The sequence below is a fragment of the Staurois parvus genome, unplaced genomic scaffold (assembly GCF_062004578.1).
Source record: "Staurois parvus isolate SC_StPar_1 unplaced genomic scaffold, SC_StPar_1.0 ptg000054l, whole genome shotgun sequence".
Classification (NCBI taxonomy): Eukaryota; Metazoa; Chordata; class Amphibia; order Anura; family Ranidae; genus Staurois; species Staurois parvus.
In genome coordinates, this window is record NW_028317850.1 from 1,788,889 (window position 1) to 1,860,977 (window position 72,089).

General features: G+C 39.6%; 1 protein-coding gene across 1 annotated transcript; it reads right to left on the bottom strand.

Moving 5' to 3' along the window:
- Positions 1-1,411: 1,411 nt before the first annotated feature.
- On the bottom strand, positions 1,412-49,840 carry AQP9 (aquaporin 9). The gene is made up of 6 exons (XM_089667720.1): positions 49,342-49,840; positions 38,104-38,230; positions 15,808-15,945; positions 12,312-12,430; positions 9,131-9,348; positions 1,412-5,382 (listed from the first exon to the last, which is right to left on the bottom strand). Exons 1-6 carry the CDS (start codon positions 49,522-49,524, stop codon positions 5,208-5,210), a joined length of 960 nt encoding a protein of 319 aa, XP_089523846.1. The 5' UTR covers positions 49,525-49,840; the 3' UTR covers positions 1,412-5,207.
- Between the last annotated feature and the right edge of the window lie 22,249 nt (positions 49,841-72,089).

Here is a 72,089-nt window from a genome sequence, read left to right on the forward strand (position 1 = left end):
TTCAGTCTCTGATAGTGCAAATGAAGCAAACAATCAACTATGGATGGCAAGACACTGTCAAAAGATCTCTAGGACAAAGTGTGGACAGGCACAAGTCAGGAGATGGATAAAAAAATTCACATACTTTATCAGTGCCTAGAAGCATTGTGAAGTCTATTATTTAGAAGTGGAAGGTATCTGGTACAAGACAGATTCTCCCTGGATCAGGACATCTCTCCAAACTGGATGAAAGAGCCAGGAGGAAACTGGTCAAAGAGACTACCAAGAGGCCTCCAGCAACTCTGAAGCAGTTGCAAGAGTTGATGACGAAGAGTGGTCCTTGTGTGCATGTGATAACAATATCACAAATTCTCCACAAATGTGGCTTGTATGGAAGGATTGCAAGAAAAAAGCCACTCCAAGAAAGGCCACATGCAGTCACCAATGTGATTTGCCAAAATGCCCCTTGAAGATTCTGAGGCCAAATGGAAAAAGGTGTTATGGTCAGATGAGACTAAAATTTAATTATTTGGTCTCAACACTAAATGATTTGTCTGGTGGAAATTCAATACAGCTAACCATCCTAATAACACCATTCCTATAGTAAAGCATGGAGGTGGTAATATCCTGTTACGGCGGTGTTTCTCTGCAGCAGGGACTGGAGAGCATCTCGGAATAGAAGGAAAAATGGATGGGGCAAAATATTGTCAACTTCTTGAGGAAAATCTGCTTCCCTCTGCCAGAAAGTTGTCAATGGGAAGAAGATTTACCTTCCAACATGACAATGACCCAAAACACACAGCAAACATGACCACACAGTGGTTGAGGGAGAAAAAGGTGAATGTCCTTGCATGGCCTAGTCAGAGCCCAGACTTAAACCCCATTGAAAATCTGTGGAATGACTTGAAGACTGCAGTCCACAAACAGTCACCATCAAATTTAACTGAACTTGACCAGTTCTGAAAAGAAGAGCGGGTAAATATTGCAAAGTCAAGATGTGCAAAGTTAGTGGAGACATATCCCAACAGACTAAAGGCTGGAATTAAAGCAAAAGATGGTTCAACAGAATACTGACACAAGGGGGTGATCCTTTTTCCAACTTTTAAAAAAAAATGTTTTCATTTATTTTGACATGTTGGTGTTATATTTTTCACTTGGATGATATAAGTTTACCTGAGTAAATACAGCTGGTTGAAACAAAAACTGTGTCTGTCTTCATTTCAGGCTGCAAAGCAACTAAATGTGATTATTTTAAAGGGGGCTGATTCTTTTCTATTCCAACTGTACATAACAATATTACAGGCATTTTGTAAAACGTTGGTTAGAGATTTACTATACAGTTAGAAAATACATAATTTATGTTTAAATATTTTTTTATGCTTGTTTTCAGTCCAAAGGCTTGGTTTCTTGTAAACAAATAAACACACTTGCATTTATTATGATTTCTCATTTTTATATTTACTTGCAATCAGCATTTTACAGCATAAACAAAGAACATTTATATTAATTTTAGAAATGCTGTATAACACATTTACGGCTGTTGTTTAGCTATTCATTAGTATATTTGATTGCTTTTTCTACTTTTCAGTAAACAGCAATAAAGAATAGTTTTATTCATAGATATTATTTTATGTTCAAGTACAGTAATTTAAGAACTTAGAATTAAACTTTCAAACATTTTTCAACAGTTAATCCAGATCCAATAAATATACATTGTCCAGAGAAATATTTCTTTAATTTTTTGCCCCAGCACCTACAGACGTCATGTTTCCAAATAGCTGGCTCCAACTTTCTAAGCCCGGCTTTTTTGAACTTCCTATTGAAAGTGCAATCTATAGCAGCTGTCCATCTACCAGCTTGGAGAAGTGAGGAGCATGGGAGTGGCATGCCATGCTGTACCCGTGTGTTGATGTAGACACACACACCTTACTACTACACATTCAAGAGTGGCTCCATAGGAACCTTGCAAGGGAATATCAGGGCCAGTGCTCAGAGGACCAGCTGGTTCTGCAGGAAAATACAACTTTTAAATGTCAAGGAGCAGCATCTGATACAGTTAGTAATTTAATCACCATTTAGCTTAAAAAATGATCACTTTGAATGGAATAAAACCAGATATTTCCTTTATCATGGCATGCAGCATTGGCCCTGTCAGTCTCTAAAGCATCTTGATCAACCTTTTTACCCCTGAGGACCCCTTGAAATGATTTTCAGGTACCCCTGCTAAAAAAGGATTATAATATCTCCAGCGCATGGTTCATTAGTGTGATTAAAAGGTTGAACAAAGTTTTAAATAGAAGAATAAGTAATGTGACATTCTTGACACCCAGGGCAGGTAATTTTGTTACCAAGCCCCTACAAAATTATTTTCAGTAGTATTCATGAAATAAATGATAACTACAGATAAGAAAGGCTGACAATACAAATTGTAGTGTCCTCTAACATTAGTGGTCAGTATAGAAGTGACCCTTTACATTGGTGGTTAGTAGAAAAAATGCCAACTTACATTAGTGGTCAGTGTAATTGGGTGTCATTGCTCAAAAACCCCCTGGCAACCTAAGTAGGAACCCCTAAAGTCCTACTGGACACTGGATGGGAAACACTGCTCTAAAGAGTACGGTTACTTACAGTGCTTTTCAGATACTGAAAAGGTAAAGTGATTGATGCCTAAATGTGATGATACATGTAAACCAAATGGGGTGTCATTGCTCAAGGACCTCCTGGCAACCTAAGTAGGAACCCCTAAAGTCCTACTGGACACTGGATGGGAAGCACTGCTCTAAAGAGTATGGTTACTTACAGTGCTTTTCAGATACTGAAAAGGTAAAGTGATTGATGCCTAAATATGATGATACATGTAAACCAAATGGTAAAGAAATACAGCTTCCCACAACAATGATTCTTTGCTGCTACAAGAGTTCTTAATGAATAAAGCTATAGGAAATATATGCAGCCTTGTTGTCAGATCAGAGTTATATGATTACACCTATGCAAGTGCAGATTTGTGAGCATGAAAAAAAGTCATGTGTGAACAAGCTCTACAAGCCTATAGCATGACATAAGTTTGATCCATTGGCTAAGGTCATTTCAGAGGTTTCCCTGCATTTAATGATGTTTGCTAGTCAGATTACAGACATCAGATTAGTAGCATTAGGTAAGCTGGTAAAGGAATCCATAAGGATCCTTAGCTGTGATCTTCCAGAACCCAGACTCTTGCCATCTTAGCCAGTGGTGTGAATGAGTTCAGGCCACCTGCTCATTCTCACTAAGCTCCTATCTGTGAGTAAATAGAATAATAGGCAACTGTGTATATCTTCTACTGATGGCATGGCATTTGGCCTTATTTGTGCACTGTGCCATGGTGAGGGGAAATCTAAAGCTTGACAGTTGCCACTGGAAGAGGTGTTCCCATTGGGAGATTTCACCTCTAGACCTGTGTCAGTATAAACTGGAATATTTTTGATTCCCATTCAATTTCTGACCCAGTGACAATGGCCAAGAAGTCAAAAGGTTAGAGAGACACAGCAAAAAAACAAAAAAAAACAAAAAACAAAACCTGAGCGGATACAACTAAAAAATGAAAAAAACAAATGTCTCAAGTTTCACATTATAAACTTTATTACTTAAATTGGAATTTTGTGTAAACAACTGTCTCTGTAATGCTGCTTTATCCTCACTGTATCTCTCGCTGCCAAAAATTAACTTAAAGCACAACTTCAGCCAAAAATAATGAGATGTAAGATAATAGTCTATAAAATGATAAAATAATAAAACAGTTTCTGTAGCAACACTTTCTTTCAATCCAGAGCTCACCCCTGTAGTACTTGTTTTCCACCACAAGTCTGATGGCCAACATCATTTAACCAACTTCGTCTGAGCCCAGATTATCCTGGACCTGATCAGCCTCTGACTGGACAGTGAAAGCAGGAGGAATGCAGTGGTGAACTCAACGTTCTGTCCCTCTGCTTTTTCCTCCTTTCAGCATGCTCCTTGCAGCATATAAACTGATTGGCTCCTTTTGCTGCTTCTTCCTCTCACACTCTAGCCATGCTGAACATGGATTGCAAGAGGCTGATTCAGGTACATACACTGTTTTAATTTAAAAATCACATTCAATGTCATATTAATGATTACAGAACTGAATTAACTGCTTAGACTGAGCAGGAAGGCTGTGTTCCCTGTATGCATTTTTAGGCTGACTGACTGGTACCAGTAACAAACAAGGTACTGTATCCTATCCAGGTGTATATTAGGATGTTTGACTTCCTAGGTCTGTATTCATACATTGTTAGCTGAAAGCAACAGCTTTATTAAAGGCAAAGTTAACAAACTAAGAGCTAGACATAACAAAAGATAGGTTGCATCAATGCAGAGCCGTTCCGCAGCCTCGTGACGTCCAGTAACCCTGAAACACTGAATGTTTATAGCTTCACAAATTGACCTCTCTAGCAGAAGAATTGATGGCAGTGCATCATACATCTTCTTCTAAATGGCAGACAGCATCCTACTGCAGGGAAGATATTGGCTTCTGACAGTAAAATCATTTTAACACACAGTGAATTTTAATGGTATTGATGATTAATCAGAGTTATTACACATTAATGCATGACAAGACTAATTACCTGCATATACCTTTGTGACCCAGTCTATGGTCCATTAGTGCTTCATTAACAGGGAGGATTTATGTCTGAGCAATTAAGGGCATTATGATTATCCCCTAATACTTTTATATGGGAGATTGAAGGTTAGGAATAAAATACTAATGATTGCCTTAAAAATATTTAGCTTTTCTGTTTCAAGTTTTAATGCAAGTAATTAGGTATATCACATATCAGTCACAGTATGCCTATTTTCAAATGAGAGGAAATAGGCTAGTTATATACTTAACTAATTGATATAGCTCTAACATATTCTTTTTTTATGCAGTCCTTTAACGATAACATTAAACCATTCACATCAGTCTCGGACCCACCGGGAGCTTACAATCTATTGTTCCTACTAGAGTCACACAAGTGTACACACAAAGCCTAACCAATCTGGGTGGAAGACATTTCCCACGCCAGTATGTTTTGGAATTGTGGCAGGAAAGTGATGCACCAGGAGGAACCCACGCAAACTTACAAACATCATAAAGAAACTGTATTTGGTGGGAATTGAGTCAATGATGGCTTGTGCTTTTTGTAATCCCACCATTCCCTGAGCTTTGTTCAAACAATACTTGAAATCGATTATGCCATATTGGCAAGTTCATGCTTTTCAAAGTGATCAGGGTCAACTTCATTATTCATGCTATTTTGTCCATTGTGGTGATGAGCTTCAATGCAGAGAATGTATATGTAGGCTCCAAGTGCTCCACCAGCCATTGGTCCAACCACAGGAATCCACCAAAAGTTATTGCCAGCTCTGCATTAAAAGAAAAAATAATTTAGAATGGTCATTATTAAAGCTGAAGCCTAGGTATGCCCTTTTTTGTATAGGAACATTGGTCCAGCTTGGACCAATATAGTTATTTATGTATCATACCTGGTCAATCCCCGTAGAAGCTGCAAATCCCTGTAAAAGGTCCCCCTACTACATTGACCTTCACAACCTTCTGGGTCCCATGTTAAGTGGCTCCCTGCTGCTCAGTGAATACAGGGGGTTTGCATTTTTTCATGAATGTAAAATATTCTATTATTATTCTATGATTGGACAAGATAATGGTGACAATGCATCCCCACCTTTCCATCTCATCCAAGCATTGAATGCCATATCTAAACTTTAGGGAAGAGTACCAGACAATATTAGCATGGCCCTGTATAAAGAAAAGACTGCAAGCTAAGAAGACTACATAATGTTATTTGCCAAGACTGATACTAGTGCATATACTGTATATGTTGTGAGCTGGGGATAGGCAGCCGGGACATATGCTTCCTGGGGTAAGCAGTCTTTCAGGCACAGATACCAAATCCAGTGAGATTAGTGGCAGTGAATATGTTTATTAGTGCTATTTACAAAAGATTATATACAAAGTGTTGTACAGTGTTTAACCAAAATAAACAGGGCAGGAAAATATCAAACAACAAAAACCTAGCCGTGTCCCGATTCTCACTACACAGTAATGCAGGTCCTAACTACTAGACTGATCAAGCCTGCCGCTTGTCAGCCCCAACACACACAGCTAGTTAGCTTGCACCAACCATTCAGCTCTCCAAATAGGACTTGTCTGATCCCCAGGCCGAGATCTCTGGCTACAGGTTCCAGGGGGATTTAATTGCCCATGGAGAGAGAGAGGTAAACCCTGCATTGGACCTCATATCAGAGATCTTTAAAGATATAGGTAATGAACCTGGGAGATCTATAAACCCCAAACAGGACTTTCCCAGGGTTCCTTTGGGAAGCTCTGCCACAATATGTATCTGTTCATTATAGAAGCTATAATACATATATAGACGCTACTGGTGCATATGCTGCATACGTGTATCTGTTCATTATAGAAACTATAACTATCATAAAAAGTGGAATTCTCCAACTAAACAAAAACTGTGCTATACATGACTTATTTTAAACCATTTGACTTCCCCTTGCCTCCTATGGCTTCCAATACTATCTCTTTACTTGCAACACCCAAATCTATTTCTCTGCTCCTCATCTCACCCCTTAATTCTGTTTGTGCATCATTAAGTTACTAATTGATATATCAGTATGGATGTTAAGCCACTCTCTAATACTCAGTATTTCTAAAACTGAGCTTATATTATTTCTTCCCTCGTGTCCCCTCCTTTGACTTTTCTATGGAGATCAATTGAGCACCTATCAGTCCCTCCCTACATGCCAGGGTATTAGGCATAATCCTGAACGCTGATCTCTCCTTTCAGCGCCATGTCTAATCACTCCTCAAATCTTGCCACTGTCACCTCTATTACATTTGCAAAATATGTTCTTTCTTAACCAATGACCCCTCCAAGATACTTATCCACTCCCTTATCATGTCTCTCCATTGACTATTGCAACTCCCTCTTTGTTGGCCTATCCACCTTGTACCTTATATGAATGCTGCCAAACTCATCCTCCTCAGTGTTTACCACCCCTTTCTGTCATTCTTTCCACTGGATTCTAATCACCCAATAAATAAAATTCAAAATATTAGTGCTAACAATTGTTTTCTTTGTGTCCTTGCACTGACCTATGCAGATCGATGCAGCTCAAATAATGTGAATGAGCCCTAAGATAAATGGCACTTGTGTTCTGTCTGCATTATCAAAATTCAGCCACCAGTAATAGGCTTCTGAGAAGAGCCAAGGTCACTCAGGTGTGTGTTCTGTTCCTTGAGTCCTTGTTCACAGTGATGCAAATCTGATGCGGATAGATGTGATGCGATCCAAAAGGCAAAAGGGTTGATTTACTAAATAGAATACAAAATAGACTGTGTACTTTGCAAATTGCAGTTGCACTCTGTACGTGCAGTTGCTCCAAAGCTTAGTAAATAAGGTAAAGCTTCACTTTGCAAAGAATACCCAATCACATGCAAGGAAAATAAAAAAAAAACAGAATTTTTGCTTGCAAATGATTGGATGATGGAAGTCAGCAGAGCTTCTGCTCATTTACTAACCTCTGGAGCAACTGTTCTTGCAGAATGCAACTGCACTTCAGAAAGTACACAGTCTATTTACCTTTAGTAAATCAACCCCATAAAGTTGCATGTCATTTTAAAATACATTGCTTTCTATGAAGGCCGTTCACATCTATGTGGTGCGGTTTTGATCTGGTTAAAAAAAGGTTCCTGTGCAGTGCGGGTGTGATGTGAATTTTATCTCCAGCTATACCCAGTCCCCTCAGAAATCGCATTAAATTCACACCTTTCAAAACACAAATCGTGCTGTGAAATTGCATCAATTCGCACTGCATTAGTGGGAACCTAGCCTGAAATGCTCCAAAGATATCCATATCAAGGTATTATGGCAAGGTCTCCTGCAACTTTCACAGTTTGTGCTTTTGCTTCTCATTTCTCATGGTCTTCTCCTACACTTTTCCTAATAGACAAGTCTTTACCACTAACACGCACTGCTAGAAAATGGCTAATAGACACCCATTCCTTTAAAGCTAGTCCCATCTATTTATGTCTTGCAGAGCCTCATTGCTTGCAAATTACGTCACTTGGTCTACTTTAAATATAGCCATTGGGGTAAAAAATGATGGACATTCCAGTCTATGCTAGGTCTCCATGGCAGCATTACAGAACAAATGGCTGCTCTGTTTTAGTGCAATTGTAATCCTCAGCCATCCTAAGCATCCCTAGTGGTAGAAACAAAAAAAAAAAAATTAAAACAATAAAAGCTTGAGGTGATTGTAGCCATAGCATTGCCCTTGCAACAAGAACTTTTTTAATTTGCACTAACATCCACGTTTTCAGAACAAGTTTTCGGGTATACCCCCTTCTTCATCATCCAAGCAGTACTGACCTTGAAGAAGGGGGTACACCCCAAAAACTTGTCTTGAAAATTTGAATAAAAAAGTACCAAGGACAGTACTCAACTGTGACAATAAAAACCAAATGTGTACTGGCTACATGATCACTATGGAGGTCACTCATTGGCAGAGAGTATTCTAAGATGTTAACTTCTTTCTGCTGTGCAGCAGCTATCCCGTCATTTGCCATTAGTAGGTATTCTAAAATACATTAGCTGGTGACATAAAACAATAATCTGGATGACAAATTTACCACAGTGAATCTTTAAAGGGTTCGTTCACCTTTCCAGTACAAGTTCCCATGCATTCAGACATCCTTAGTAGATTAGTAAAACACTGTTCAGCTTTGAAAAAGGAATTTTTCTTAAATGTCATACCAGTTTTTTTGGCCATTCCTTTGTGTGGATGGATCACATGCATGTAACATCTTTTTTTTTTTTTTGGGGGGGGGGGGGTGAGATGTTTCACCTACAGTATATCAACTTGGTAATGCAGAAATACAGCCTATAATTAAAAAATTTATTTTCTATACTTTGCTTCTGAATCCTATAGCTTAGTACTGATAACAAATCATTCCAATTGTCACTAAATTATCATCAAAAAGTGTATATATTTATTTGCAACAATTATGTTATCTGTGATATCCTAGGTAAGCATACACACATCTATTGGAAACATGGTTCAGTCCTCTCAGATTACTTACGTGAAAACCTCATAACCCCAGCCAGCCGCCGCTGTGAAGATGCGTGGTCCTAAGTCTCTAGCTGGGTTCATCGCACCTCCGCAATTCATTCCTAGAGATAGTCCTAGAAGCAGAATGAGAAGACCAACTGCAACTGGCTCCAGTCCCTTAGGGGCTGCAAGGTTTTTCTTGTCAAATATGGCAAATACCACTATGAGCAGAAGAGCAGTAGACAGTATCTGTACAAAAATACATAATAAAATATTTCAGTTAGCATGCTTTCCAACTTCAGTTAAAAAATAAACAAAAACGTAATGATAGGTGCCCAAAGTCCCAGAGGTCACATCATTCATCAGCTAAGCTGAACTAGGGCTGTCGCTTCACTCAGATCTGCATGCCTTTTGTATCTAAGAAGAAAATTTATTGAAGTGATTGTAAAGCCATATTTTTTAAAATAATAAACATGTTACACTTATCTGCTCTGTGCAATGGTTTCCCGACCCTCTTCTTTTGGGGTCCCCTGTCACCGGTCTTGGATCCTCCCCCCTGCCAAGTGTCCACCATAGCAATTCTCTTGGTATGGGGGCACTTGTATGGACTCACTCTCAAGCTGGCTCTGCGTGTCCATAGACACACAGAGCGCAGCTCAGCCATCCCCACCTCCCACTCACTCCTCACTGGCAGTGATTGATGACAGCGGGATCCAATGGCTCCTGCTGCTATCTCTAAGCCTGTGAGGAGGGAAAGAGCTGAAAGAGCCAATGCCCTTGTGCACAGTGCTGGATTGAGATCGAAGCTCTGGTAAGTATAGGGGGAGCTGGACAAAGAAGATATTTTACCATAATGCAGAGAATGCATCAAGATAAAAAACCTTCAGTCTTTAGAACCACTTTAAAGATACACTGTGATCAAATTAAAAAATGTAAGTAATAGAACAGAAAAAATCAAACATTTGAATGTTCACTTGCAGTATATTCCTTTTAGATAATCAATTTTCTATTATTATTATTATTATTGTTATACAGGATTTATATAGCACCAACAGTTTACACAGCGCTTACAACGTAATTCATTTGCTATGTGAATTTCAATTTGCTGGAAAATGTGACTCCAGTGAGTCATTATCCTAGCACAGCCCTTTCCCTCCTTGCATGTCATAACCCTTGCCTCTTCTGGAAGTGTCTAATTACTTTCTGTGCTGGCCCAGCTACTCTGCCCCTCACCTCCCTACATAATCTTTTATTTAGCTGGTAGGGGAGAAGCAAAAGTCAATACTATAGCGTGTCACTTGAGTGACAGCTCTGAGTCTGCTGGGGCTTCTGACATTACATCTAAGATGGCAACACCCAGGGAGATGTTACAGGTAAAGAAAACATGCATAAAATATGTTAAATGTATATACAGTACAATTGAATGGGAGGATTTTTGTTGAAATTAATTTTCTGATGACAGGGTTTCTTTAGGTTTTCTCTATATTAACTGATAACATTTTTATTTAACTTTTTTTTTAAATTTTATTCTAAAATAAAAGAAAAAAAAGAAAAAAATAACTTTAAAGCGCCCCCATACCAGAAGTGAACGCATACGTATATCGTGCACGCATATGTAAACGGTGTTCGCAGCACACGTGAGGTATCGCCGTGAACGTTAAAGCGAGAGCAATAATTCTAGTGCTAGACCTCTTCTGTGACTCTAAACAGGTAACCTGTAAAAAATTTGAAATCGTTGCATATGGAGATTTTTAAGTCCCGTACTTTGTTGCCATTTCACAAGCATGCGCAATTTCAAAGCGAGACGTTAGATATCTATTTACTTGCCATAACATCCTCTTACATATTGTACAAACAAATGGGGGTATATTTTGTGTTTTGTTTTTTTTTCATTCATGAAAGTATATTTTTTACCAAAAATATTGCATTTGAAAAACCGCTGCGTAAATACCATGTGACATAAACAATTGCAATAATCGCCATTTCATTCTGTAGGGTCTTTGCTAAAAAATATATAATGTTTGGGGGTAAATTAAGTAACTTTCTAGCAAAAAATATGTATTTAAACTTGTAAACAAAAGGTCCCAGAAAATGCTTGGTCTTCAAATGGATACTAAGGTAAATTTTGGAATCCGAAAGTTTTATAATGGGTAAAATGGTCTGTAAATAGCAATATGCTGATAAGGACTTAGTTACCACTTCTGGCTGTGGGACCATACTAATAAGGATGCTTAAAGTGAATGTTCCTCCAAAAATTGTGTTTTTAACTATGTTGTTGTGAGTAAATATATCCTATTCCTTATTTAGAGCCTTATTTCCTCTTTAATAGCTTGTGATCCTTTCCCCTTTGCCTGTTTTACTTGGACCACACCAAGCATGGAAGGATATCTGTACTGGCACATCCCTTCTTCCCAAACAGAGATACAGGACACAGTGCCCAAACATTGCATGCCTGTATCTCCCATAGTCAGTTTTCCCACCGTGCCTCCTGTCCCGCCCTGCTGTGTTGATTGACAGAGGCTTCCAACTGGAGCAAGATGTTTATTTTTTGAATGTTACAATTTGACTATAGTAGACAATAACATATCTTTTTTTGCAGTTTCCTTTTGATGTATTCTTTTCACATATACTTTAGCTCTTTAAAAGGGTATATATCGTGAAAGCCATCAAAGAGTAGTTCCTTGCACAAGTGTGCTATGCGGTCCACTGATAACACGGAGGGGGAGATTTACTAAAACTGGTGCAGCTGTGCATGGTAGCCAGTCAGCTTCTCACTTCAACTTTTTCAGTTATGCTTTGGCAATAAAACCTGGTAGTTGATTGGTTTCTATGCAGAGTTACACCAGATTTTGCACTTTCTTGTTTTGATAAATAACCCCCAGAGTCTACTTACAGAGAACTCCTTAAGATAGCCTCATATGTCAGACAGCAGGTAAATATAAATAGTTTGGTAGCCTGTGAATGTCAGGCACATAGGCACACTCACTAGTATCATATCAGCATAATCTGTGGAATTCCCAAACTTTGCCTCAGGGGAACCATAATATTAGAAAATCTAGCCTGACCAGTTGACTTTTTCTGAGAATACAATGGTTTTGACTTTTGGATGTTCTCCAAAACACAAGCATTATAATTCACATCAAGGCTTGGAAAATTGGAAGGCAATATCTATGGGCACTTTCACACATACCACATTTTTATAAAGGTCTTACTTGATCTGCAAGTCCATTTAATGTTGACAGATATGGAGCAGGATAGGTTGCAAAAATATGAGCTGTGGCATTTGGACCATCTACTGTAAACACTCCACCAGTGTACTTGATTAATGCATCTGCAAAAATAAAAGCAGGACCATATCTATTAGTTTTTTTCATCCCCCAGATCTTTAATGATTTTTTGTTTGTTGTTCATATAAAATCATTTAATAGGCTTGATTCTCAACATGCACCAGCACTACAGATATGCACTCACTGGCCACTTTATTAGGTACATCTGTTTAATTGCTTGGGAACACAAATTTCTAATCAGCCAATCACATGGCAGTAACTCAATGCATTTAGGTATCTAGACGTGGTGAAGATGACTTGCTGAAGTTCAAACTAAGCATCAGAATGGGAAACAAAATGGATTTAAGTGACTTTGAACGTGGCATGGTTGTTGGTGCCAGGATGGGCTGGTGAGTATTTAAAAAAACTGCTGATCTACTGGAACTTTCATACACAACCATCTCTAGGGTTTGCAGAGAATGGTCCCAAAAAGAGAAAATATCCAGTGAGCAGCAGATGAGTGGAAAAAAATTCTTTGTTAATGTCAGAGAGCAGAGGAGATTCGAAATGAAAAATGCATGCTATCATGTCAATATGGGCCAAAATCTCTGAGGAATGTTTCCAACATCTTGTAGAATCTATGCCATGAAGAATTCAAACGAAAAGGGGTCCAAGCCAGTACTAGCATGATGTACCTAATAAAGTGGCAGGTGAGTGTACATACACATATATACCCACCTACACACAGTATACATTTACTTCATTGTTATAGTGTTTGTCGTTACAGCATTTCATAAACTAACCAGAACTGCATTTAATGACACACTGGGCCCCATTCAGTAAAGAAGATCAAATGCGGTATTAAGGTGATCTGACACATTTTTCCCAAATATCGCATGTGATACTAAAAATGTCAATTCGCTATCCCTTTGTGCAGTATTTACCTTAAAATCCAAAAACACTCAGTAAATACTGTATACTGTATACATTAAAGTCAATTCACAGAAGAAAATAAATAAATGTGGTAAATTTTTATTGATATTGAAGGAATGTAAAAACATAATAGCCAATTTGGAGTAGTCTCTACTTTTTTGGAGGAGTAGTCTCTCAACAGTAATGCATAGAAGCCTAAATATGGATAAAAACACAGAAACATTGGGGTTGATTAACTAAAGGAGAATAAACTGTGCACTTTGCAAGTGCAGTTGGTCCAGAGCTTAGTAAATGAGGTAAAACTCATTTACTAAGCTCATTTTCACCTGGCAAGGGCATTTTCCCCTAGTTTAGTGAACATGATGAAAATTCACATTTTAAAGAACACACAACCACTTGCACTGAAAATTAAAAAACAGCATTTTTGCTTGAAATGATTGGATGATAGAAGTCAGCAGAGCTCCCCCTCATGTACTAAATCTGAAGCAACTGGACTTGCAAAGTGTTCAGTCTATGTGCGTTTAGTAAATCAATCCCCCCCCCCCGTAACAGGTAGTGGAATATATTTATTTTCTCATGCCATTTCGCCAAATTTTCTTTTTTGTGCATATACCAGAATATTCCTAATTTGCTGAATAAACCTCCCAATCATTCCAAACATAAATGTTCATGCATATCACAATGGTCTAATCCCTTGTTAGAACACGTGTCATATGTAGTGGGAATACATTACTTTTTCGAAAATATCTTTAGCAAAAAATTTTACAAGACAGAATAGGAATAAACAAGTATTCTTACAAAAGTGTGTCACTTGACTGTTAGGAGAGGAGTGTCATCAATTTGAAGGTTTGGCAGATACCAGAGTGACACTTTCAAGAACATCAGAGTGTGAACTGTAAACAAAAATGCATTTGGGAATGCATCCAGAGTGCGTTTTTTGTGGTGTGAACTGACCCTAAAGTGTAACTGAAGACAAAACTTTCTTTTCATTTTGGATAGAGTAAGGGCCCATTCACACCAGAAACTGCAAATAACTGTGTTTTTTCCTTGTACCTATGCATGCATTTGATACAAGTTTTACATGCAGTTGTCACGGATTGTACATGCAGTTGACACATGTTTACATGTAGTTTATGCACGTTTTTCTAAATGCATTTGTCCTATGAGGTCACTTCATTTTTTTTCCCTTGGGCTTCTATGTGTACTGTGATACGTTGCAGTGCATTTGCATGCATTTTTGCTCGTTTGCGTAGCGGAAAAAAATGCAGCATGCTGTACTTTTCTGCGCTGCGCTGCGCTGCGCTGCAATGGTATGAACCATGCCCATAGGACAGCCTGATTTTGGACTGTCTATACAGTTGGAGTTCTGTCCAAAATACATCCTACTTCATTCCGCTGTGTTTGGTGTGAAGGGGCCCTTAAGGAGAGTTAGACCCCGTCAGTTTTTAGACCATCTGTTTCCCATTGGGAGATTTCTACGCTATTAGTGTTTGATGTCAACACAAAATGTGGGAATTTCCTTTCCTTTCATTTTCAGTGATAAGGAGAAACAGTAAAAACAGAGAGAATAAATCTCCCTAATAGGGGCACAGTCAGAAATAAAAACTGGCAGGTGTTCTAATCCCTCTCCACTGTGCTCCTGCCACAGGATATAGTGCCATGAGATAAAATACCGAATAGTTTCATGATATAATTACCATAAATTTGTTGAAATACCGCATGCAGTATTTTAGAAGTGTTTTTTTCATGAATTACAAAAATGTTTTTTAAAAAAGCTGAAAAGTATTTTACCACGGATCTTAAAGTGGTAGATACTGATTCATGAATGGAGCCCATTGTATGACGACATATTTTAAAATCCCTAAGGCCCTGTACACATGATGAGGATATCGGACGAATGATCATCCATTTTTTTTGCATGCTAGTCTCATATCAAAAGTGAAGAGGTTATGAAAATTCTTGTACGACAGAATAAAATTCAAAAGTGATGTAATGTATCATATTGTATTTGTATTGTATTTTTGGATGAAAACTATACTCATTAAAAGAAAATCATACGATCTGGTATGGTACGAGAAAAATTTTCATGCTTGTCCCTTCAAATAATTTCAGACGAAAGCTGTGTACTAACGATCAGATTATTGTACAATCGCTTTGAAAGCAGTATTTTTTGTATGATTTTCTGATCATGTGTACTAGTCTAAAGGACAGGGATGGCACTGCCACAAATTTATCACATGCTATCTGTTTTTTGTAGACTAAGCAAACACCTAAGGACATAAATAGTCAAGGTAGAGGAAGAACTGCACACAGGCATAAGGACACAGAGGAGGACAAAGGGTCAGCAGGGGAAGCCAAAGATGCAAAAGAGTAAGTAGCAAAAAAATCAATGGGAGAATGTGCAAGAAGATTTCCCTTCCCTTCCTGTTCCGGTGACAACAGTAACATTTTGGTCCCAAAAAGTATATACAATAATGTTTACAAGGCTTCATACACAGAATATACCTACCATAATAAACTCCAAAAACTAAAGCAGATCCAGTGATGGCACCCAAAACCTGTGCGCTCACATAAAAAGGGAGCTTGACCCAATCTAGTCTTCCAGTTAAACACATGGCAAATGAAACCGCAGGATTAATGTGGCCCCCTAAAATGACAAAACAAATTGAGATTCATTCCATATTATCACACAAAAGTTTAATATACCTTTAAATATACAAAGGTTTGCTTTTTGGCTTTATAACTCCATTCTCAAGACCTGGTATCCAGCTGCAAGGCAGTAAAATGAGCATTACACTAATTAGTTACCAAATAGCACAAACTGTTGCCAATTAAGTTCTGATATTGGTCTGTAGATTGTCCCTAATGTAGCTGAGCGAGTTACTGGAAGACTAATTATACATTTGCCTCCAGGTGTTTGGTGGCATCCTCAGTATTTATTATGCAGTAAATCTAATCTGTAAGTAGCAATCATAATTTTGTAAGAAATAAATCTGTGATCATTTGTAACATATCAGTGTGTACAGAGATTAGCAAGATGCAAATCAATTCATACTTTTTTGAGAAAATCTATTTATTGGTAACTTCACAGAATTATAAGGTATTTTTATTTTCACACCTATTGACTTCAATATGACTGTACTGTACTTGTGTGCAATGCACACAACTGCGGCATTATAGGGTTAAATCAGGCAGTGAGGAGGTGATATACTGTAACATCTCCTCACTGCCTGTCAAATGTCCTTTGAAAATCACTGACTGGAAGGAGAGAGCCTGAGATCAGTACAGAGGGGATTTCTTGAGATCCTGACCTGGAGTGAAGATCAGGCGCATGGCTCCCAGGGTTTGTAGTGAGCAGGCACTAACCCAAGGAGAACTTGGCTGGGTAGCAGAATGGAGGGAGAGCATTAGGGCATCTCCTAGGCAATGCTCCCCAACCAGAACAGAGCCTCCCTGCTGTACCGATCAGCTCCTCAGGCTCTCTCCTTACAGTACTTACAGCTCATCACATGGACATCTATCAGCATGCCTCTCTGAGGACAGTGACAGGTTCACAGAGGCAATCTGACAGTGGATGCACTAAGGGCCAAATGAAGCACAGGGGCCGCAATTTGCCCAGGTCTACTATAAGGGTTTCCATTGCTGATACCAATCTGCTTCTGCTTCAAGTTCTCTATTTGTCATGTTGACCCTCTGACTTCATGCTTTATAGTCTCTGACCTGGTACAATTATGCAAGCTTGGAGTTCGGAGTTCATGCGGACTTCACTTTCTGCAGCCAACTGAGGCAGACGTGGGAGCAGGTACCTGTCAAAACCAAGTACCCTCTCTCCCCGCAAAAGGTGCCAAATGTGGCAACAAAGTGGGGGAGACGAAGAGTGGAGCTTCCCCTTTTTGGTGGAATCTGACCACTGTATGGTGTAATGGTGTACAATTGGCTGCTAGAGGTATTTATGTTTTGCATATTGTGCATTGCCCCCTGCAGTGCTTTATTGAACAAACATGCTGGCGAGTAAGTCAAACCATAGATGATGTGATTTTCTTTTCTGCAACCATAGCAGAAAAGAAAATCGCTCAATTCCCTCATCAACACAGTGTAGATGGGAGAATCCCTTCTGCAGAGCCATTGTGTTCTCCCGTTGGTGTGATGGGAATGGGGGGGTGGAGGGGATGGGAGCCATCCCCTCTGGGTGAACACAGTGATTATTGTTAACAGCTATAGCCACTAGCAATAACTACATATAAAAATCCGACATGTTGGTTGTAACCAAGTCAATCAATGGATCAACTTGGGTACAATCAGCCTGCCCATATATGGGTCAAATCTTGGGCGGTCCCTGCTGAACCAGCCAAGATTCAAACCATCTATGGCTGGCTTAAATCAGTACAATAGAGCACAGAAATTTCTCCTTGGGTTCTTTTATTTATGGTACTTACAGTACATACTGGCATCAATTTACACAGAGCTTTACATATACTGTATATTGTACATTCACATCAGTCCCTGCCCTAAGGTCTATAACTCACATTCATTCATACATATACTAGGGCCAATTTAGACAGGAGTCAATTAACCTAGCAGGATGTCTTTTGAAGTGCAGGAGGAAACCCATGCAGGCACAAGGAGAACATGCAAACTCCGTGCAGGTAGTGCTGTGATTGCAATTCGAAACCAACAACGTTGGTGCTGCCAGGCGGAAGGCTAACCACTTAACCACTGTATGTCCCATAGTGGATATTATGGATATTATCCATTCTCATAATATTAATATGTCAGTGAACATTTTCATGGAAGTTACTGTTCTCAGACCCTCAGCTACATACAGTATTACTTCTAAGGCAATGAAACACATCTTTAGCCTTGCATATTATTGTCATGGAATTAAAATGTGGCCCCTCTCAGTTAATATAGATCAGTGATAACACTAAAATAATTAGTACATTTGTTTTGAAAACATAATATATTATACAGAAGACTATTTGCAACATTGCTAAGGATACAATAATTTATTTTTAATAGCACGTTATAAGAAAACATTCTGTGCAAACTTTAAAATGAGCTATGAAGACTTGTTCTGTATAAATGATGAGTCATTTATTCAAGGAAAACAAGGAGGTAACTATAGGAACATCAGCTCCTGTGACTTTTATGAGGCCAATGGTACAACGGGCCAAGTATGCTGAGAAAAAAAACATTCCCTTAAGGCTCCTTTGTCTGACTGCATAATACTCAATCTAGACAACACTACTACAGTACTTGGAAAATGATCATTATACACGAAAGAGTGATAGGACAGCCAATCTCTTACCATAGGGACTGGAGGCTCTGAAGGCTCTAAAACTACCTGGCTTCATTTCTTATAATAAAACATCAAATATTCATCTGTTTTTGATGCATGCTGTAAAATGATATTGATCTCTATTTTTATAACTGATGAACCATCTGCTGTCATCACCCTTCCTTTGATGATTTCTTCATGAGAAATTTGGAAAACTTTGGAAACCTCTTGTATTCTATTGTATTCTAACTGCACTTTCTCCCTTTTGATTGTAAAGAGCTGCTCAAGCTGTTGATGCTATATAAATCCTGTATAATAAAAATAATAATAACATGAAAGGACTGAGCAGGACTAAGTGTAATGTTCAAATGAAGTATGCATGGCCTACAAAAAAATATAATGTTATGACGCCCATTGTCTGGTGAGGGTTGGGATCCTTTGGCTTTTGGGGCCACCACAACCAACTAGCTGGTAGGAAAAGGACTGCGTGGGACAAAGAAAGGGTATCATACAACATGAGTAATGGTGCTGCACTGATTGATGGACATGGTGGAAGGCATTTCCACTCCCCCTTCCCAATAAGCACCAACACTACAGATATGCATACACCTACGTATACATGTACAGTATTTATATATACAGCACTTTCCTGGTATAAAAAGATTTGTGTGGGATAAAGAATGTTTACCATGAAAAATGAGTAATGGTACTGCACTGATTGTTTGGCATGGTGGAAGGAATTTTTTTTAAAGGAGTGATTTATAAGCACATCTTCCAATATCAGCTCACTTTGCAGCTCGCAGTTTTTGGTCACATGACATCTCAGAGCTACAATGCAAGTTGGTGCTATAAGACCACAGGTCTGAAGAGGGTGCAGGTAGGTAGTGATCAGCAAGTGTCAATAACTGTGCCTGATCAGTTTTTGATAATATCTGAAGGTTATCTACCATATCTTACTAGCACTGGCCCTGGGGGGGAGGGGAGGCAATTGCCCCCTATTCCCAGCCCAATTCTCTCCTGCCCACTGTAGAACAAAAGATCTCTTGGTATTTTCAGTAAGCAGGATAGTTTAAACTCTCTATACACTAGTAGAATTTGTTCCAATTTTTTCTTTTTAGGAAGGTTCATTCAATTTTCTAATCATTAGTGGGGTCAAATTGGCATTCATTTTCAACCTCGGTGAAAGTTCAAATTTTGTTAATTCGAGAAAAATTTTCCATCCTGCTTTTTTGCAGGATGGAAACATTTTCCCGAATTAACAAATTTTGTTTAGGAAAGTCCATTCACTCCAAAATTGAATGTTAAAAGCAAATACAATTTTGAAGTACTTTTGATCAACATTCATCAAGTCATCCAGTGTAATGAGAATTTTTGTACAAATGTTTGTATGAATGTTCATTTGAAAATCCACTAGTATATGGCCAGCTTTACATTCTTTTTTTTACAAATTGATATATATTGATATTGAAGAATATCAGCACAAACAGTAAATAATAATAATAATATTAATAATAAAATCTGACTATATTCTTTGATTTTTTTTTAAACAGCTAGTAAAACCATACATTTCAGCTCTAGAGGTTTTGTAACTTTTGAGTTGTTAAAAGTGGCCTTGATGAGCTAATTTTTTGTTTGCTTGCTCTTAAGGTCACTTTTCCTTTCAACAAATAAACACAGATAATTTAAAATCCACCATTTCTGCCTGTTATTGCCTGGCCAGGTATAATTATTAAAGGGTGTTCATTAGATAGCAGCGATCTTGTAATATTAAACTTCTCTGGTGTTTTCACTTCTGCAGTCTGTGTCCAATTGCTGATAGTCTATTGTTTTTTTTTTCTTTTATATGCTTTCTTTTGATGACAGTTTTTAGAAGGAACACCCCACACCATCTAGGACAGTGATGGCGAACCTATGGCATGCGTGCCAGAGCTGGCACGCAGAGCCATCTTAGTGGGCACGCCAGGAAGAAGAGGAAGATGAGCGCACACGGACCACGCACACTGACCGGCCATCCAGATCTCGTCCACACTGGACCCCCATCAAACTACATCTCCCACATGTCTCTGGTGCCAGGGTGGGTGTGGACGAGAGCAAACGGCTCCTATGCGGATCTGGCACCAGGGGTGATGTAGCCGGGGATGGGCGTGGAAGAGAGGAAGAGGCTCCCACACTGCTCCGGGGCCAGGGGTGATGTGTTCAGCGTGGATGGGATGAGCTGCTGGGTTGGAAGCCACACCGAAACTGCCAGAGGTGAGATTAACTGCTTGCAGTGTCATCCATCAGTGCCCAGAAGTGTCACCCATCAGTGCCCAGCAGTGTCGCCTGTCAGTACTGCCCAGCAGTGCCACCTGTCAGTGCCCAGCAGTGTCGCCCATCAGTGCTGCCCATCAGTGCCACCCATCAATGATGCCCAGCAGTGCCGCCGATCAGTGCCATCTGTCAGTGCCTCTAGTTGGTGCTATCAGTCAGTGCCACTTATCAGTGCCCATCATTGCTGCATATCAGTGCATCATCAGTGCCTCCTCATCAATGCCCACCAGTGCCGCCTCATCAGTGCTACCTATCTGTGCCGCCTCATCAATGCCCATCAGTGCTGCCTATTAGTGCAGCCTCACCAATGTACATCAAAGAAGAAATATTACCTGTTTGCAAAATTTTATAATAGAAGCAAAGAAAACCTTTTATGTTTTTAATTTTTTGCTCTTTTTTCATTTATAGTGCAAAAAATAAAACACCCAGTGGTGATTACATACCACCAAAAAAAGCTCTATTTGTGTGAAAAAATGAGTGTTGCATGACCGCACAATTGTCATTGTCAAGTGCAACAGCACTGAAAGCTGAAAATTGGTCTGGGCAGGAAGGGGGTAGAAGTGCCCGGTAGGCAAGTGGTTAATTGCAGTGTTGGCACATTGAAATAAAAAAGTTGGTTTTGTGTTGCAGTTTTGGGCACTCGGGCTCAAAAAGGTTCACTTCACTCATTTGGGCAGTCACGGGGCACGACGAAGAAGAAGAAGAAGAAGAAGAAGAAGAATGAAAAGAAGAAGAAGAATGAAAAGAAGAAGAAGAAGAATGAAAAGAAGAATGAGAAGAAGAATGAAAAAAAGAAGAAGAAGAATGAAAAGAAGAATGAAAAGAAGAAGAAGAAGAATGAAAAGAAGAAGAAGAAGAAGAATGAAAAGAAGAAGAAGAAGAATGAAAAGAAGAATGAGAAGAAGAATGAAAAGAAGAATGAAAAGAAGAATGAAAAGAAGAAGAAGAAGAATGAAAAGAAGAAGAAGAATGAAAAGAAGAATGAAAAGAAGAAGAAGAATGAAAAGAAGAAGAAGAAGAATGAAAAGAAGAATGAAAAGAAGAAGAAGAAGAATGAAAAGAAGAAGAAGAAGAATGAAAAGAAGAATGAAAAGAAGAAGAAGAATGAAAAGAAGAAGAAGAAGAAGAATGAAAAGAAGAATGAGAAGAAGAATGAAAAGAAGAATGAGAAGAATGAAAAGAAGAATGAAAAGAAGAAGAAGAAGAATGAAAAGAAGAAGAATGAAAAGAAGCAGAAGAAGAATGAAAAGAAGAATGAAAAGAAGAAGAAGAAGAATGAAAAGAAGAATGAAAAGAAGAAGAAGAAGAATGAAAAGAAGAAGAAGAAGAATGAAAAGAAGAATGAAAAGAAGAAGAAGAAGAATGAAAAGAAGAATGAAAAGAAGAAGAATGAAAAGAAGAAGAAGAAGAATGAAAAGAAGAATGAAAAGAAGAAGAAGAAGAATGAAAAGAAGAAGAATGAAAAGAAGAAGAAGAAGAATGAAAAGAAGAATGAAAAGAAGAAGAAGAATGAAAAGAAGAAGAAGAAGAATGAAAAGAAGAAGAAGAATGAAAAGAAGAAGAAGAAGAAGAATGAAAAGAAGAAGAAGAATGAAAAGAAGAAGAATTCCAGTACAGCAAAAAGTGTATCTGCAGAGAGCTCCGCTATTTCTGACAGTTCTCTGACAGTTCCTTCACATTTACAGCGGTTGAAACATTGTATCTATTTGTTTCCGAATAAAAACATCTGTATCCTAAATGGAAACAAATAGATACAATGTTTCAACCGCTGTAAATGTGAAGGAACTGTCAGAGAACTGTCAGAAATAGCGGAGCTCTCTGCAGGGACACTTTTTGCCGGCTGTAGAAGGGATGAAAATTGGCCGATCGGGAAAAATTCGATTCGCGCATCCGAAGTTTGCTAATATTCGGATTTGGTGCGAATCAAATTTTTCCTAATATTCGAAACGAATTCCACTTTGCCAAGTTCGATTCGCTCATCTCTAATTATAAGGATTGTGGGCACCTGGGCCCACACCCTGCTGGTTGACTACAAAATCTGGACACTGGATTGGAGATTACTTCCCTCCCAATCTCCAAACTACAGAGCCCCATCCAGAAATATCAAAATCCAGTGAAATCTGCAAACAGTAGTTTTCTCCACTCAAAATCTACTCTCTGCAGTTCTGCTCTCTGTACATGTGCAGACCCTGTGCCCATTACCTGACCACTTCTACCTATTTTTACCCTGCACTGTTACAATATATATATATAGAGGATCAAACATCCCAATGGCTGCCAAGCAGGGCAATGAATGTGCGAGTCCCCTTGTATGCCTTTTATTAGCAGGTTTATGCTGCAAGAGGGAGATCTTTTTTTAATTATTATAATTATATAGGATTTATATAGCTCCAACAGTTTGCACAGCACTTTACAGAGTGAGATCAAACAGTACAGTTACAATACAATTCAATTCTGGACTCAGAGGGCACTGCTCATTAGAGCTTACAATCTAAATGGATCTGAAGATCTAAAAATTAAGTCTTTGTAAAAACACTAACTTGATAATTAACTTTGTAAAAGAGCTGTGAATCACCTTAGTCTACCATGGACCTTGAATACAACAGATAGGTTCAGTCATCTTTTGACCAAAGGCATTCATTTATCAGTGATCTGTTAAATATTGCATCTTATGGTGAACATACATGTAATAATCTGATTAAACAATTCTTCACAGAATGAGACAATAGGTAGAACCTGTGAATTATCAAAAAGAAATATACTGAGGGAGATTAAGTTACCAGCCACACTGCTGCGATTTAAGATTGCACAATTTGTGTGCAATTTCAGCGTGATTTCAGGTTTGATTTCTGAAGACTTTATTGCTACTTGTGAAGATTTTCAATGATTTCTTGCAATTTGCAGTGCAATTTATATTACTGTATATTCTATAAATGTAAAATTGCAGAAAAGGTAATGCAAGAAATTCTTTTAGAAATCGCACTGCAACAAATCGCACATGTTAAGACACTGATTTTCATTCGATGCAATTTCAATTTGCAAATCACAACTGAAATCACACTGGTGTGACCGGGCACTTACTTATACTGGTGCACTCAGAATCTGGTGCAGCTCTGCATGGTAGCCAATCAGTTTCTAACTTCAGCTGATTCAATTAAGCTTTGACAATAACACCTGGAAACTGATTGGTTTTTATGCAGAGCTGCACCAGATTTTGCCTCTCCAATTTGAGTAAATCAACCCCACTGTGTCATAGATCAATTTGATCAAATTCGGTTAGCTTCATCAAATAAATTCTGATGGGTCTGGATGGAAAATTCTTAGGAATGTAGATAGACCGATATGATAGGTAAGTGGTGTCCATGCCATGTGTACTTGTTTGACAGTTAAACAGCAGAAGCAGACCGATGAGATCATCCCTCTGCGCACTCTGCTCTCTCCTCCTATCCCTATATTCCTGGTAAGCACATTTGGATGCAGCACACCTGCATCTGTACCTAGGCCTGCCCCTTCTTCCAATGTGGGTGCTATTGCATAAGGCTAGGTTCACACTAGCCCACATGCTGCGGGCTGCTTGCAGGTTTAGGAATCTATGTGATTCCCGCACCTGCAACCACCTGTAGCTACATCGCATTTCTCTTGCGAGAATGGCACCCCCATCCATCTCTTCCTGCAGTACAATTGTAGGTGAGGGAACTACATGGAAACAGCATGGTCAAAAAGACCACGTGGTTTCATGCAGATGCGTTTTATAAAAGGTGCATGCACCTTTTCCTTGCATGAAACACGGGCACAGCAGCCCATTCAAATGAATGGGCTGCTGTGCCTGCACAAACGCAGGTCGCATGGCCTGCACTAATGTGAACCAAGGGTCAGGGATTGCAAGTGACTGATATCAAGTCAGATTCAGATACTTAAATGAACCGAGGACAAGATATTTCCTTGAACATGCCTGTATACATCTTTTAGGGAACCTAAGACCCAGGTCTCTCTGATGTGCAAAGATTACTATCATCGAAGATGCTAACAAGTTTGCCCCTTTTGGTCTCCCAGATGACCCCCTTCAGCTGACCATTGATGGATCAGAATTAAACCGGTTCAGCAGTCAAACAGCAATGTTGGAAATCTTTTTGCCAAGTTGGAAATCTTTTGCCAATTGGCTGCAGTGCTGATTACTGTAGTCTGACAGTTCTGCTGTCAAACTACAATGGAATAGCAGAGAGGATTTCTCCATCCACCTCACTTGTGTGGAATGGGGAATCCTTTCATTACAATTAGCCCACTGACTGATCGAAAGAAATTATCCTTAGTCGCCCATCATATTGTTGGATGGGGTTTACTTGAAATGCCCAAAACCTAGAAACAAGTGTCTTTTGTTCTCTCTATTCTGTTCTCAAATGTATTAGCAGTCTATACAGCAGTGTGTTCAACACCTCCTAAAAATATTTGGAGCAGGCAGCTGTATATAGTGAATTGCACCTCTAAGCCAAGCAATTTTAATTCATCAAATTTCAATAGATAAAAGAAGTAATGGAATATGTGTGGACAACAATGTTGTGCATGCACATCTTGTAGAAGATGAGTATAGTTGCCAGTTCAGGGTTCTCTATTACAGATCACCAAGCCAAGAGATCAGGAATGGTCCTCTCAATGGGAACCTGAAAGATCTATTACCTTCACTTTATTGTAAGCTTGTCTTTCATAGTGTGAATTACTACTTCTTAACTGCCTGTTATATAACCAAGTGCTTTCACATTATTGCAAATCCAATTTATATGCATCTAAGTGATACACAGGCTTTAAAACATCACCCCTTCCATTCATAAATAGAATTAGATTTTTGGCTGCCATTGATCTCTGAACTCTGGTATTGAACAGCAGCTGGAGGGGTTATAAGATTCTTGACATAGATTATTCTGTCACTTTTAAGGCACCTGGCTTATTTTATGAAAATTCACATTCAGCAATGGCACAAATATTTCCACTTAAAAGCTCCAACCAATTCTTATCTATTCCAACTGACCACTCATTTAACTTTAATAACTGTCACTATAACACTGGGTAAAGGATGACTCACAATGCCAAATACATCACTTGTGAGAAAGGCAATAATGATATCATCTTCCATTATTTAATAAAGGAAAGTAGAACCCTTTTAGGATTTAACTAGGCACACAGTTTTAGGGAAATCATCAGTAATGTTATCTTTGAATATCCTATATTATAATTATTAGCAGAATTATTACTGAAAGCAACAAATATTGCTAATAACTAATGATGCTAACAAAATATGGGCCTGATAATTAATTTTTAAGACACGCTGCAAAGGCCAGTTATAGATTGGGGTGGTTGCCATTTGTTTGCACTGTTGGTGAAATGGTGAAAGGGACACACTGGATACCTTCGCTGCCATTGTGTTGTTGTTGGGTGTCCACTGCGTCCCTTTACCTATAAGGAGGGATGGGCTCCCTCCAGGCATAATTGCCCTTAATATATCAATTATTATATATGTGCTCCAACTTTGGAGACTCTCAAAATTTTTAAAGTTAGGACTGCAGTATACTGGGATGCTGTGACATGGCCTCTGCAGCTTATGCATGTATTTGCAAATGTGTGCAAACTAAACCCCTTGATTTAACATGAACTGTTGTACAGGGTAATTCAGTTTGTTGCAGGCTGTCTGGTAAGTGAGCTGGGAATTTTTGTTTGTAATTTTTAAGACTACCTTCTACTATCTGGACTCAATGGGGGAGATTTACTAAAACTGGAATGTGTAAAAATCTTGTGGGGCTCTGTACAGAAACCAATCAGCATCCAGGTTTCATTGTTAAAACATAATTCAATAAACTGTAGTTAGAAGTTGATTGGCTACCACTGCTGCACCAGATACTGGGTGCTCCAGGTTTAGCAAATCTCCCCATTTATATTTATGGGTGTCCATTGTACATTGCAGTATGAGTTCAACTACATCAGTTTATACATAACCACATGTGTAAAATATGCATATATATGTAAATAAATAACAATAAAAGCATCTGTTAAAATGACCAGTGACAAGGTGCTAGCAAATCAAATGACTAAAGTGACTTTGTGATAACATAAAAACTTTGTCACTATAAGCATAACCACATATGTAATTAATTATCAATAAGAAGATCTGTAAAAAGTGACCAGTGACAAGGTGCTAGCAAATCAAACAAATAAAGTGACTCAGTGGTAGGCACACCCCCTATGATTATGTGCAATAGCATGAAACGCATCAGGGAGGAGCTACAGCATTGTGATGTCAAGCCTCCGACACCTCATGGGTCCCGGCGGCCATCTTGGATTCTGTCATCTGGTCAGTGAATGCTGTTTTTTACCCTTTTACTGCTATTTGATGTTGTAATAAACACACATCTTTTAAAACGATATCATGCTATTGGCCTCCTCTTCTTGGGGCTTGCTGTGAGCTTCTAACCACCCACAGAGCTACATGAGAGGATGGTGCAGAGCCATTGCTGACAGCAGAGTTGAGCAGTGAGGGACATCAGACCAGACCATACACACCTTAAAGGGTCCTCCAGTTTACCACTGAGAGTGTTATCTCTAAATGCACACATTGATTGTACATCTGGTGAGTGCGCAGTCTTTATACTTTTGGCCACATCACCACCTTATTGGATAGACCACCAGTTATTGGAAATCTTCATGATCTTCCGTGCACCTATTTTGGACAATTTGCTGATTATCATTTCCAGCACTATATTTTATGCACTGCTGGTCACTATATAGTGACAAAGTTTTATGATACCACTGAGTCACTTTATTTATTTGATTTGCTAGCACCTTGTCACTGGTCACTTTAACAGATTCTTTTATTGTTATTTATTTAAATATATATGCATATTTTACACACGTGGTTATGTTCATTTTAGCGCTGCACCCAATTTTATGTTGATGCTTTGGAGGTGTTTTTGGTACCTTTTGGTGTCTCAGCAGCTATATTGACTTCAAGCGCTTGCTTACCTCTTTGTGCTTTACATCAGTTTATAGTTGAAGCCATCTTTCTCATCTCTCTTTTCCCCTTCTCTATTTTTATTTCCTTCTACATCACCCCTTTTTACATTAGTTAAAATTCTACATATTCACTCTCTGTTGTGGCTTTACCATATGATACATTGAGCTTAATTGTAAGATCTGTAATCCATACGTGTTCTGCATAATATTGGATAATATTGGGCCACTATCTTACTTATCTTATAACTTGATTCACATATTTTATATCTACGATATCTGTGCCCAATGATGTCACACCATCTTATATCATGGTCTCATGTCCTCATGAATCCTTTTCAAATTCTATATGTATGAAAAACCTTATAATGTGTAATACATTTCTAGCAGGTACTATAAACCAAGAGCCCAAAGTTGATGACATTATTTACAGCTGGTGTAGAATCTGTTATCAATAGCCGTGGAGCAGCATCAGCTTTTGGTTTCACATCAGTAGCAAAGCATTAAAGCCCAACCGCTGCCAAAATTACTTTTTTTTTTTCTCTATTTTGGATAACGTTAGGAATGGACAGGAAATAATACTTGACATTTCCTCTACAGAAACACAGACAGTTCCAAAGCCTGATAAAAGTTTTAACCCTTCTGGAATGTCTTTATTTGCTGTTTACGCCTCTATCTTGAGATTTTTCCTGCCTTTCTGCCTCCTTCATTGAAAAATGAAATTAAGAGAGATTTCTCAAATGGAGAAGCTGACATCAATAGTAGTCTGGACAAGGTTTAGATTTTAATACTTTCTGCTTCCCATGTTTTTGGACAATTAGGGTGTTGCCAGGACAGGAAATTAAGGGAAATTTTCTGAGTGGCACGTTTCAATAAAAAACAGATAGACAATGGGGACCCTTCTTCTATCTAAGGATCATCCATCCACCCTTTTCCTCTCTTCTCTCCATCCCCTGTATTCTTTTTTTATATTAAAGGAGAAGTATGGCCAAACCTCTTTTGGCCAAACTTATCCTATGGATCACAGGAGTGCACTTAGTTCTGCACTTCCATTACGCAGATTCAGCCCACAGTGAGCTAAAGCCTGCTGTCGGTTGATGTCACAGATCTGGTCCAGGCTCCGCAGGGATCCTAACAAGAATGTTGGGATCTGTCCAGATGCATCAAAAGCCACTAATTCAGCCTCTCAGCATGCCACTCAGAGCCTGAGCAAGCCACTCCCGCCCCCTGCACAGCCCAGCACTCCAGTGACCACTGGAGGAGAAGAGCAGAGACAGACAGACAGTCACAGGCTCTCTGCTCACTGAAGACCGAGAACAGCATTCAGCGGTCTTTGATCACTCAATTCTTGATGAGATTCTAGAGGTGACAGGAGCAGTTGCAGCATTGATCAATGCTGCATCCACCTAAGTAAGTATGATTTATTTTTTTTTCGAATCCCACACTTTTTTAAAAGAAAAACTTAAGATTTCTGATGGCAAGTATACAAGGGATCACAATGAAATATAGTCATCTTGCCATTCAAGAGGGGCTTTATTTGAGTATAGATATGAGACCATATATTACGTGGTCCAGAGTGTTCCCTTGTATTGCAATGTATACATTGTATGTTATTGAACTTGTGCGCATTTATCTGAAGTAAATAAATATAACATTTGCAAGAAAAAAAATACTTACAGAAGTTTCACCTCTTCCCCCTTCTGTCCAAAACTAGAAACAAAAAATGCATCTTGTTTTGCCTCACTAGCAATAGTTGTTTTTCACAAATATTTACCTACAGTATATGTTTTGGTGCCCATCCACAGGTAATATGCCAAAGGGTTAAAGTGTTTAAAGCCCATATGAACTTTCAGTTTACATCAGCTAAATACATTTCAGGGGCATAAAACAGTATCCAAAGTTTAACAGCAGCCACAGTCTGAATATAAAGGCCGTCCCCTGCCAGCATGCTGCAGAGAGGAACCCTTGTTCTCTGCGTGGAAGCAGTGGTCTTGCTTCAGAAGTTTGAAATGCTAAGTAGTGATGAGCCAAACATAGCCAGGTTCAGTTTAGGTAGGTTGGGAAAAAGTAATTAAGGTTTGGGTGCTGATTCCCAACCCCAATTAAATCAATCGGAGTTGCTTGTTAAAAATCAGGTCATTTTCAGGTAATTTCTAGTAGCTCTTCAGCTGTTAGTTGGCCAGGCCCTGATGATGTCTCTCCCACACATGTGCATGGAAGTCACATTATCATGGCCGTGCCATAAATGTGTCCTAAGCTGTGCATAAACAGATCAATGTACTCAAGACACTGACAGGTAGGAAGAAGGATTTATGATAGAAAAGACCAATAGAGTCTCTGCTGCTATAAAAATCCTACTTGTCACCACTTTTTTAGCTTTAATTCTGCTTTAAGTTAGTGTCTGTGTTGATGAGCTTTTGCTCATGTCAGAGTTGCTTTTCTCCTCATACAAGTCAATGGAAATGCAAAAGGGGCTCAATTCAGGTTAATATAGTTTATATGGAAGTCATATGCAGGTCAAATGCACCTGTCCATGGCTTGTGAATGATCTCAAAAGTATCTCAAACTGATCTTAAAGCCCAACTCTGGGCAATTAAAAAAATATCCTTTGCAGTGGAACTGTGCCTGCACTGCAAGGGCTAAAGTATACCTAAATGCTCATTTAAATTTTTTTTAGCTTTGTATAGAGCGTAGAGGAATTAGAACACCTGTTAGATTTGTATTGCTGTCTGTGTCCCCATTAGGGAGTTTCACACTCTCTATTTGACCTGTTTCCCATTATGATTGATAATGAATGCCAAATTTTGACTTGTCCCCAGAAATAGAAATAGAGGGCAAATCTTTCCATGTGGACACTAGTTCTGGTGATAAACAAGAATTCCCTCACTTTTGAGGGATTTCCTCCCATTTCCTGTTTTGGCTATGGGGTATGGGGCAGAAAGTAAAGGGAAATCTCCCCAATGCAACATAGATAGCGAAAAACAAACCTGAGAGGTGTTATAACCTTCCCTTATTCTATCCAGAATGAAAAAAGATTTACCTTTAGTTCCACTTTAATTGCTCATTTTGGTCTAGGGGAACAAAAAAAAAGATTTACTTACCCAACCCTCCACTCTTCCTCACAGATAGATTGGGTCTGGCTGCTTCCTCTACTCCATGCTCCAGCAGTCTAGGGTCTTGACGTCAACAAAACCAAAGCAGGGTAAATAGACCTTCATTGCATGTGATGTGCTGAAGGACAGTCCATCGCCAGAGAATGCAGGGGTGCCATTTATCAGGGAATGGAGGATCAGGTAAGTAAAACTATTTCTCCTCTCCCCTAGACAAAACAAGCTATGAACCCTTGCAGTGTGGGCACAGCCTCACTGCAAGGGCTAATATTTTTGTTGCCTGGAGTTGGGCTGTAAATACAAATATACTGTACCTGAAAGCAAACTACATTTGCCCATTGACACAAACCCAACTATTGTTAACAACGCCTTTTCTTGACTAAATTCATAAAGTCTTTAATAATATATACATCTAATTATTACTTATCCCCATCTAAGATCTTATTCCTATGTACTATTACTATATGTCACTATAAATATTTTTTAAAAATTAAGCAAGTGGCTGTTCTGCCAATTGGCACCAAATCTAAAATGTGCTTACAGCCTCTATGATGATTCCAGCCCACTGAAGCTTATATCTACAGACCCATTAAAATGTCAAGAATTTTATTTAAATACAATAAAATTTCAGTGCTTCATACGGTTGTTTGTTGATTTAAAACACTTATACCCATTAAATTATAGTTAGCTGGTATTTATATGATAATCAAAGCAGCCTTCTGTTCACACATACACAAATGCTGAAGTCCTGTATTCATAGAAAAAGACTGTGAATTGCACCAGCTGACTGGAGAACAGTGGTTGACTGTTTGTGCACCAAGTATTGACAGATTATGGACTAGGTTAAAATGACTTGGGTAGAACACTGTAAAGCAGTGTGTGTAAATAGTTTTAATATGCCCATAAATATTGTAGACATTAGTCAGATAAGCGTGTTTTAGATCAAAGCTTCCCATAATAAAGCTATATACAGGACACAGATGATTCCAGCAGCTAATCAATACCTATTGGGATACTGAACCACTGGGATGGGGGATGTAGTTATTTTCTGATAATAAAAAAAAATGTGTAAGCAGTGTTCTTACAACCTGGAATGTCTTGGGACCTCAAAGGGGTTGATTCACTGAAAGCAAACAGGAAAGTGTAATTGCACTAATTTTCCTTAGTAAATGTGAAGTTTCACTTTGTAAAGAATACCCAATCAGGTGCAAAAAACATTTTTTCTTGCACATGATCGGATGATTGAAAACAGGCGAGCTTTACTACATTTACTAAGCTCTGGAGAAAATAAGTATAACTGAATTTGTTGATTTACCGTTTGTGTTGATCTGTCACATATGACCACATATGGCCAAGCCTTTAAAAAAAATCACTCAAAACTTTGGCACAGTTATGGCAGGGAAGTACTGCAAACTATTGTGGAATTTTATTTTATTTTTCAATTTCAGATAACAAGAAGAGTACTACTTCGAGCTGATTTACTGAGAATTGTTACTGTAAAAATGGTGTGGATATACATTCCAAATAGCCAATCCTATTAAGAGCATCTGAGTATAATATTTACAGTGATCAGGAATTTGCTTTTCACATGATTGGAAAAATAAAGTATATTTTCAAACATTATTTTCAGTGAATATTTTCAACTCATTTAGTAAATTGTACGCTTTATATCAGAGGTTGGGAGGTACAGCTTGGATCCTCCACCAGCCTATCAGTGTTCACCTTCGACATTGGGGTTATTTTACTAAACAAGCTAAAACTGTTCACTTGCTATGTAAATGTTCCCTTAGGCTGGCCATAGAGAGTTTGAATTTTGGTCAATTCTTGCAGAACCTGCCAAGTTTAGAGCACTGGGTGGCCCTGCAAGCACCACTGGTCCAGCAAAAGTTGAATCAAAAATCATCTGAGCCAGGTGGAAATTTTTCAGTTGAACGTCTGCATCCTATCAAATTCAATCGCTGTTTGGGCATTCAGGCAGTGGCAGGGCCCATTGCTGCTTGAATACGATGGCTAGCAGTAGAGATTTCTTGGGGAATCTGCAGTCTGAACTAGAGAAAAAGGAGCTGTGTTTGGATACCTTTAGCTTGGTAAATCAGATGAAACTGTGTAATCTTGGGTTATTCAATTGTGTGCAAAAGAAACCGAAAAAAAACCCAGGATTTTTGCTAGCACATGATTGGTGGATTGAAGTGAACACAGCTTTACCTTATTCAGAAAGCTCAGTGAACCTTCACTTTGAAGAGTGAATATTCAGCTTGCCAATTGACCATTTAATAAATACACCCCACGTCTTTGTATTCATCTATCTAGGTCAGGATTTTATCCTCTTCACAACTGAATGGCATGTGCGACTCAGAAACACCCCCATAGAAGTCAATGGCCCTGAATTAACACCTGAGCTGGACAGCACTGCTCAGAAAACTGACAGGACTGTTTTTCAAATCACACTGAATCTGCACTCTGGCTGCAAAGAACATATGTGAACAGGCACAATAGAAAGCAATGTTCTTTCACATGCCATGAGAATTGGATGGGGTTCAAGATGCATCCAATTCGCAAATGCGTGAACTGGCTCTAAGACCTAAATCTTAGATATAAGATTTTTTTTTTTAATCATGTAAATTTTATTGAAAGATTTTGGATGGACAATAATTTATTTGTTTGATTTTCTGTATTGAATCACATTCATTCAATTACATTCAGTTACAAACAACTCCTAGATTGTAAGCTCGAAAGAGCAGGTCCCTTGAACCCCTCGTGTATTGTATTGTAGTACTGTTTTGTCTCATGTTCTGTCCCCCTCCACTATTGGACAGCGCTGAGCAAACCCTTTGGCGCTATATAAATACTGTATAATAATAATTCTTGCACCATACCTTACTCAAATGTTACCTCTAAACCAAACTTTATCTTTAGTTTGGTCATTTTTTTACATTTTGTTTTTTAATTTGCTTGCACTTCTTGCCTCAGAAAGACAATACCTATCCCTGAAACAGGTATGTTTGTTAGATTTCCCCTCATATCCCCTCATGATGGATTTTCCATCACTGTCTATCCCAGTGCCAATGGTCACCAAAAGAAATTGGAGGATGAATCTCCACAGAGGGAATACAGACATTAATAAAAAACTTAACAGCTATTAAAATGGTTCCCTACCTTATCCACAACTATAAAAAAAAGTTTTGGCTTTAGATATACTTTACGTAAACACCACACTGTCAACTGGAAGTGTTCTTTGAGCTTGAAGCCTACAGGCTAGCATCTGATAACAACTATTTTGTAATGAGTGTTTACGCATTAAAGGTCATACTGTGTGAACATTTGCTACTTGTTCTAACCTCTCACCAGTCATTGTTTATGTGTTCGGTATATATTATTCCCATGATATTCCCCATTGTAAGATAACTCTGGCACAAGTAGTGTGTTGCACAAACTAAGCATTCCTTTCCAATATGCGGGGGGGGGGGGGGAAGTGTCGTTTGCTGGCCTAAGTTCTATTAGTTGCCGAATATTAACTGAACATGTTCCTTTGAAGTACCAGTTTTTGAATGATTTAGGACCAGACTTTGGGCTGCCAATGGATGCATTCTTTAACAAAAGTTTGAGACACTTCTGAGATCATTCAGAATTCATTGCAGGTACATTTGGCCTACAGCTTCATACCTGCATTTGACCTGATTTCAAGTATAACTAAAAGGCAAAACTTTTGTTTTTTAATTTTGAATAGAGTGGAGAGGGATTAAAACATCTGTAATTTTTGTTATAGCTGTCTTTGCCCTATTATGGATATCCCCCCTCTCTATTTGTCCCACTTACCATTATCACTGAAAGTGAAAGTAAAAAAAAATTGGGTTGTCCCATGAACAGCAATAGAGGGGAAATCTTTGAATAAGTAAACTAATTCTGCTGACAATATCACAAGTGTAATAAAAGCGCCACACCCTTAATACTTTAAAGCAGCAATTCCACCTCAAAGAAACCAAATACATTTCTTAGTGCTATAACTTAAATAAAGGAATGCGCTAAAACCACAAACTATTCCTAATTTAGTGTAGAAACATTAGTGCAAAAGATATATATATCTATTCTCAATTAACCACTTGCCTACCAGGCACTTATACCCCCTTATTTACCAGATCAATTTTCAGCTTTCAGCGCTGCCGCACTTTGATTGACAATTGCGCGGTCATGCAACATTGTACCCCCTTGAAGACGTCATTCATGACAAAACTAGTAGGGCTTGGCTTGCTGGATGCTGACGTCTGTGGAGAAGATTGAGTCACGAGCGCTGTAGTGAGTGTGCGGGGAACAGGAGACTGTTATACCATTTGCTGTTTTATGCTGTTATAGTGGTGTCGGTGAAGACACCCTTTTTGTGAGTGTAAATCTTTATTAAATTGTTGGATACTTTTATAAAAAAACTGGCTGCACCATGATTTTCTCTTTCTTTCCCAAACATGACCTCAGTGGAGAGATATAAAAAGAGAAAGTGATATAATGCTCCAGAGTGATATAATGCTCCTGGAACCATTATATTGAGTGGTGGATACCTACCTTATGGATGATTGTGTAGCTATTGATCATCACACCTGAGAAGTTGATTTATTGCATCTGCTCCCAGAGCAAAAAGCGTTTTTTGCTGATCTAGAGATTGATCAGCATGGTGGAGCTCTGGTGAGTTACCCAACTTTACTTTGGTGGTGGATTTTGGCACAATTTCTTTGAGAGCACCTGAATTTGAAAAGGATTTGTTTGGACATTTGAAGAAATTCAGAATTGGACAATTTTTATATTCACAAATTTAATTATTTAAATTACTTATGCACTAAAAAATAGTTTTGCACATAATTTTGATATTTTTTGATATTAATTGAGAATAAATATATATATCTTTTGCACTAATGTTTTTACACTAAATTAGGAATAGTTTGTGGTTTTAGCGCATTCCTTTATTTAACCACTTCCAGACCGGACACTTTTAACCCCTTCCTGACCAGGCAATTTTCCGCTTTTAGCGCTATCACAATTTGAATGACAATTGCGCGGTCATGCAACACTGTACCCAAATGAATTTTTTACCATTTTTTTTAGATAGATAAAGCTTTATTTTGGTGGTATTTATTCACCACTGGGATTTGTATTTTTTTTGCTATGTAAATGAAATGTCCAAAAAATTTGAAAAAAAGTGTTTTTTTTATAAAATTTTGCAAATAAATAATATTTCATCATAAATCTTAGCCAAAATTTATTACGTTATCTTTTTAGTTAAAAAAAAAAAAATCAAATTAGTTTATAAGCAAAAATTATAATTTTTAAACATTTTTTTTTACATTTTTATTTTATTTTTTTATATTATTATTTTTTATTTATTTATTTTTTTTTTTACATACTGTCACCCTAGCAGTACAGTGTCACCATGGTGACACTGTACTACTTGTGAGGGGTGATGAAGATTTTTTTTTTTTTTTTTTTTACACTGATTGCTTTTACACCCATATAGGATGTAAAAGCAATCATTTCTCTTTCTCTCTGTGTGCATTCTTGCACTCATTGAGAAGAACTGAGTGAGCTGTGATTGGTCACAGCTTGTCACATAGTACAAGGCTTTTGTGAATAGCCTTGTACCATGTGACCTCTGTGATCATTCACAGATTTCACACATAGTAAGCAATGATGTCAGAAGTGACATCTTGCTTACTACTTTGCATGTGATCACTGATTGGCCAATCAGTGATCACATGATCGGGACCTCGTACAGAGGTCCCGTCCGACGATCGGTGTTTCACTGTGTCCGGAGGACACAGCGGGCACCGGATCGCGGTGCTGCGCGCTCCCAGGGAGCACGCACAAGCAGGGTGCGGGGAGGCCGTTTATAGATGGCCACCCGACCCTGCAGTGCCACCGTCCGGCCGTTTATATACAACGGCCGGTCGAGAAGTGGTTAAGTTAATTCTGCTGACAACCAGGGATTTCCCACATTTTGGAGAGATTTCCTCCGACTTCCTGTTTTGGTTATGAGACAGGAAATGAGGGGAAATCCCCACAACATATATGGAAAAAAATTGACAGTGGTTATAACCCTCCCTTGCTCTATTCAATATGAAAAAAACATTTTGCTTATAGCTCTACTTTAAAGTGGAATTTCAGTCAAAACTTGACTTAACTCTAGACCTACTCCCACCCCATTCTAAAGCTCTTCTATCTAACCCTGTAAAGAAAAGATCCCAATTCTTACCCATTCTGAAACTGCTCAGGTCCGGTATCCAGTGGCAGTTTCTGTATAGAGAGAGAAGGCAGACAACAGCTGGGAAATGAATAGGAGATGACATCACCCATAGACTTACTATGGGGCATCTGTTGTCAGCTGCCTCTGCTCTATGCAACTCAGCCTGGGACCGGACTGGAGCTGCTTCATAATAGGTAAGTATAACAATCTCTCCTTTACAGAGTTAGAAAAATTTTAGAATGGGGTGGGAGTTGGTTTAGAGTTAGTTAAGATATGACTGGAATTCCACTTTAAGTTACTTTTGCATTTCCATAGATGTGTTCGGGAAGAGCAGCATTTCTCACAGACTTGGACAAAAGCTTGAACAGTTTCTTACAAGAGTAAAACTCCACTGTTATAGAGAAATAGTTTAAAAATGATAACATACAGTACTTCTATACATGCAATATAAATAATGTTCTACTATGTATGGTTTAAAGTGTACCTCTAGATAAAACCTTTTTTCAATTTTGGATAGTGTGGGGGAGAGCCCTCTGTCAGATTTTTATTACTGTTTGTGCCCCCACTGGGAAGATACACATCTCTATTTGAATGGTGACCATTGTCACTGAGAAAGAGAGCGGAGACAACATTTTCTGAGTTATCCCCAAAGCTAGGGTTAAGGGGAAAACTTCCAACGGGTCAAAGGTTCTGGGGACATCTGTCCAAGATGGGAAATCCCCTTATTGCCTTTTGAAATGTCTTGTTGTATCTCGGAGACAAGAAGTGAAAGGAAATTTCCCCAATGATAGACAGACAGCAAAAAAAAAAAGTCCTTCAATAGTTTATCCTGAAAATAAAAGAAAACATTTGGGTGATACGTAACAGGGAAACATTTTTGCTTACCAGACACTCCTCCACTAGCGTAGATTGCCATTGTGACTGCCATTGCAAAGCCAAGATTGTTAGTCAAATGTCCCCCAGCCTTTCCGTCACTGAGAACAGAAGATGCTACACATGAACAGCCTAAAGTCTGGATAAAGACAAAAATAATGGTATAAATTAAGTTCTAATTAGAGTTGATATGTAAATACACATTCATCTTTTATCTTTATTTTTCTTATTTCTAAATATTTGCCATGTTAAAAATAACATTACTGTGAAATGTTTGCCTAGCATCCATTATAGAGCCATTGTCTTTCATCTTTGTGAAATAATCTTTGTCTGCTTTTAAAAAAGTGACAGTTACTCTAGTGTTATTTATTTTATTTCCTACTCACAGTGGATGAACCAGTTAGGCATGTTTTGGTAGAAAACATTTCATCATATGTGCCCAGATCATAATATTATTATTATTATTATTATTATACAGTATTTATATAGCGCCAAAGGGTTTGCTCAGCGCTGTACAGTAGCAAGGGGGACAGAACATGAGACAAGACAGTAACAATACAATACACGAGGGGTTCGAGGGCCCTGCTTTTTTGAGCTTACAATCTAGGAGGGAGGGGAAAGTGGTACAGGAGGAAATGGCTGTGGGGGATGGAGTGGTGGGAGGAGTGGAGGAGGTTAGTTGTTAGGAGAGGTCAGGTGTTAGGTGAGGTTGGGGTAGGCTTCCCTGAAGAGGAGGGTTTTCAGGGTGCGCTTGAAGGTGAGGAGGGCAGGTTACAGTCTGATGGATTGGGGTAGGGAGTTCCAGAGGATGGGGGAAGTCCTAGAGAAGTCCTGCAATCGGGCGTGGGAGGAGGAGACCAGGGAGCTAGAGAGTAGGAGGTCCTGTGAGGAGCGGAGGGCACGGGTAGGGTAGTATTTGGGTATCAGGTCGGTTATGTAGTTTGGGGCAGCGTTGTGAATGGTTTTGTAGGTGAGAGTAAGCAGTTTGAATTTGATGCGTTGGGCAACCGGGAGCCAGTGAAGGGATTGGCAGAGGGGGGAGGTGAATGTGGAGCGGTTGGTGAGGTGGATGAGTCTAGCCCAGCAATGGGCAAACTACGGCCCGCGGGCCGTATACGGCCCAGCGGACCTTTTAATCCGGCCCGCGGAGCGTGGCAAACATTGGCTGTCAGGATGTAGGCGGGGCAGCGTGACTAACTCCTCTCCTCTCACAGTCCGCCCTGAAGACCGGAACGGCGCGGGAACACGGCGAGAGAAACGCGCGGAGCAAAGGTAAGTGAATTGACACAATATGGGGAATGAATTACTATAGGGGGGATGAATTACTATAGGGGGGATGAATTACTATATGGGGGATAAATTACTATGGGGGATGAATTACTATGGGGGATGAATTACTATATGGGGGATGAATTACTATGGGGGATGAATTACTATATGGGGGATGAATTACTATATGGGGGATGAATTACTATGGGGGATGAATTATTATATGGGGGATGAATTACTATATGGGGGATGAATTACTATGGGGGATGAATTACTATATGGGGGATGAATTACTATGGGGGATGTATTACTATATGGGGGATGAATTACTATATGGGGGATTAATTACTATAGGGGGGATGAATTACTATATGGGGGATGAATTACTATGGGGGATAAATTACTATGGGGGATGAATTACTATATGGGGGATGAATTACTATGGGGGATGAAATACTATATGGGGGATTAATTACTATATGGGGGATGAATTACTATGGGGGATGAATTACTATGGGGGATGAATTACTATATGGTCGATGAATTACTATGGGGGATGAATTACTATATGGGGGATGAATTACTATATGGGGGATGAATTACTATATGGGGGATGAATTACTATGGGGGATGAATTACTCTAGGGGGGATGAATTACTATAGGGGGGATGAACTACTATGGGGGATGAATTACTATGGGGGGGATGAACTACTATGGGGGATGAATTACTATATGGGGGATGAATTACTATATGGGGGATGAATTACTATGCTTACTATGGGGGAATATTACTATACTTACTATGGATGGCATGGTAGTGGCTGGGCTGGCCAGCAGCTAGTCCGGCCCCCGGGTCCAATATATGAACCCATTGCAGCCCTCAAGTCAAAAAGTTTGCCCACCCCTGGTCTAGCCTCTGAGTTCAGGATCGACTGGAGTGGGGATAGCGTTCGTTTGGGTAGGCCAGTGAGAAGGGAATTGCAATAGTCCAGGCGTGAGATGATGAGGGAGTGTACGAGTTGTTTGGTGGTGTCTGCGGTGAGGAATGTGCGTATCTTGGAGATGTTGCGGAGGTGGAGCCTGCAAGATCTAGATAGCAGTTGGATGTGGGGTAGGAAGGAGAGGTGGGAGTCCAGGGTGACACCCAGGACTTTGGCGTGTGGGGTGGAAGAGATGGTGGCGTTGTCAGTAGTGATGGAGAGGATGGGAGGGGGCGCGGGGGGGGGGGGAAAGACCAGGAGCTCGGTTTTGGATAGGTTAAGTTTGAGGAAATGGAGCGACATCCAGTCTGATATGTCGTTTAGGAGGTGGGCGATGCGGGCGGAGAGTGAGGGGGTGAGGTGGAGAGGTAAATTTGGGTGTCGTCGGCATAGAGGTGGTAATTGAAGCCATGGGAGTGAATAAGTTTGCCAAGGGAGGAGGTATAGATGGAGAAGAGGAGGGGTCCGAGGACAGAGCCTTGGGGGACCCCAACAGAGAGGGGGAGGGAGGGGGAGGTGGCAGTGTTGTAGGTGACGCTGAAGGAGCGTTGGGAAAGGTAGGAGGAGAACCAGGAGAGAGCAGCGTCCATGATGCCAAGGGAGTGCAATTTGGCAAGGAGGAGAGGGTGGTCAACAGTGTCGAAGGCCGCGGAGAGGTCGAGGAGCAGGAGGATAGAATAGTGGCCATTGGCTTTGGCGGTTAGCAGGTCGTTGGTGATTTTAAGTAGGGCGGTTTTGGTGGAGTGCAGGGGACGGAAGCCAGACTGTAGGGGGTCAAGGAGGTTGTTATCAGTGAGGTGGGCGCTTAGGCGATTGTAGGCCAGGAGCTCAAGGAGCTTGGAAGTGAAAGGCAGCAGGGAGATGGGTCTAAGGTTGTTAAGGTTAGTGGGGTCAAGGGAGGGTTTTTTGAGTATGGGGGTGATGTGTGCGTGCTTTAGAGGGGAGGGGAAGGTGCCGGTGGAGAGGGAGAGATTGAAGATGTGGGTGAGGGAGCAAATGATGGAGGGAGGGGGTGACTGGAGGAGCTGTGAGGGGATAGGGTCCAGGGGGCAGGTGGTGAGGCAGGCTTCAGAGAAGACCTTAGAGACCTCCTCAGGGGTAGTTGGGCTTAAGGAGTGGAGTGTTGGGGAGGTGATGGTGCGCGGGGCATTAGGTATAGTGGGGGGTAGTGCGGCTATGAGGTCAGGGGAGGGGAGGGTTGAGGGGTTGAAGGAGGGCAGGAGGCTGGGTGGAGAGGTGGATTGTGAGTTGACAATGTCCTTACGGATTGCGTCAATCTTGTTTTGGAAGTGATTGGCAATCTCGTGGGCGGTGAGTGAGGTGCAGGGTGGAGGTGGGGGGGGGGAGAGCAGGGATTTGAAAGTAGAGAAGAGCCGGCGAGGACAGGTGGAGAGGGTGTTGATAAGGGTTATGAAATAGGCTTGCTTGGCGGCATGGAGGGAGGTGGTGTAGGCGAGGTAGGCGGCTTTATAGAGGGAGAACGCGCGAGGGGATCTGGTTTTGAGCCATAAGCGCTCCAGCGCGCGACTGCGTCGTTTGAGACATTTCGTGTGGTCGTTAAAGTATTTGCATATTCTGAAAAAACAGTAAAAGCTCTTTCAAATAATTCCCCTTTCATCTCTGTATCTTTAAGCACTTTGGTTTACTGTGTTTTACTGCATTTTTCAGCGTTTTTCAGCGTTAGAGTGTTTTTACACTGGGTTTTTTTTCCCAGCCAAAAAACGCCTCAGCCAAAAAACATTGATTACAGCCTATGTGTGCATGGACACATAGGATAACATGCTGGGGAGTTTACTGGCTTTAGAAAAAAATGCCAAAAGCCAAAGACAGCAGCTGTAAAAACATCCAATGTGCATGAGGACTTAAATGTAAAAACTGCATTTTACAACAAAGTAGCACTTTATATTACTAAGCCATTGAGCCATCCACATCAGTCTTTGTGCCGTGCAGAGGTTGCCTATGTACTGTACACACATCAAGGCCAGATTTGCAATAAAGCAATTAAACATGCCCTATCAGTTGTAGGATGAAAGTTATCTAAACAGGGGGAGAACGGAATGCATGCAGATAGTGTCCCAGAATTTACTCCAACCCTGAACTGTGCTACAAGTCATGCGATTTAACAGAATTAATGCAAAACACAGTCAGCCTGGCATCCAGACTTTACTTTGCTGCAGTTAAGCAACGTAATCATCTCTCTGCCCCCAGACTGTGACCTCACTGAAGGAACATTAATAGGCTGATGAGGTCATCTCTATGTTCTTTCAGTATGTCCCTTGTCAACACATGTGAAAACGGCACACCGGACTGCCCACAAGTGCTGTCCCTCCCTCTCTGAGTCTGAGTGATGCTGTACAGAGGATTACAAGAGGCATAAAGTGACACTGTCCTTATATCCTTATTCTCCAAAAATAATCTATACACACCTACTACCTTATAGCCTGTAAACTTTTCATGTCTTTTTGTTTTCACTGTGTTTCTCTCCCTCTGTAATGTCTTCCATATGCTCCCAAACGTCTCCTTTTGTCCACCACTTCTCTTTGTTTGGAATGAACAAAGCAAGAGAGGGTGTCTACATTCCTACATACAGTGGGACCATGGAGAACTAACGTAGTCAACGTCTAACAGGATGTCAGATCCCAGAAAAATAAAAGGAATTTGGAGGAGGCTGAAAGGGACAGAAAGTGCTTTTTTGATTGAAAGGATAGGTTCACCTTTGGTAACATGTTATATGTTACACCCATATGCAGGGTGTAACATGTAACATGTTAAAAAAGGACTGGCCCCCTCTCCCCTGTTGTGACAGCTAGTGAGAAATCTTCTCCCCCACCCCCCCGCTAGCTGTCACACATTTAAAAAAAATACAGCCGTGTTGGGCTCCACCCGCCTGGCCGCGTCACTCATTTACAGTATTCTGTGAATGGGAAAACTACAATTTCCAACAGCATTTGTGGCATGTAGTCCTCCATGAACTACCATGGCACTGTTGAGCGCTGTGGTAGTTCATTGATTCTTCCTGTCAGAGTGTATCTGCTTATCCATGTGAGGTACGAGCACGCAAATACACTGTCAGGTCTGCAGGAGACCTGCATGACACCAGCAATGGTGTAATGCTTTCCAGGTTTCCAAAGCAAAAAATAGTAAATGCACATTGTTTGTACCTGTAAAAAAATGTGCATTAATAATTTTTTGTTTAAGGGTGGACTTCTTCTTTAAGAATATACACTTGAATAGAATTTTTTTAAACCCGAATTTAGTGTCACTTTAAATCAAGTTGAATGCAGGTAGATTTAATTATTTTTTAAAGCGGAACTAAACCCATCAATTTAATGGAATGCCGCAACACCAGGAATGCCAGCTGTCACAAATGTTTGTGCTTTCAACCAAGCTGTCAAACCATCAAATGTCTGATGTCATAATTGATTAATGCACAGCACCATGGCAAGTACAGATCAAACAGAGGCTAAAGCCTTGTACACACTTTGTTTTTTTTTTGTTCAGCCCAGCGTTCTGAACAAAAAAAAAACCTGACAGATCGCTGTACTAACACAAGCGGTGTTAGTACAGCAGTCTCTCCTGCTGTGCTATTGTGTTAAGACAGGGGGGCTGCCCCCCCCCCCCCCCGCCAGAACACACCGGTCAGCGTTCTCAGCCATTGGCTGGGAAAGCTGATCGGAAGCCAATCGGCAAACCTTTTTCAGTCATGCCCTTTCGACAAACGCCGGACAAAGATCTGTCAGAACGGCTACCATACACATGGGCTGAGTGTCACCTGGTTTCAGTTGAATCAGCCGGTACCGCCCGATCTTCAGCCCATGTGTGCTTAGCTTAAGATGGCAGCCCCCTTGGCTGAAAAGGATAGGAAGGTTTATTTCTGCATTATTTCTGTGTTTACAGCTTATGCACACAGCCACATAGGGCCAAAAAAAATGCCCATGTCGGGAGTCACAGGACTTGTGTACAATGACCTATACAAATCAATGACAGAATACTGCTGTATTCAGGTAAATACAGATACAAGCATACACATGAAAGGTTAGATTAGCGAGATTCCTGTACATTCTTCACAGCACTGCTGCCCCCACGAGGCCTACTGACCTGTTTTTTCTAACTTGGCCAAATGGTAGATCTATGACAGTTTTAGTTCTTTTTCTGTCACTGCTTGCATAGAGATTCTTCAATAACAAAACCCCTAGGGGACCCCCACACATCAAGATTCTCACTCAGTCTACAATGACTGAGCCATTATTAGATACCTGACATGCAGAAGGGTAAAGATACATTCCAGATCAGGGGCGGATTGACCATTTGGAAACTCGGGTCAGTAGGGGGCCCCATGAGATGCCCCTGGTACCTTTATCATAGGATTTTTTGAGTTTGGAAAAGAACACAGGGGCCCCATGATCCCCAATTGCCCGGGGGCCCCATGAGTTGTCAGTCCGCCCCTGTTCCAGATACGGCAATCTTTACACACTTAATTGGCCCAGCCTGGATAAATGTAAGTATACACCCACCGGCCACTTTATTAGGTACACCTGTTCAATTGCTTGGAAACACAATTTGCTAACCAGCCAATCACATGGCAACAACTGAATGCATTTAGGCATGTAGACGTGGTGAAGGTGACTTGCTGAAGATCAAACCAAGCATCAGAATGGGGAAGAAAGGGGATTTAAGTGGCTTTGAACGTGGCATGGCTGTTGGTGCCAGACAGGCTGTTCTGAGTATATAAAAAACTGCTGCTCTACTGCGATTTTCATGCACAACCATCTCTAGGGAAATTTAAGTGATTTTGAACGTGGCATTTTTTTTTTGGTGTCAGACAGGCTGGTCTGAGTTTTTAAAAAATTGATGATCTACTGAGAATTTCATGCACAACCACCTCTAGGGTTTACATAGAATGGTTCAAAAAAAGAAAAAGAAAAAATCAAGGGAACGGCAGTTGTGTGGAAAAAAATGCCTTGCTGATGTCAGAGGTCAGTAGAGAATGGGCATTTGACTTCAGCTGAGACATTCAGAATTTAGCATAAAAAAACATGAAAGCATGGACCCATCCTGCCTTGTATCAAAGGTTCAGGCTGGTGGTGTAATGATGTGGGGGATATTTTCATGGCACTAGCAAGGTGTACCTAATAAAGTGGCCGGTGAATGTATAAGTGCCCTACCTATGGGATCCCTGTGGATCCTTCAAACATGCTTGGGACAAACATGCATCTATGCTCAGACAAAAAAGTTAATGATGAAATAAAAAAACAAAAAAAATGACAAAACAATCAAACAAACAAAAAAAACTGAGTAGACTCAATGGACCACTCGATCTTTTTCTGCTGTCACTTTTCTGTTTTCTATGTTTCTATGGAAGCTGGAAATCACTTCTCTGGCACGGGCGCCATTTAGGGAACACTGTGTTTTCTCAATGAATGTAAAGCGCTCTTTGTTTGAACTTTGTCTAAATTGTAAGTGATCTCTGAATGGCACCCATGCCGAGTGGGCAACCTGTGTTTAGAAAGCAGCAGGGCCACTGTTCAAGATAGGTCCCAGAAGCTAGTGGAGATCCTTGTAGAATCTGTGTAAAAATTGCTATACCTAAACTTCAGCTTTAAACAAATACAATAAGTGTAACAAAAATGAACTTGTCAGAACTTGTTTGATTTTTCTCCTTACCAAGGCATTCCTGCACATTTCAACATGCTTTAGCTGAAACTTTATTTATACGCCAGTAAAGAAAAGTCATTTGAGATTTTCTTAAATGCCTTTTAATAGTTACTTATTTACATTTGGAGTGGCTTGTTTAATTACATACATGTCTACAAATGGCACATTTATAAACATGGATGTATTTATGTCAGTATTACTGAGTAATAAATGCTGATGGCTAACAGTCCAATATCCTGTGTTATACTGTAGAGTAAGAAGAGCTTATCCAGCAGAAATAAGTCTGTACAAAATAAAGGAAGTTGCAAAACTAGATATTCATGTGACCTAAAAAAAAAATATGCAGTGTTCAAGCCAGCGAGTCAATACTATTGATTCGAAAAGTAAGTCAAAGCAAATAGTTGGGCTTTGTGAGGGAACATAAATCTATATTTGTTAATGATTAAGGCCAACACCCATTAGAGTTCAGAGTTGAGATATTACATTTACACTATGGGTTTCATTCATTTTCGAAAAGTACATATCAAAGATTACATATGTTAATGTTACTGTATATATTATGTAGTTTTTTTTCATGAAATGTATCATACATCGAAATAATGCTTACCGTAACTAATTAAAGGTCAGTCCACTCAAAATGATATTATGGTTAGTATTTCACTATATATTTGCTATGGATTTTATTATTTTACATTTTATAATAAGTACATGGTAAGGATTACATATTTAAACATCATTGTATAATTGATGTGGTAACATGCTGTGCTTTTTTGCTGTGCAAAATGTATCATAAAAGTGAATAATGCTTATGTAACTACTTAAGGGTTATTTTATTTTTTATTTTTTTATTACAGGTACTTGTATAGCGCCGTCAATTTACACAGCGCTTTACATATATATTGTACATTCACATCAGTCCACCAAAAAGTATTTTTTAATATTTTAATTGTAAGCAAAACACAGTGTATTGTGACAGCCCCCCTCTTGGATGTCTTTGATAGGACAGCAACAGAAACAAGGCTGTACAAAATAAAATAAAGGAAGTTGTTCCTTTCTAAGTGAACTATAGCACTGCAAAGGAGTAAAGCAAACCTGAAAGAGCTCTGCGGGATGCCATTACTGACCTAAGTCTGAAAGTATAAGGCTGGCCATCCATTATACAATTTTCTTGAGAATTGTGCTTTAAATTGACCAAAAACCATATAATATGAGGTAAAACCTATACAACATTTTCAATTGTATCCAATTAGGCAGGCTCTTGCACTACATAGTTAACGGTAAATCTAAAGGAAATTGGGCAGAAATTGGACAGAAAATTGTATAGTGTATAGGTCTCTTGGCTAATATGCTGACCCATTGGCATCAGTTCTTTCTCAGTTTCTTAGCTGCAACAGGTCAAGATATTTGGAGAACAGACAGATGTCCTAATCTACATACTTGGATGAAAAGGTAACACTGTGCTATCTAGGATGTAAATAATTAATAAGAAAGTGGCAAAATGTAATAATGTGAAGTATCTGCTGCTTTTAAGGTAAGCACAATCACCTGTAAATCAGCTTTCAGGATATAATTTTCTCTTTTATATTCCTAAATATTTTCTATTTACTTGTTTAGATAAGTTCATTTGACTTTTGTACACTTAGTTTAATGGTTAAGATGAAGTCAACCTGTTAGTTTCAATCTCCCCATGCATATGATTTGATATTTAAAGTGAGCATAACCACCATATTCACTAAGCTAAGCAAGCATTTACTATGGAGAATGAAGAGTGCTGAAGATTGCTCCTCTTGTAAATCAACCCCAGAAACTCAAAATTGAGGCAAGGGGGTTGGCGTAGTATGGTTTTCATTTGTTAAAATAATGTAAAGCATAGTGGAACCCTTTTGAAATGGAACTACACTATATCTGAGCACCACAAACCAAAATCACTATTTAATTCATTTATAATATTCAAAGCAAACTCATTCATCCATCCATGTCTCCATGCTTTATTTTGCTGAGAAATTACTTTAAAAAACACCTCAAAGCATTTGCGACCATGTTCATCTTGAGTATGGACAGATGATTCATACCGTAATTACTTCCTGGAATCCATCTACTCTTAGCTCAGGCATACAGGCAGGAGGGTGCAGGCTTAGCTGAGAAAACCCCTCCTGAAGACTCCAAGGAAGTATGACATCATTGGCCTAGGCCTGCTAACTAGGAAGTAACTAAAGAAATGTAAATTCTACATGATTAACTAATGTTAGCAGCATAAAGAGTCAAAATAGGCAGCTTTGATTGAGAGTTAACACAAAAGGTATCTATATGCCCCAATTCCATCCCAAATCGAAAATATAAGTAGGTTTGTTCCTCATTATAGGATAGTGGGTGGAGCCATGAAAATCATTCATATATGCCCATTGGTCAACTGTACATCCAGAACCCAAAAGAATGACCTTAATTGATCCAAAATCACTGGAACCTTAAAGGGTATTGTAATGTATAATGTTGTTTAACTAATAACTCATATTATATTGAGTATTGAGGTAAATGACATTATACAATTCAGTACCCTACAAAATCCCAGTGGTTTTAGATCCATCGTGGGTCGTACTTTTTTGATATTGCATATGAATATAAGCAATGCGGATACTGTTAATGTATTTAGATATCTTTTAAGTTATAGGTTTGCTCTTTATTATTTTGTACTTATGTCTAAAATACATCCAGAACCATGGATTTAACGCACAGATCCCATCTAATATTATAGAACCATTTACTTCAAAATGCTTACAGCTGTTTCATGCTTGTTGGTCATCATCAGTACATAAAAATGCAAAGTGGGCACATCTGTTATGACCCTAATTTTTCCTTTTCTATTAAGAAGGAAGAATTAGGAGATTAATAACACTTTTAATGTCCTGCTTATATAGGCCCCAGACTACCAATAGAGAAAGCACAGAATGTGGTGCTTTTCTATTGTCTGGTAAGCAAGTCTCAATGCACCAAAGGCTCAGCGAGGACAACAGACATGTCTTGAATTTATAACTAGAGTACAGTTCTATCAGTCCTGAACTACTTTGTGTTCCTCTCCTGCCCTTCTGTCTAGTTCGGATGAAAATGTGGCAAAGCCTATCATAAACCACTATTGAGAGCTAGTTAGTCCTCTAATCTGACATACTTATTACTGGCTTGTGCAGTATCTATGCTGCAAGTAAAAGAAAGTAAGACGTTAATGGATGTTTTCTTTTTCTGCGCTCTTACCAGAAAAATGAAAACAGCTGCCTTACACATAAGTACTTAGTAAAATGCACACATCAGCACAGTCACTTGTAAAGAAACAGGAAAACAGCTGCCACTTACAATCAATAAACATGTGCCAAAAAACTCAGACAGGGTTTCCTTCGCCAGGTTGTTCCTTAGTTTCAGCTTGCCCAGACAGCTTCTGTCCTCCTGCATTGCTATCGTACTGTACTTGCTGCTTCTCCTGCTGTCCTTGGAGTTGTCAGTTTCAGGCATTTTTTTCTGCAGTCTCTGGATCCCCATATAAAGTTTAACCCACGTGTGAAATTGTGAGCTCTGTGCATCAACTCCTGTGAAAGAACCAATTCATATATTGCCAAGAAAACCCTGTGCCTGTGCTGCTATTGGCTGGCTGGAACTACGCAGAAAAACAGCTCATCCAAAAATTTTCCAATTTTTTTTTTAAATGTGCATCTCTAAAATATTTTCAAGGGTGGAGAGCATGCAGTGTTCTAAATGAAAGGTATCATAGAAGACATATTATTATTTAATCTGTTTTTTTTTCTAGCTTCAGTAATAACAGGCTTTTTATAAGTTGTGGCTTTGGTGATTTATGAATGTGGATATGTGCAGTATGTGCAGAGAAGTGGGGATTGTTCATCGTATATGAAACTTCTCATCCTAGATTGTGTTAATCATTACCTTGAGCATGTCGTCAGAATAAACATACACAGAACAGCAGATTATTATGAAAAACAGAAGGCAAAAAGTGTTTTATATCGTTATCAAATGGTTTTTGAAATGTTGCTTTTTAATTACAGACTGCTTAAAAACAGTAATAAATCCTAATTAAATGTAATGGGCTGCCAACATACCAGAGCTGACAAAAGTTACCTGTACTTCATTTTCCAATGCAGCGCATAGCATTGCATGGTTGCGCATGTGCATTGCAGTTTGCATGTGCATTGGGGTGCTGTTGAAAATAAATTGGCGCTGCAACAAACCAAAATGCATAATGTGCATAATGTGCCACTAACTGACCCTTCCAATAAGAGCCTACAGGGCAGCATCGTTCCACTCCTCTCTGGCCAGTGGGTAGGTGAACCGACCGGCACCATTATGGTGGACCCTTCCTCTTACTCCCTATCTGGAGAGATGCCAGCACTCCTCAGAGACAATCCTAGAATGGCCACAGCATCTCTCCACATCTTCCCCTTCAGCCACAGGGACCTGGCAACCCCCCTGCCGCACTCATCATTCCCTCAGGATTCCTGCTGGGATCTCAAGCACTGTCTTAGTGAACTCCCCACAAAGGCTGATCTGGCAGCCTTTTTCAGCAGCTGGAAGACACATACAAAGCTGGCTTCCAAGAACTTAAAGCTGATACCATACAGATAGGCTCACGGGTTAAAGCCCTTGAAACACAATGAAGTGAGTCCACAGTTGTAATCCATTCCCTGCACAGCAAGTTAGATCAACAAGATCGCAGGATTGAGGGTTTACTTTCCCAGTTTGATGATTATGAGAACAGGAGCCACAAGAAAAACCTGCGGATTTGCGGGTTGCCTGAATCCGTTAAAACAGCTGCCCTAATTCCAACTTTGTTTTCTGTTTTTACAAAAATTCTGGGAAAATGCCCTGCACTACCCATTGAAATAGAACATGATTATAGAGCCGTGCGGCCTGCAAATGTGGATAGTAATAAGCCTTGTCATGTGATTTGTAAACTGCTGCGCTACCAGGACAAAGAAGCTATCACAAGTGGTATGCGCAAACGCCTTTATTTGGAATTTGAAGGCTCAAAGCTATGTTTTTTTCTGATTTATCTCTCTGCACTTTGAAGCTGAGGAAAACCTTGCACCCTCTCCTGGACTCCCTATGCTCTGCAGCAGCTACATACTGTTGGTGCTTTCCGTTCCGGCTTACAGCTACTAAAGAAGGGACTCTCTGTGACAAAGATGACCTACCGTAATTTCTTCAAACTCTCAACATGTCCGAAGTAGACTTTTCTGACTGGAGGGGTGGTGGCACGTCTCCTACTACTCAACCACAACGTGATTGGCAAGAACCACACTGGAAATGTAAGCGGATCTGAAATCCTCCGGGCTCACCTAGTGCCAAAGGAAACACTTGAACATTTGTTCTTGGTTACTTTCCATCTGGTTCATTTTGGGTTGGTTACTGTCACCTGCCAATATTCTTTGACTCGTCCTTCCGAGACTTCTGTTAATGCTTCTCCATTCTACACTAACCCCAGTTATCTGGACTATTTTCCCCTTTATAAGTTGCTGTTTCCCTATTGCCATTTTGTTTTCTGCTTATAATAACCTGTTTTTGCTACTGATGGCATAGGGGTTTCGGGTCATACAGCTCATCATGTCTATTGTTTTTGGTATTTGGCTGTGTAATTTGTTTAACTGCTGTATGTTTTTGCATTCACAAAGGTGGGTAGCTCTTGCTGGAGTTCCCTACGTGGGTATGGCTTACACACTACCCCACTATGTTCATCCTGTTCATTTATTTCATGGGGTGCCCACTGTGACGGAAGTCACTTTGGGCGGGGGGGCCTATGGAATACAGCTCACTTTGGAGAGTTGGGGAGACCCCTGTCTCAGCTCCCCATATCCATCTTATGTGTAAATCACCCTGTGCCTGTTAGGGGTACAGGGTGATCTGTCCTAATATTGTGTGGGCTTTGTCTCAGACTGTGTAGACATGTTTAGGAGATAGGTGGGGTAGGGGGTTGTTGATTGTTTAATGTTATGTGTCTGCATCCCATTGTTCTATTGTTTATCTGGCTTGGGAGCAAACTATTATGCAATGTATGTGTTTATGTGTATTAGCTTAGTGGGGGGGGGGGGTGTCTCCAGCAGCCCGCCCTCCTGATGGGACTGTCTGCTGGTGTGAAGTTTGAATACCTGTGTCTCTTGTTACTAAATGTAGACTGCCCCACCCTGTGTCATTATGCAGGGAGAGGGGATTGTCCCCTGAGTGTATATATCTTGTATCTGTGTTCAAATAAAGTAGTCTACCTCTGGTTTACTTCAAATCTGGTGTCGTCTGGATCTTGGGGTAACAATAGCCAGATTCACTGGTCTCGTGTTCCAGAGTCTGAGAAGCAGCTTCTTGACGGAGATACCCAGTCGTGGGTGTCTGGGGTCCGTTACACCCACCCTTTCGGGTTGTAGACCACACACTGATCCTTTGTGGTTCCCCTTGGCGGTTTGTTGTCTACATTTAGGTTTTGCATTGTCTTTTTCTGTAAATGCTATCCATAGTTTTGTTAATTTTTTCCTGGTCAACTGTTTATTTGCCTCAAGCAGGTTCTGTCCTGTATCCTAATGTCTGCCTTTAAAGTGCTTTCATACAATGTGAGGGGCCTTAGTTCTACATTCAAACGTAGTAGAGTATGGCGGGAAGTAAAGGCCCTTAACCACAGGTTTTGATGTTGTAGGAAACCCACTTTGTGTCGGGATCGATCCCTAAACTGCCACTGTACCTGTTTGACCGCTGGTTTCAAAGCACGTTCCCAATTAAGCGAGCCAAGGGTGTTGCAATAGCCTTTCAAAAGTCTTGCCCATTTGTTCCAGAGTCACACCTGGAGGACCCTGAGGGAAGATACGTGATGGTAAAGGATTCCCTTTATGGAAACCCTCTTACATTAGTGAATATCTATGCCCAAGTTTCCTTTATTGACAAGTGCTGGGAATTTTACAGGACTTCTCAGGTTCAGTGATTTTAGAGGGCGATTTCAATGTATATCAGGACCCCCGGCTGGGCTCCTCCTCGGGCAAATCCACACTGTCTTTTTTGCCTAGGAAAAATATTTCTAGATCCTTGTGAGATCTGCAGCTGGTAGACTGTTGGAGGGTTCTCCACACAAACAGAGGAATGACCCCCAGATAGGAGCCCAACTCACTGACTTGCGGATGCAACTGAAACAGCTTTTAGATGTCCAGTCCAGACGTAAACTTAGACACTTGGCATATATATTTTATGACCAAGGCCATAAAAGTGGGAGACTGTTGGTAAGGGCACTTAAAAAACAATTCTCATGCTCCTAAGTTCTTCATGTGTGCTCTGCTTCAGGTGCCAACCTGCATTTTCCATCCCAGATTGCCAACTGCTTTTGAGATATTTATCACTCCTTATACAATCTTAAGGTCTCAGACAGTGGGGAAGCCAACTCCAGATGCAGTGCGTCGATAGACTCTTACTTTGACATAATTGATTATCCACAACTTCCGATGGAGGCTATCTCTGCTTTGGAAAGAGATATCTCCCCGGCGGAAATTCTTTCTATGATCAAAGCTATGCCCTCAGGGAAGAGCCATGGCAGAGATGGGTTTTCTCGTCAATATTTTCTTCAATACTCTGACCTCCTCTTGCCTCATATGATGATGTATTTTATTCTTTAGTGAAGACGGGTCATGTACTTCCGAGAGCACTGCATGCTCATATAATTGTTATTCCAAAGGATGGGAAAGACCCAACATATTACCGCCCAATTTCTTCACTAACTCTGGATATAAAATCTTGGAGACAATTATGGCTAACTGTCTAAGAGAGTTCCCTGGCCTGGAAGGTTGGGACAACTCCCAGAGAGCTATTTCCCTCCTTTTCCACTCGATTTCCACCTCAAAAACCCTGTCTTTTCCTCTCGTCAGATGCTGAGAAAGCTTTTGACCACATAGAAGGAATATTTAAATCACGTATATATTGCATAGGCTTGGACTTGGGACCAAGATGCAATCTTGGATTGGCACTCTTTAAGCTGGTCCTACTGCCCAGGTGAAAGTCAACCAGGTTTTATCCCAACCTTTTTCAATCTCCAATGGGAAAAGGCAGGGATATCCTCTGTCGCCACTATTATTTGCCTTGATCATGGAGGCCTTTTTACACCAGATTATCTGTGTTCAAGTGGGATCTACCGAACAAAAACTAGCTGCATTTGCAGAAGATGATCTTTTTTTTCTTAGCTCTCCAAGAACAACCCTGCCTAACCTCCTGAATGAAATAGATCACTTCCATTATCTATCCGATCCACTTACCCAGGGAATTTTTTCTTAAAGCTTGATGGGAGTTTACTAATTTTGTGTGACACAAGAAACTTCTGCGTCTCTCATATGACCTCATACGTTGTACAAAAGCAAGGGCAGCCTAGGCCTCCTGGACCTTTCAGTGTACTATCGAGCCACTGCCTTACTCTGTATTGTTAACTGGAACTTACATACAGGAGACAAATTACGGGTTCCTCTGGAAAAGACTATGGCAGGATGGAACCTGGATCATGCCCCTTGGCTTCCTCGAATATTTTGGGGTCTCTCAGATTGGGTATCCCCGCTCTCTTCCGTAACTTCTGGATGGCTGCACAGTGAATGACGAATGAAAGAGCCAAAATAAGCCTTTATTAATTACCTCATATAAAAGCAGCACAGCTGTACACACAGATGAGGGAAGAGGTGAACGCATTTCACACTGCGGTAGTGCTTTGTCAAAACCTGGCTGTTTAGTCTCACTGTGCACTGCTAAATACCCCTACAATTGAAGATTCAGGTGTGCCCAATCAGCAAAAACAGCCTGCACTTCCACATGCATGTGCATCTCATATGGGAAAACAGTTAAAAACAGCAGCAGTTGTGCTGTGAGGCACATACAAGGGTGACTCTGGAGGCTATATATTTAATTGTATGTCCCATTTCAGACAGTTGTCATCAGGGCAAGTTTACCCTTTCATGGGTTTTGGGCTTGTGTTAATGGCATCACTTTGGCATCAGTTTCAGATGCTTCTGAGATCCTTCAGAATCCATTGAGTTTGACCTAGGGTTGCTCTCCTTCTAAACTGCATTTTACCTCTTCAAAAAGGTTTGCATTCCCATAGACTTGCATAAAGGCCCTAAGGTTTGCTGCTGGCACCTACTCTGCAGCCCTTGAAACTTTCCCGATCGAGAAGCACTTATGTCAGGCTCATGCACAGGAGGAGTCTTTAGATTCATCCTCAATAGCCACAGATAGTCTTTGCAGGTTGAGCTGAAAGGAGTTATTTGTTTAGCTGTCTTATCAGTGTAGATTTCTTACCCTCATATGGTCATCCTGACCAACACTGAAATTAACCCTGTATGCCTAATGCAGTCTTCTTCAGTCTGAGTGTTTCCTCAGCTAAAGTTTGTACCTCTGAAAAAAGTGTTAAGAAGATTGTCTTAGGGTTGTAAAGCAATTGTGTGAAGAGAAGATAGGTGCGATTCGTTTTGTTTTGATTAGTTTTTTGGATGAAAATGTTTATATTTTGGGATCCAGATGTATCCAGATCTCCGAATGGACACAGAAACAAATGGCACTGAATCAGAAAAAAAAGTTATAATGAAATTCACAAATGTATTTGTTTCATTTATTTCATTTAGATGATGTCACATAATGAGATAGTAGTTTGAGCCCATGGGGAAATTAATTAAATTTTCAGATGTTTGATAACGAATGGATCCAAGTTTTGTTCCTTTCATTAATTCATTTATTAATATTTTATTAAATTTTTTTTTTAATTTCTATTCCATTCCAATATAAAATTCAATGTCACTTATTCAAATATTTTCACCCAAAATACAACATACAAAATTACAAATACAAAAACCTTCCCCAACCCCCTCCCCTCTCCCAATCCGTACCTTCCCTTCCTTCCCCTTTCCTCCCCCTCTCTTCCACTCAGCACCAATCCTCATCTTTTCTTTTCTTTTTTTTCTTCTTTTCAAGTTCTAGGGTTTTCTATATATTTTCCATTAGTTTAACCTTTCTAAACTCCTCCCACTTTTTCCACTTCTTACGAAAACCTTCCATTTTCCATTAATTCAGATGCACTTGACAACTGTTATTGTTGTCCAATCAGCTCATGCCATTTCTTTTGGTGGGTTGGACTAGCATCCAAAAATATCAGATCCGTCTGATTCAATTATATATTTAATATATAGAAATCTTCCGTGAAAACTACTACATTTTTTTAATCCACCCAGACTAGACATGTGCGGTTCGTTTAGTTCCGGATTGAATTTTGAAATAATTTTTTCATTATTCAGAGATTTAAATGTATCATAATTCCACATTACAATAATAATGAATTTAAACGAGTCAGAAATAACAAAATAAAATTCAGCCAAAATTTGATTAGAAAACAAATTCGAAAACAAATTTGAATTTGAAAACAAAATTGAAAACAAATTTGGAAACAAATTTGATTTGAAAAAGAAATCGAACAAACATTTGAATGTGGAGTTCCAAAAATGGTAAACGGAGAAAAGATTGTAGATTTTTAGCATCGGTTATCTCTAGCTTTAATCTTCTGTTTTGGGGAAAGAGAATTAATGATGGAATAATTCTACTGTGGATATTATTTCCTATACTCTGTATATCTTGGATAAAGAAACCCTGCAGAAAGACACTACAGGCATGCGGTGACAAGGAATGGACTTTAGTGAATCTGAGATCACCCTGTAGGTTGCAGCCCTTTGTCTATGTCGGCAATGTTGTGGGTGATGGTTTGCACATTCACTGATCCCATGTCCAAGGTGATAAAGGAGGCATCTGGTGACTTGGGGGCAGCTTGTGGAGGGGAACTCTGGAAATGCACATTGACTCGGCTTGGAGTTGGAGCTCCCTTTGTGATTCTTCCTGATTAGCTAGGGCGTCTTATGTTGCAAGTTCAGGTCCCAGACCCCTTGAAACTGAAGAGAGAGTGCAATTGCCCCAAATATAGAAAGCAGCCCCTCCGATGATGTTTTATATGTAGTTAAAACCCTGGATGGCTTACTAAAGAAACAGAACATTGTAAAATGTTTGTTTATTTTACTTTGCAAAATAAATGTTCACTGAGCTTAGTACATAAGGTTAAGCATTTTACATATCAATCATCCAATCAAGTGTAAGTCAAAAACCCATTTTTTAAAAACTTTCCCACACATAATTGGTGAGTGCTAAGTGGACAAGTTAAGTGATTTATAGGTAACATTGATCCAGGGAATATCCAATTGCCTCTCGGGGGATCAGGAAGGAATTTTTTTTCCCAGCAGGAGCAAATTGGATCATGCTTTGCTGGGTTTTTTTTGCCTTCCTCTGGATCAACTGTGGGTATAGGATTATAACTTTTTTTTTTTTTTCTATGGTTGAACTGAATGGACCTTTGTCTTTTTTCAGCCAGACTAACTATGTAACTATATATGTAACTATGTAACTATATATATGTAACAACTTCTAGTTTCATTCACCTCTAATTTACCTTTAGTAAATTGACCCCAGGGCCTTTCATCATATGAAAATGAAAGAATCTGTCACCTACTGTCGTTATTCGGATTGAATCACTATAATACTGACCATCCCTGAGACACCAATGCCTGACCAGATGGCATAGAAACACACACTGCATGCCTTTTTTGTTAGATAGGTGAAGTCACCAATATGCTTTGCTACCTGAATATAATTTAGAGCCAGCTGACACATAATGTACAGCTGCCAGAGAGGTAAACCGCTGCAGTTTCCTGTCCATGTGACTGTGGTAGGGGGGTGGTGTGATTCAGAGAACACATGGCTCCCTTTTGTTTCCCTCACTTAACTTAATTTGCAAAAGTACACTTCATTCATGGGCAGCACAGTGGCTAAATGGTCAGCACTTACGCTTGGTAATACTAGGGTCATTGGTTTGAATCCCGACCACAGCACCACCTGCCTGGAGTTGGCATGTTCTCTCTGTGTCTATGTGGGTTTTCTCTGGGTACTCCGGTTTCCTCCCACACTTCAAAGACATGCTGTTAGGTTAATTGGATCCTGTCTAAATTGGCCCTAGTATGTGTATGTATGAATGCAAGTTAGGGACCTTAGATTGTGCACTTCTTGAGGGTTAGGTACTGATGTGAATGTACAATATATATGTAAAGCACTGAGTAAATGGACAGCGCTATATAAGTAAATAAATACATTTTTAAAATGTCACTGTATAGCAGCATGCTGAGCTTTTGTACAGTGACATGTGATCCTGTACAGTGCACTGCATGATAAAATGCAGCATGTCTGCATTTTTCTGAATCTCAGTGCAGCGCAGCTCCTCACTGTGCTGCAGTAAAAATCCAGTCTCCATACTATATGTGAATACAGGCTTTTTGCATACAGAAGGTTAAGCAGATGCAATATTATGTTGTAGTTAGTGGAGGTATTTAGAAGTAAATGGTAGAAGAAAATTGCTATCCTCACTTCCATAGCATTTGCTTTGCAGGAAAGAAGGCAAAAACATACACTGAAGGAGGGAGAAGTTTATATCACACAAGGGGGATGCACAGGCCAGAAATCTGGTATAACAAATAACAATAAATGCATATACAATAAACAAAAATGCAGTTTTATTGACTGAAAAAGAATGAAGAATGCATAATCCTTTTACTATTGGCCACAGACCACACATGTGAAATACAGATGACTGCATATATAATAAAACAAAAAAAGAAATATATATCATAGAAATAAAGCCAAATAAGCTATAGAAATATTAGGAGTTATTAGTCATATAAAGTATGTTTTAGGAATACCTCCTCATCATTTTAGCAGTTTTTTTTTAACTTGCTGCTGCTCTCCTAAAATTAATTAAAAACTTGAGGTGTCAGTTCCCCTTTTTTTGTCAATTCTTTTTGCTTTGTCAAGAACCAGCAAATCTGTACCTATCTTGTAGAAGACCACAGCACTAATGCAAAATAGCTTATGGCCTTACAAAATAAAGAGTTCTAATTCTTACAGTGATATTAAAGGCATTTAAAAAAAATAACAAACATGTTATACTTTGAAGAGAGCAGCCTCAATCCTTCTCTTTACAGGTACCCCACTACCACTCCTGGCCCCTCCCTCCTGCCTAGTGCTCCCAGAGCAAGCAGCTTGGTGTTGGGGCACCCAAGCAGACTCACTCTTGAGTCACTGCTCTGCGTGTACATTCACACACAAAGGAGTGGCTTGGTCCCACCCCATCTCTCCTTATTGGCTTACTGTCTGTGATTGACAGCAGCAAGAGGCAGCAGCCCGCTGTCTTAGTCAATGAGGATGGACAGTCTCTGGAGAGTCAGGGCTCTTGTGCACATTGCTGGATTGCAAAGGGGCTCAGGTATTAGGGAACTGGGGGGTGGGAGGTGGGGGTCTGCTGCACACAGGTTTTATACTTTCATGCATAGAATGCATGAAGGTAAAAAGCCTTGAGCCTTTACATCCACTTTAGGTGTATACACAGTATCAAGAAATTGGTATTTCTTCTGAGGTCAGAACAAGAAAATATGGATGCTTATTTGTTATGGGTTGCATGCAGGGCTATTTTTCTTAGAAAAAAGGTGCAGGAACTTCGCCCTTCTTAGTCACCCATTGTCGCCAACCCCTACCCACCTCCCTTGGTTCCACCCCCTACCCATCTCCCAGTACCACACCTTTTAGAGAATACAGAACCAAGTATCATTTTGTGGTGCTAAGTAATTTGCATGAAATTTATTATGATAACAAGAAAAGCAGTAAAACAGATCTCCTGCAGTCAGCAACAAAAGACCCCCTAGCAACCATAGACCCCCCAGGAACAGTAGATCTCCCTCCCCCCAAAAAAAACATAGTATCATTAGACCCCCAGGACAAGTAGCCCCCAGCAACAAAAAACACCCACAGTAACAATACACCCCTCACAAAATAGTTCCTCCACACAACAATAGACCCCCCCCCAGCAATAAACTACCACCCCAGCAACAATAGACTCCCAGCAGCCAGCATCAATAAATCCGCAAGCAGCAAGCAACAATAGACCCCTCCCTCAACAGTAGAAGCCTCCTAGCAACAATTGACCCCCCAAGCAAGATAAGACACCACCAGTAACAATAGATCCCCACCAGCAACAGTAGACCTTCATGGCAACAATAGACCCCTCACATTAAAACAGATCCCCACCAGTGATAGTAGATCCCCCAGCAGCCAGCATAAACAGACCTTCCAGCACAGCCCAGCACCCCTTGCCATTACATACATTCAATGCTGGAGATGCCAAAATTGCATTCCCCCTGACAAAAAGCCCTGATTGCATGTAATATAATCTGTGCTGAAACTGTAAGTAAAAAAAGTCAGTTAATAGTCAAAGATCAACTCAAAAAATATTATTTGAGCTTTGAATAGAGCTTGGAATAGTTAAAATGTTAGCCAGGATTTCCCATTGTATGTGACTCCATTGCAGAGGTTTTCCCTCACTGTACCTGTGACTCCCATACAAGAAAAGAGGGGTGCATGTATCACTGGGACATGGAACTATAAAAGGCAATAAAAACAATGTCCGACATTCATACCCTTTCTTACACTATTAAATCTTTTCCTGATTCACTATGGGTCGGAATGATTTCCCATTACTTTCTTTCCTACCCCTTTGGGGTTTGTGAGGATTTTAAATGATATCTCTTGTCAGTTTAGAAGGGTCACATTGGGTGATTTTTGCAAGACATCACAGTAATCCTATGTTTACATTCTTTCTTGGGCATGTTCTGGATGGTATTACTGCATTAGATTCTCTATTACACCAAGAAGAGTGCGCTCCCTTTAATTTTCCTTCTTACTTGCTTCTTGAATTAGTTTACACTCGCCCAAGTGCCTTGCCTACTACACAGAGGCTCCTTAGGATATGTGATATCTGGGAATTCTTCTGCTTTATGTTCTTTATCCACTTCCCCTATTAGGTCTGATAACAGAGAACTTAGGTAAATCATACCATTACTAAACCAAAGGTAACATGAGATAATGATACATGATCATTAGGAGTACTGTGCAAAGGGAAATGTGTTGCTCACTGGTAAACTTTCCACTAACTATTGTAATCTTTCCTATAAATTATACTCCTCCTTATTAAGACAAATTTTAACTCATACATTGCTTTTCATCCATCATGTGGTTAAAACAGGTCAATAAATGTTTAATGACAGACTAAACGTTTAAAATTTAGTAACTCGGCTCAGCGGTGAATAATTGCATCATTATATTTAGCCTATACTTTATAAAGGAGGTACATGATTATAATGATACTTATAATTATTAATTATTGGGTATGATTTCAAAATGTAAAGTATGTATTACACGACTGACTCTGAAAATATGGTGTAACTCTGATTTAGGCACTATGCACATTAAGTAAACATTATATGATATTTTCATTCATGGTAGGAATTTAAATTAAGTGATGCGTTAATAACATTTTCTACCCATTCAGATTTTTTACTTTTTAGTACTGCATATTTTTTACTATTATGATGCTCTCCATGATGCTTTTTACAGTCAATGCAAAGTTGCTATTGATTATGTTAACTATTAGCTGTATAAGTTGATTAAAGTGGAGTACCACTCAACCTATGAAAAAATAAAAGTCAGCATCTACAAAAACTGTAGCTGCTGACTTTTAAAAAACAGCCACTTACCTGTCCCTTGGTCCCGCGGTGTGTCCCCCGCAGCCCGTTTCACCGGCCATCCTGTATTCCAGGAGGCTGGCATCTTCACTGTGGGCACCCGGCTGTGATAGCTTGCGGCTTCACAGCTGGGTGTCCACTGAGCATGCGCGAGTAGCGTTGCGCTTCGTGAATAGTCCTGTAGTCTTCTGGGATCTGTCACGTGTCCAAAAAGACTACAGGGAGGGAGGGAGGAAGAACAACTTCCGCTTCTGATCACCTAGGCGATCGGACTGGAAGTGGAAGCGGGTACCTGTCAAATTCGGGTACCCGCTCTCCAAAGGTGCCAAATGAGTGGGGGAGCAGTCCTTAAAGTGGAACTTCCCCTTTTGGGTGGAGCTCTGCTTTAAGGAGCCATTAAATGCTGTGTAAAGTACAATAGTCTATAGCAACTAATTTTCTTTTACTGTTTGTACCATAAACGACTGGCAAAGGGTTCTTATCTCCTGGCTTATGAATTATGGCTAATTCATGATGGTACATAAAGTAAAAATAATAATTTTACCTTATTTCAACAAATGTTAATTCGATTTACCAATACACCCTCATAAAGAAGTGCCAATCATTAATGTATTAACATTGAAAATGACATTTGTGCACATAAATCATATAACTATCAATTTAAATGGCAATATTTAAGGCCTTCAAAACAATGTTGGCTTCCCTGTCCATGTATGCCACCCCTGGTGATTGGATGAGGACATTTATGACATCTTTTTTAGGATGTGCTTAATTCTAAATGGATTGTCAATAAATTATCAGTGCCAAAAGCAGTAACCCCGAGCTACACTCGGGAATAACCTGCAGCGTTGCTCTGGGATTCCCTGTTTCACTTACCTTGTCCCCCATGCAGCGTCCCCGGCCATCTACTCCAGCCGATGCCGGCATCCGTCTTCCAGGTTCCGGTCCCTGCGAGCGTTGGGACGTACGGGGGCCGGAACTGGTGGGAAATGTAAAAATGTGAAAAAGTGACATTCACTAAATACACTAAAATCACATAGTAAAACATTACTGTATCAAAGCATGTCACATACTGCTCTGTCCTGTGCCCTGCCTGCATTTTTGCTGTTCTTTCTGCCTTGAAATTGAGAAATGTCCATGGTGTCCAAAAAGCGTCCCTTTATGTCAAAAGCGGTTTTAGACCAGCTAGAGAACAGCGATAGTAAATTAGAACCACTTGCAGAATTGAGTGATAATGATTCGTGGGGAAATTCGTCATCAGACACTGAAAACGATTTTGCGACTGAGCTCAGTGATGTGTGAACTGGCGCTCTATTTCAGATTTCAGTGTTTTTGGTTTGATTATATTATTTTATTAAATTTACTATTATTATATTATTATTTTTATGATTCTTTATTATATTATAATTTATGATTTCGTGGTTAAAATTTTATCATACCCGAGATGTTTACTAGACACTTGTTCAGACAGATTCAGTGAGTTATTCCTAAAAATGACAGGCCTACAATAAAAAAAGACATATTTCCATGCAAAATAATGTACCACTTTGAGCACAGAAATACTGACATAATCATACCGCTAGGGAGGTTAATGGTAAACAGAGCAAGAGAGACCCATCATAGCTCAGCACTAGTTTTAAATAAATAAATAAAATTTTTATGAACTGCTAAATTGCAAGCAGTAAATTTTACTTACTGTTGAAATGATCCTATGAACAGATGCATATGTGCATAATGATGTCACAACATCCACCCTATGGGTTTCATCATAGATAGTCCTTCTGATGGGGTTATCTGCCAGAAAAAAAGACCATCTATCATGTGTCCAATTCTTGTGGGTTTGACATAATGTTTTAAAACACCCTCTTAAAATCCAGACACTGTATAAAGAAACATATTTGCTGATCTAGGAGTGTATCTCGGAAATTTGCTGCTCTTTTCAGGCAAATGGTGGACACACCAATGTTGATTTGATTTAGGTTTTTCTTTTAATGCACTTTGTGGGTTGTTAATTGATAAATAAAAACTATTCCCTTATACTTGTTGTGACTAATTGTTAACATCATCAAAAACCTTGCACTGCCTTTCTGAATAAATAAACTTATCCATGGAATTCAATGGCACTTTCAAAAGACTTCCTCAAGAGTTGGTTCTGGCCAGCTCAGTAGATTGCTTTAAAAAAGGCCTGGATTCTTTCTTGGATACACAGAATATAACTGGATGCTAACATTTATAGGTAAAGTTGATCCAGGGAATATTCGATTGCGTCTCGGGGGATCAGGAAGGAATTTTTTCCCCTGCAGGAGCAAATTGGATCATGCTTTGCTGGGTTTGTTTTTGCCTTCCTCTGGATTAACTGTGGGTGTAGGATTATAACTTCTTTTTTTTTTTTTTTTTAATGGTTGAACTGGATGGACTTTTGTCTTTTTTCAGCCAGACTAACTATGCAACTATGTAACTTTCAAAACCTCATATTTGTTTTATCTTGCTAGAATTCTTTAGTAGTGTGTGTAGAGTTGTTCAAAGCCAAATTATCATAGATTATAGTTCACAAGAAAAAGGCAAGTATTCTAAAAGATAAAACTTTGGGAGGACATGGATTAGGTTTATCCAATCTCAAATGTGATATTCACAGTAGTAGGAGAGGGACTATAGTGGTAGGGGTGAAGAAGAGGAGATTGGGGAACTAAGCACAAAATAAGTGATATGTTTTATATCCTTACTTTACTGTTGACCTATTTTTTTCCACATATCAGAAAAAGCATCTCATATCAACCATGAAGCATGGCAATGTAAATGTTATTATTTGTTGCTTCTTTGCTGCTTTTAGTCCTGAGCAGCATGCAGTCATTGAGTCATCTATACGTTCTGCATCATTTCAAAGTGTACTTGATTAGAATGTGAGGCCATCTGTCCAAAAGTTAAAGTTAAACTGGAAATTAGTTTTTCAACATGAATATGACCCAAAGCACACTTGCAAATCCACTAAAGATTGGCTCAAAAAAGAAGAAATAGAGAGTTATGAACCACCCTTATCAAAGTCCTGATTTGATTCCCATTGAAGTTTTTATTAATAAATTATTGAAAAGGAAATTTTTTTGTGTTTTTATTCATGTTCACCATCTTTATCTGTAGGGACTGTTTAAATAATGTTGAAGAAGTCCACTGTTTTCCCTTTTTCACATGACTATATCCACTTGTCCTTCAGAATATTTATCCCCCTTCATGACCAGACAATTTTTTGGCGCTGCTCTACTTTAACTGACAATTGTGTGGTCATGCCACACTGTACACAAATGCAATTTATATAATTTTTGCACACAAATTGAGCTTTCTTTTGGTGGTATTTGATCACCACTTTTTTTAAATTTTTTGAGTTATAAACGAAAAAATTAATTTTTCAAAGAAAATTTTGAAAAAAGATTTATTTGTTTTGCTATAAAGCATAACCCATAAAAAATAAAAATAAATAACATTTCTTCATAAATTTAGAACAAAATGTATTTTGCTACATGTCTTTGATAAAAAAATCCCAATAAGTGTATATTAATTGGCTTGTGTGAAAATTATAGCATCTACAATTGATGGTATATATACTGGAATTTTTTTTATACTAGTGGGTATTGTGGCAGCTTGCTGTATATAATAAGGAATTTAGAGGTGGATTTTCTATAGGAATGCACAGTAACAATGTGTCTGCGAGTAGAACCCACGAATGTGAGATCCAATTAGTTAGTTTTAGACAACTGCTCTTCTCCCATAAAATCCAAATTGAGGGGATTGTTATTCAGATATTATAGAAATTCCACAAAAGATAGTTCCATGCTAACAATCAAAATATAAGCATCAATATAAGATATAAGGGAAGAAAGAGCAGGGCCCTCGATCCCCTCATGTTTTGCATTGTATTGGTATTGTTCTGTCACATGTTCTGTCCCCCTTTGTAATGTACAGCGCTGAGTGAACTATTGGCGCTTTATAAATACTGTATAATAATAATAATAATATGATTTCTGTATGGATTGATAGCATTGTATTTAAACTGGTCCTTCCACCATCCCATTTAATAATGAGTATACAGTACGTAAGAGCAAACTTTGCCTCAAACGAGGCTTCCCATTTCTGTATGTACCACTTGTTGTTAAACAAAGAAGTCTAGGTAGAAAAGATACACTCTACAAAATAAACCATTTAAGCTCAAAAGAAAACTCTGTATGTAAATCCATGTGATGCTGAGGGTCTGTAGGCCTAAATCTTGGGGTATGCAAGAGTACAAACCCTTCCAACATTTCTATTAATATTATTATTATTATTATTTGGTTTTCTGTAGGTGTGAAAGTAACCAGTGGTTGCAATAAGGTGTTGATAAGGTCTCCCAATGGCTCCTCTAGAGCCTATACTTGCAACTATGGGTCTCTCTTGAATGGGGATCATTAATTTGTGAACTTTAGGGAGATGACAAAAAATGGGATGGGGTGGTGTGAGTTTCGTAGCCTCCATCTCACTTATTACTCCTAAACTCACAGCCTCTCCTACAATGCGTTCTAGAATTGTCTTATACTCTGAGTGCAGCTGGCCATAAGTATCTGTTTCCAAAGGTTGTCTGAGGGCCTTCTGGAGGTAGTCGCTGGTAATCATAATGACTACAGCCCGTCCCTTATCTTCTCATTTAAAGCGATTCTAAAGGTTAATTTTTTTTTTAAAAAGCAAACATGTCTATACTTACCTACTATGTCCAGTGGTTTTGCACAGTGCAGCCCAGAATTTCCTCTTCTCGTGTCCCCTGCAGGCTCCTCTGGCTCCTCCCTTCTGTACCCCCATAGCAAGCAGCTTGTTGTTGGGACACCCGCTGCTCCGTGTGTCCATTCACACATGGAGCCATGGCTTGGCCCTGCCCCTCTCTCCCCTCATTGGCTGACCAATTGTGATTGACAGCAGTGGGTGCCAATGGCTCCCACTTGCTATCTCAGCCAGTGAGGAAGCAGAGACCCGGGGCAGCCAAGGCTGTCATGTACATCGCTGGATCTCGATGGGGCTTAGGTAAGTATTGAGGGGACTGGGGGCACTGCTGCACACCAGGGGCGGACTGACCATTTGGAAACTCCGGCACTGCCCGAGGGCCCGGGGTCAGTAGGGGGCCCCATGAGATGCCCCTGGTACCTTTTTCATAGGCTTTTTTGAGTTTGGGCAAGGACACAGGGGCCCCATGATCCCCTATTGCCCTATTGAGTTGTCAGTCTGCCCCTGCTACACACAGGTTTTTTACCTTCATGCATACAAAACCTTGAGCCTTTACAACTGCTTTAATCATGATGTCAGAATTATCTTTCAGAGGGTTTAAAATCTGTCTCTCTTGTTTGTTCAAGTTAGGTGAACCCAATTCTAGCAAATTAACAGTCTTCTCTGCAAAAGCTACAAGATCTTGTTCTACTAGTTTTTTTTAACAAATCCAGATTATCACCTCTGATGTGAATGGTGTAAAAATCAGATGTGTTAAAAACATTTAAACTTCGGAGGACACGCAAATTCTGGGGAGACTTTATTTTGTCTGTGACTGATATCCCTAAGTATCCATTAATGTCCATAGTCCTATTGTCATGTATCAAACAAAAATCTTAAAAATCAAAATCAAACTTGATATCAGGTTGTGTGGACTGGATTGAGTGTTGAGGGACTATGCCCTGTGATAAGCCAGTCAAATCAGTGTTCAAATGATACTTCCTCAGTATTAAACAGCATGCAAAATTGCTTATATAGATTAACAGGGAAAATACAAAAAAATTCTAAGCTGGTGCAAAATTCAGTCCATGTGAAAAAACTTTAAATGCATCAGAAGACTTTGAGGTTGATTTACTAAAACTGGAGAGTGCTAAATCTGGTGCAGCTCTGCACAGAAACCAATCAGCTTCCAGTTGTTTTTTTTTTCCCAAGGATTAAAGTGGAGATCCACCCAGAAGGCCTCATCCTCCACTCCCCGTTAAGGATTGGCACCTTTGGGGAGCGGATACCTGATTTTGACAGATACCAGCTCCCACTTCCATTGCCACCTCCTCGATGATCAGAAGCTGAAGTTGTTCTCTTTCCCTCCTGTACTCTTCTGGGACCATTCCCAAGACATAGCCGAGTGCCCACACTTAAGATGCCTACAGCGGGGAGAGAGCACAGCTGATAAAACTGGCTGCAGTGAGCACACCCCTGGATCGAGGGACAGGTGAGTGTTTGTTTTTTAAAAGTCAGCAACTACAGGTTTTTTTTTTCTTTTTATGTTTTGCCTGGAGCTCCACTTTAATTGAACAAGCTGCCGTTAGAAGCTGATTGGCTATCATTCACAGTTTCACCAGATTTTGCACGCTCCTGTTTAGTAAATCAATGTGTAATCCCCAATGTGAAATCAGAAAAATTGAGACCATTAGTGATTGGAGATCTGCCAGTCACTCTGAACCTTCTATGTTCCTTACCTCTCCTTATTCTTTTCTTGTTTGTTTCTCCCCCTGGGAGCCTTTGACTTTTTTAATATTGATAGTCACTTTCACCAGAGAAAGTATCTTTTAATTTGTGCTTCCTTTCTCTGGTACTTGATGCAGAAGAAGAAGAAGGAGAGGGGACAGACATATCTCCCCCTGTGCCTGAAAAACTGACCCTTTTTGGTGTCTTGACAGGTGTAGAGATTCAAGGTATCAAATATTTAAATTTTCTGTGACCATCCCTTCTACTCAGATCTGTTTTGGTTACTTCCTTTCTTTCCCTTGTTCCTTCCCCCCCTTCAAATTGGTAGTCAATTTGGGATTTTTTTCAAGCTCTGATAACTAGTTATCTGGATCTCCATGTCATTATTATTTATAATGTTTACGTACATGTGTGCCTAATGATTGAAGCAGCAGAATTTACATGGAGCTGTAACTATTCAGCTTGCCTTTTATCTCAGCTGAGTTTTATTATATGTTTATTGGGCTGATGATGCATAAAACCATGAAACACACTTCCACTCTTCCCACTACGAAAAAGCCAGTGAGTGGGTGAAATGTGTTAGAGGGGCATGGCTTGGGAGGAGGCAAAGCTGAAGCCTTAGAATTGGGTATTTGCTTCCACTTCTTCATTTTCAGAGTTGTGTGACTGGGCAGGATGGGCCCTGTGATGGAACGCCTGTCACCGTTATTGGGTGATTCCATCAAAGAACTGCTTCCTCACTAGTGTGACACAGGACCAAGCTATTTTAGCTGGGCATTGCACCCAAGACTAGACGAGACTAGCTTGATGCAAACCGGAACTACTTTATTGAACAAAAATAAAAAATTTTATACACTTCAGGAATAGGAGTATTCCCCACATGAACAATAAAAACAAATATTATATATTAGGATGAACATCCCACAATAGTTTGGAAACAAGGTAAGGTGGACATAATACTAATCACATCTCCAGGAGGACTAACAGACAGACAGAAATAAGAGGTGACTCAATTAACTCAATCAACAATGGGAATGCACACTTAGGAGGCACACAATGGTAGAAAGACAATAAACATATAACACCTTAATAAACAGATTAGAGCAAGAGTCCTCAGCATCAGGTTGTTTTGAGCTGATTATATCAACATCTTCTTTCTCTCACAGAGTCTCTGAGTCTAGGAAGGGAGGGTTGAACCAGTCAATGTTGGTTTGGGCACAGAGATCCCAAATCTGTATCCTGGTCCTCCAGTTCTCAGAGTCTGTGTGATTTGGGGAGACATGGACTTGAATCTGAAGTAAACTACTCCAAAGTTCCCCCCCAGGCACACACCTCCCAAAGAATAGAACCCCCTCAGATGCCAGGGCCATAGTCAGTAGGCCAGAGATCCTGCATCACCCTACCAAGATTTCATCCATAGAGCTCTTCTTGTTTAGCTGGATAATGCTGCTGTTTTCACAGAGATGCAAATAGTTTCCAGCAATGTAACTCACTGCTTTGGTTAGAACTGTGAGGGATTCCAAGATCTGCTATTTGGGGGTGCCACTCTGTGGATAATTTTCCAGTTCTTCAAGCAAATCTTTAAAGATTTGGGTGATTTCTGTGGTGGCGAGGCGTGGACAGAAAGTCAAGGGTCAACTTACCAAGCAACAAGCAGCACCCATCATTCTATAAGCATGCTGCACCAATGACCAATCTCTCACCTTTCTAGTCTCAGACATAGCCAAATTCTGTGTGAAAGTCCTCCAACCTTTGACACCACTTTACAGACGAGTTAGCATAGAAGTCCTTATTCAAGTAGTTTGCACAGAGTATGCTTCAGTGCTTCAGTGACATGAGATAGAATTGATGTTTACTTATAAGTCCAACGGTTTAATCTACTAATATCTCAGGCTTTTCAGTCTAGCTCAAATGGGGGTTATTTCTTTATTTATCAGGGTTTAAAATATATTTATCTTTTTAGGACAAAAAGGAAAACTGGGATTTTTACTAGGTTTTATTATTGTTAAAGATTGAAAAGTATAGTGCAGTTTGGATGATTTTACTAATGGTAAGTAAGTAAGTAGATGGTGCTATAGTAAATTAAAAAGCCTGGTGTAGAAAGGCAAAGTCACTGCAGTAGAATGGGATTAAATTAGGGAATGTGAGTATGGAAATGGAGGGCTGCTATGAAGACCGTCAACATTGTAAGACATAGGAGACTGACATCACTCAAACTCTTTGACAAAGTCAACAGATGTAACGCATAAGGCTGAGCTTGTGTAACATTACCATGGTGGTGGGAGCCTAGGTACCCACTTGGACAATGCATAGAAGTGAAATCATGCCACAACATTCCTGACAGTTTATACGCTGTTATATGTGTACTGGAGTAAGTGTTTTTATGATCATTTTAATAAAGGAATGTGATTTTATGGAAAACAAAATTAATGGTTCTTATATCTTTTCTTGAGTTTGATGTCTATGAAGGCCTGATTGACTGGATTCATAACTTTATCTCCTTGGTGGTAAAGATTGCTATCAAATCTATAAGGTTCACCCAACAAGATGAGGGTGATAGAGTACACAGTCCTATTCAAATTACATGTGATTCTTTGCAGTGCAATTTGAGCCCATTCATTTTGTATGGACTCAAACCAGTTTTAGGAATCAGTGCATTTGCACGAGTACGAGTACCGGCACTAATGCCAATACCGGTTTCGATGCAACCTTAAAAATAATATGACAATGTCTATCTTTCTGCCCATGAAAAAATACTATGTAGCTTTACTAGCTACACTTTATTACCTAAGTAGTGTATTTATTTATTATCTGTTCTTACACATTTAAGGCATTTTCTGCTTTCACATCACACTGGTAGACATGAAACCATAATCCTTTCAATATGGTATTGTATACACTTTAATATGAACTAAAATCATCTCATTACACTTTCAAATGTTATTTAAAGAATACCGTCTCCTCTAAAAAGCAATAGATTTGTGTGCTAACTACCAGGCGTGTATTGCTCTTCAAGACAAAACATGCTACTCTATAATCTATAGTCTATAAGTGGCTGTTCACTGTCAATCACCACACTAAAGCTGTACAGAGTTCCTCAAATGCTGACTTAACAAACCAGAATATGACATTATTAACACTTTCTATTACATCTCTCTTTAGCACATAATTTAATATTGGTTCATGGTGAAGTGGTGAAGACGTTAATCACTTTAGTTGACGTTGATACTACATTCTGTTTATACAGCACACCCAGTGTCCACACATGTTAGAGTAGCAAATAGCTTGTTTGGACCAGCTTGGCCCAAACAAACTAGGTAAAGGGACATTAAAGCTAGAGCTAGACTTAATGGTTGTCAGTTTAAAATTAAATCATTATTAAACCAAAAATTAAATATATTGTATCTTACCTATCTGGCCAGTAACACACCTCCTCTATTAGGGAGCCTACATGCTTGAGGAGTGAGCACAGGGGGCACAGCAGACAGCAGCATTGTCAGTCTAGGGGGAGGATAGTGTTAAATATACTAGCAGATTTAAATATACTAACAAACTGAAGCCAAACTTTAGCTCGTACTTTATAAGCAAGGTTTTATATAAATAAATAAAAGCTGATGTTTGTATGCACCTCTGTCAGTAGTAAATGACTTATCTAAACCCTCTTACTGCAACATCTTCAGGACAGCTTGTTCTGTAGCCATCACATCTAAGAATTGGTAAGCTACAATATAATACATGTTTACTTTTGGGTTTTATACTGCTTGGCGTGGCCTACTGGATGCCAACGTCTGAGAACAAGCGCTGGGTCTACGAGTAGGGGTTCCGTGGTAGATGGTGGTGTGCCTACATACTGTTGCTTGTATCAATGCCCATGAAACTGGTGTCGGTGTAGACACCTTAAAATGTGAGTGTGATTTATACATTAAAACTTTTAAACGATTTGAAGCTTGTTGCACTATGATCTCTTCCTTTTACTTTCAAACA

Excerpts from the sequence above, each read along its gene's own strand:
- AQP9 (XM_089667720.1), bottom strand. The coding sequence starts at position 49,524 with ATGGGGATCCAGAGACTGCAGAAAAAAATGCCTGAAACTGACAACTCC. Across the intron at positions 38,231-49,341 it reads TTGGCACATGTTTATTGATT|ACTTTAGGCTGTTCATGTGT; the intron begins GTAAGTGGCAGC and ends GTCTTTATCCAG. Across the intron at positions 15,946-38,103 it reads CGCTAGTGGAGGAGTGTCTG|GGGGCCACATTAATCCTGCG; the intron begins GTAAGCAAAAAT and ends TTGTCATTTTAG.